Source organism: Diplotaxodon limnothrissa, linkage group LG7 (assembly GCF_057381915.1).
Source record: "Diplotaxodon limnothrissa isolate DT_005_m linkage group LG7, D_limnothrissa_male_GT1.1, whole genome shotgun sequence".
In the NCBI taxonomy this organism is placed as follows: Eukaryota; Metazoa; Chordata; class Actinopteri; order Cichliformes; family Cichlidae; genus Diplotaxodon; species Diplotaxodon limnothrissa.
Genome location: NC_140602.1, coordinates 15578378 through 15637021, shown reverse-complemented (window position 1 = coordinate 15637021; position 58644 = coordinate 15578378). Strand labels below are relative to the sequence as shown.

At 40.8% G+C, this 58644-nt stretch overlaps 4 protein-coding genes across 6 annotated transcripts; 1 reads left to right on the top strand and 3 right to left on the bottom strand.

The window, feature by feature from the left end:
- Nucleotides 1–2951: 2951 nt before the first annotated feature.
- On the top strand, nt 2952–17878 carry LOC146628040 (disintegrin and metalloproteinase domain-containing protein 10-like). The gene is made up of 16 exons (XM_085359324.1): nt 2952–3102; nt 5114–5264; nt 7215–7333; nt 7496–7654; nt 8187–8287; nt 9430–9570; nt 10571–10663; nt 10747–10930; nt 11346–11509; nt 11618–11801; nt 13333–13483; nt 13584–13767; nt 13875–13983; nt 14105–14325; nt 14429–14555; nt 17314–17878. Exons 1-16 carry the CDS (start codon nt 3036–3038, stop codon nt 17511–17513), a joined length of 2355 nt encoding a protein of 784 aa, XP_085215450.1. The 5' UTR covers nt 2952–3035; the 3' UTR covers nt 17514–17878.
- A 6304-nt stretch (nt 17879–24182) lies between these two features.
- On the bottom strand, nt 24183–27830 carry aqp9a (aquaporin 9a). Of its 3 annotated transcripts, none has more exons than XM_085359321.1 (7): nt 27729–27830; nt 27451–27577; nt 26398–26535; nt 26096–26214; nt 24935–25152; nt 24340–24442; nt 24183–24303 (listed from the first exon to the last, which is right to left on the bottom strand). In XM_085359321.1, exons 1-7 carry the CDS (start codon nt 27828–27830, stop codon nt 24235–24237), a joined length of 876 nt encoding a protein of 291 aa, XP_085215447.1. In that variant the 3' UTR covers nt 24183–24234. The 3 variants fall into 3 exon arrangements, with proteins under 3 accessions (XP_085215447.1, XP_085215448.1, XP_085215446.1); XM_085359322.1 differs by having other exon boundaries at nt 24183–24297; XM_085359320.1 differs by having other exon boundaries at nt 24183–24442.
- A 353-nt stretch (nt 27831–28183) lies between these two features.
- On the bottom strand, nt 28184–43372 carry LOC146628038 (cingulin-like protein 1). The gene is made up of 19 exons (XM_085359319.1): nt 43326–43372; nt 41082–41963; nt 40914–41008; nt 39428–39533; nt 39230–39325; nt 38982–39130; nt 37973–38114; nt 37674–37886; nt 37366–37572; nt 37179–37283; nt 36894–37046; nt 36519–36689; nt 36158–36310; nt 31183–31272; nt 29955–30038; nt 29202–29326; nt 28834–28942; nt 28568–28731; nt 28184–28486 (listed from the first exon to the last, which is right to left on the bottom strand). The coding sequence occupies exons 1-19, from the start codon at nt 43326–43328 to the stop codon at nt 28408–28410; spliced, it is 3126 nt and encodes a 1041-aa protein (XP_085215445.1). The 5' UTR covers nt 43329–43372; the 3' UTR covers nt 28184–28407.
- A 2358-nt stretch (nt 43373–45730) lies between these two features.
- On the bottom strand, nt 45731–57120 carry LOC146628037 (transcription factor 12-like). The gene is made up of 13 exons (XM_085357522.1): nt 56991–57120; nt 54661–54760; nt 52788–52930; nt 52570–52693; nt 52403–52473; nt 51989–52085; nt 51818–51891; nt 50022–50198; nt 49144–49261; nt 48883–49036; nt 47053–47282; nt 46006–46177; nt 45731–45879 (listed from the first exon to the last, which is right to left on the bottom strand). Exons 1-12 carry the CDS (start codon nt 57057–57059, stop codon nt 46035–46037), a joined length of 1500 nt encoding a protein of 499 aa, XP_085213648.1. The 5' UTR covers nt 57060–57120; the 3' UTR covers nt 45731–45879; nt 46006–46034.
- Between the last annotated feature and the right edge of the window lie 1524 nt (nt 57121–58644).

Here is a 58644-nt window from a genome sequence, read left to right as displayed (position 1 = left end):
TTGCCATGCAACCAAGACTCACATTTTCTTGGCTGCTTGTAAATTACATGACAGCTCTATGAGTTTGTTATGCAATTAAACACTGTGATAATATGCCTATAAATAAGCTTTTTGCCAGTAAGCATTGGGTAATCAAAGATATCAGCTGGGTGCAAAAGAAGAAGTCATAGGGCTACTTTTAATCAGAGTATTTTAGGGCAGAACTGAAGGAAATTTTTAGTCAGCCCAAAAAAATCTGCTTCCTTTTTAAATGCTGTATAAAAAAATAATAATAAAGAAAGAAAAAAATCTTGAAACAGATTTTCTGTTAATAAGCTAAGACTCTGCCTCAGCATGTTCATTTCAAACTTTGACATTGCCGTAAATCAGTTATTAACAATAAAAGTGTATCATAGTTGATAAACTACCCCTCCACAGTGGCTCCGTACCCTGCCAAGAAAAGTGGTCATGCTTAATGCCGTGTACAGTCATCCTCCCAAAGGCCCATTATTTCTTTTTTAAATTATCAGTCAATCTGTGGTTTGCTTTCTCTATTAACTTAGTAAGTGTTCAGTCTGAATTGGTTCCCTGATGCTAAGCTGACAAAATCGTATTACTGGTATGATGTGACTCAGTCACTTTACTGTAAGACTCATCTCAGAACAAGAACACTGAGAAAAAAACACCACCACTGACAGATGACTCTACATCAGGTATGAGAAGAGTCCGTGAATCCAGAATAATCTGAATCTGGATCAGTGATATTTTATTGAGAACATAAAGATGATCATGAGTTTTTTAATATTTCAGTTTGATATAAAGTTGTGAAGATAAGACAAAATTTCCAACTTTTCCCATCATTCAGTGATCAGAATCAGAATCAGAATGGGGTTTATTGCCAAATGTTGAGCAGGTTTACAACATTAGGAAATTGCTGCGGTGCTTCAGTGCAAACATAGTGTCATAAATAGCACTTAAATAGACATGGAAAAAAATAAAAGTAGGGATAAGAATTAAAAGTGCTACGTGGAAAGATATGTGCATGAGATATACATGAGATATATACATGAGAATAAGAATTAAGAGTGCTACGTTGAAAGATATATACATGAGTGCAGGTGGTGATCAGTGCCAAACATGGAATGATGCAGTGACACAGCGTAGGGTCATGTGTTAGTGATGAAGAATGTATCAGAAATCCCTTTATCCAGATCTGGATTAAGTCAAATTTGGGCCAACTCCCACTTCTGATTTTTAAGAAATCGAGTAAATTCATCCATAACAAACAAATAAGCTGAACCAAAATACAGAGGTAATAAAGTGAATCTTTTCTAAGGTTAAACAGGCTTAGGACACACTGTTTAAACTGAGTGTTGTGAATGAAGCAACATACGTTTTTGGCAGTTTATGAGAATTTATAAAGTATGCCAAACCTACAACCACAAAATAAAAAAGAATAATAGATGGATAAATGTTAATTTTAATGTTTTTTTATTTCAATTTGATAATTGTAAAAGAAATTATTCCAACCTGTCCAAACAGGTTTTGAGTAATGCTGCTAACACCCAGACAAACCAACCACAACCTCCTCGGTGGAAGTAAAAGTAAGCACTTAATGATCAAAACTAGAGGCCAAAAAAGTGTTTTCACTATTTTGTAGCATAAACAGTGAATTTGTTATCTAATGTTCATGTTTCAGCTCTTTGAAATTTGTAAGTAAATTAATAAATTAAGTTTATCTATTAAGCTCTTTTCACAGTCGTAAAGCACTGTACAGCATAAAATAGTAAAGGAAATAAAAATATTAAGTGCCAAAAAACAGGTAGTTACAAACAAAACAAAACAAACAAAAAAAGTTTTGATACATGCTCAATCATCCAGGTAAGAAAACCCTAAAGTTGTTTCTGTTCATCTGTACATCTGCCAATTTAATGATCAAGAAACTGACCTCACAGCCCATTGTTCATCATTGGTGCTAGTTTCAGTCATTGTGCAAAGGTGATGTTTATAAGACTAAGGAAACACCACTCAGCCGAGACAGAAGAAGTCACTTGGATGAGTGACGAAACGTTTCTATGCCCAGATGAACAGAATCAACTTTTTGAGCTATCCTAAGAAGCAATAGAGATGATATTAGGTACCAAGTGTCAAACCAGTAATACTTTTTATGATATTTCATAACTCGATAATAATCAATAATATTCTGACCAAAAAAATATGATCATGAAAATATGGCGATGGAATAGGATGATGAATAGGATGTTTGAGAAAGAAATTAAAATGATGGAATAATAATTCATAATGGTGCGCTGTTATCATTTTAAGCCAAAACATTTACTTTATGACAAAAACTGTTTTGTGTGTGAAAATGTGTTAAACAATGTGATTATTCATTATTAACGAGTTATTAAATATATCATAATTTATAATATTCAGAAACATTGTGATTGCCATTACCTTTAATTACTTCTTCTGTCATAAATCAGAGGCATACCTCACTGCTTTGACACAAAGTATCCAATATCGCTCTCTGGCAGACCAGCCAATCACAACCTGCTTGGTGGACATTTAAAAAAAAAAAAAAAACTCAAGTAGCAGTATCATTCACAGTGGGAGGTTGATACTTGGGGGTGTTTCACAGTTTTGCATAAAGTGGCTTCAACAGTGAATGTTTATGTAATATTAATGTAAAATCATCTGCAAATGTACTAAAAGCCCTGTAGCTGAAATAATTGAGCAGTTAAGTAGTTATGCTGAGAAAAACTGTAGAATTTTCATGTTTATTGATGTGTGCATATATTTATATATTACACACATGCAGACAGAGAGGGATACGTATGACACTAGATCCGAGGCACACTGAGTGTTGTAATGTATGCAGGCCTGGTGGATCATGGACGCTTCTGGGGGAAGGGATGCCAGGCTATCCTGCGTCTGACGTCACGGCGCTGGAGAGAGGGAGAGGAGGCGATGTGAGGAAGCTGCAATAAACACACAGGGCGTCTGCGCCTATCTAAGTAGGACAATAAAGTGAAAACGGCATCAATGCTCTAACAATGGATTTGTCACATACCCTTCTCCTTAAAGTTTTCCTCTTCGTGTACTTGCTAAACTACACCCAAGGTGAGTGAGGCGGTTTCTGTCGGAGCAAATCGAGTTGTGTTGAATCCATGAAGCAGCGAGCGGAGAGGAGCAGAAATCCCGATAGCCTGCTAGCTACAGAAGGGATCAGCAGGGCCTGCTTGTTATGAAGAGGACTGCACCCTTTTTGCCGTATTACTTCAAGGCGACAAATCACACATAGCTTAAAAGCGGACTCGGATTCGCGCAGTCGATTGAAATAAACGGACATTGGGGAGTTACGTCCGTGTGTTGTCACCGTTTTTTATCGCCAGCTTTTGGGTGAGGGTTTTGTTGTTACCGTGCGAGCGGCGCCGACAGCCATTGTTATGAGAAGATGGAGATGCCGACTGTTAAAGCAGCGTTAGCTCTGAGCTAGCTGCCACTTTAGCCGCTAATTGTTCTGTCATTATTAAAAAAACAACAACAACAGTTTAGCCCCGAAAATAACCTGTGTTCAGTGTAAAAGACACAAGTTTTCGCATTTTGCTGGCATAATTTTGTCTGCAGTTTTGCTCCCTGTCAGTGGTGTTTTAAGTCAAATCAACCTGCAGTCAGTATTTTAATAAAAAATAGTTTTTGTGTGTGTCTATGTGCGTGTGGGTGCCAAATTGCTCTGTGTAAAATGCAGTATTGACGTGTAATGCACTTCTGCTATCCTACCACTATCTGCTATATGCCGATGCTGTGCTTTTAAATCCTAATGTTCTCAGCTAAATATAGGAGTCATATACACAGATACATATACAATTACACAGTGGTTTTTGCTTGCAATGCTTCTTTTATTAATCTAATCTAGTCTAAACTACAGGAAATCCTTCATGCCTAACACCACAATACTTCTTTTTATTTATTACAATGTACTCAAGCTATTCATTCACATACCTGGATTTCCGCTTGATTTCTTTTTTCTAATTTTTACTTTCTGATTCTGATTCATTATTATTATTTTTTGACCTATGTTGTTTTTGGCTACTGTAACACAGCAGTTTTCCCAACTTTTAAGATAAATTAAGTCCAACTTGTCTCATATTTTCCTATATTTAATGTTTCTCTTTGATTAGTGTTTTTGAAGTGTATCAATCTTGGCTCCTCACATTTTCTTTATGTTTTGTAAGTCTTTAGAAATTAATTTATTTCAGAGATATAGTCATGGCCTTCACTTCTCATAGTCACCTCAATGAAAAATTTAATGTTACCACCTAAATATTTCATACCGCACATGAAAAGGGAAGTAGCTGAAGCCTGGTCTACTTATCCATCTTTGTTATAATGTTGCACAGAATCCTGTAATTTATGGCTCACTAGTCAGGCATAATTACCTGCCAGAGAAGCCTAATTACATGGACTCTGTTTACTAAAAAAGCTTCTCTCTCTTTTTTTTTATATGGAGCAGCGATCTGACCTTACACTGAGGAAAGTGGTGTATATGTATGTGGAAAACATGCCAACATTCATTGGGGGAATAGATGCCATAAACAAAATCAATCTAGAAAAACCCATTTTTGTTTCAGTGTGAAACAGTGGGCAAAATGTGTGGAGACGGTTAAGAATTGCTTTCTTTCAAGCCCACTACCCAGCCTTCTGGTGACGAAATAATTAAGCGGTGACACTGTGGGCTGTCGTTGAGAGTTAGTCTAAGGCTGCCATTCATTTGGCTTAAATAGATTTTAGTTAAAACCCAGAACATACTGATTTGCTGTCTGTTTCCTGTATTGTAATCCTGCCTGTCAAATATTGTCCAGATTATCCGCCTTACGGGCATCTAAACCACCCTAACATGAGCAGTGCGTCAGTTGTTTACAAATGTAGCTTTTGTACATATTCTTTTGAGTCTTTCTGTTAGGAATAGTTTGTGTTACCAACTAGAATCGCATCCCAGTTTCTAATGAGTAGGGAACGTGTTTTTTCTTTTTTCAATTGCTGCTGTATGTATATATTTGAGGGGGGGGGGGGAAACAAACATGCACGCATACCTTTCTTTAACAGATGTTCCTTCGTTCTTTTCACACAGGACACTATAGAAATCCCCTGAACAAGTACATCCGCCACTATGAAGGCCTGTCCTATGACACAGAGCTTGTGCACAGCAAGCATCAGAGGGCCAAGAGGGCACTCTCTCATGAAGACAAGTACCTGCATTTAGATTTTCATGCCCATGGAAGGTTCGTGCACTTTCTTTTCCTAGATATTATCCAAAGGTAAAGTCTGTCTGCATCTGTTTTTCTTTTTTTCCCCTTTCTCTTCATGTATCTTTATTCATTTGTCTGTTTATTCATTTGCAAACACCGTCCCGTGTACTTGTGCTGTTTATGATTAAAGTTGGAGGTCTTCTGTGTTGGGGGATTTGCAATTTTATTGAAAGTTGTTTTACAAAATCAAAAACATACGCTGGTGCATCATGTTAGGTCAGTGTTCAGGATGGATTTTTAATGATCACAATTATTTTCTGTGTGGGTTTTCTGCTCTCCCCTGGAGCTTCAGTATTCCTTGATTGGTTGAATTAACCGGCAACTACTCTAATGTTTGTTTAATTGCTTAAACTAACTGTGTTGGTGGGATAGAAATGGGCTATTTAAAGACACAAACCTGAGCTCAAAATAATTGCTGTTGTCCAGGTGTTCTTATTCCCTGCAGTTAAAGTGAAACTGTGCATGTATTTGTCTGTGTTCGTTAGCTCTGTGATGTATGTGGTGTTTCATGCTGCCTGAGTGGAAACCCCTCCAAATATCGTATATGGGTTGATACTAATCGTCCTTGTCATGGTTCTTTATCTAATATTTCGAGGAGGTGGTGTTGTGAAAAAGCATCCATGACAAAGTCACGACCATCTGGCTGGGATCTTGGCAAAGGCAGTTTGTTGCCCTTCCTGTAACAGGGCCTGCTGTTTCTAAACTCAGATGCAGCTTAATAGGGAAGCGTATCATAAGAGCAAGGCGAACTCCGAAGGAAGATGTCTCTTCCTTTTAAAAAAAAAAAAAACCCCGCATCATATTCTTTTCCTTTTGAATTTACGACAAAGCTAGAGAGAGAACTCCTGATTCTTCTGTTTAATTTGCAGCACACCACCTGGCTTTCCTTTTTGACATTTGAACAAAATGTCTTGTGCTTTACACTAACAGCCACTAATAGTACAGTGAGGATGCTTTTAGATTCATATGCAGTATAAGGTTTGCCTCTAAAACGCCACCAGTTCTTAGGTTTTTAGTTCAAAGTGCTGGGGCAGTAGTTTCCTTCACACAACTTTGAGAATTGCCCTATTTTTCTGTAAATTATGGCTCTCTGTGTTATTTTCTCATGGAATCCCAGACTGAGTCCACGTTGATGTTGTGATCACAGTGTGGGAGCTTTACCATCTGTTGCAAGACTCCTTGTTCTTGTCGCCAAAGAGCGGACTTTGACTCTTGTTGGGGTTTTTTGGGCCCATTGCCATCCTACAGAATAAAGATTTTGGACCTCTCACATGCCTCCTTAATAGGATTGAGCAGTGGATAACATCCAGAGAGCCTAAAACCTTTGCAGAGTTCTCTATGTATCTGAAACAGCCAATAAACATGTTAATGTACCGCAGAGTTTTCCCCTGAGATTCCTACAAATGCCTAATGATTCACTAGGCATTGTGCACATTGCAGGATGTATTGTTTGCTATTATATTAGGCTTCAGATCTAAATTTTACAAAGGCTTTGTGTTTCGTCTGTTCACGGACCTAGAGAACAGCAACTTTCACACAATGCGAGCGTACAATAAGAGCACTGTGTAGGTGTTCCATGAAATCCGAGGTTTACTGTAACATGTTTTTTTCCCTCTCCATATGTTTGAACTACAAAAAAACACAGCACTGTTGCTAGATGCCCTAATTTCAAATTTTCTGTTTGGTCTCTTACAAATTTAAATGCTACAGTTTTGCATCTGCAGCAGAAAACGGCGTATTTGGTGGGTTTTTTAATTTTGTTTTTCTCTGTGAACGCTCTTGCTTCGACCCCACCCCCCCTTTTAATTTGCAGGTTCATTTTTAGAGAAGGCTGGGTAAATGTTGCTCACTTCCACTACTTAAGGCCAACTGCAGCTCCTCTCCTGAATCTGAAGGCCTTCTTTTTTATCTCTTTGATTTCAGGCACTTTAATTTACGAATGAAGAGAGATACCACCTTGTTTTCCCCAGATTTGAAGGTAGATGTTTCAGGTGAAGAGATTCCATATGATACCTCTCACATCTACACTGGAGAAATCTTTGGTAAGACTATAAATTTTTCACAGTTGTTTAAATGTGTCACTACAGTACTGCTGCTCTAGGGGATTTTTAAAATAACTGTTGGCTTTGTTTTTCTCAAATGCAAATGCACCCTCTTCTGTGTCAATCTTCTGATGCTTATAATTGTACGATTTGGACTCCCAGGCGAGAAAGGCACATTGACTCATGGCTCCATTGTGGATGGTAAATTTGAGGGTTTTATTCAGAGCTACCATGGCACTTACTACGTGGAGCCTGCGGAGAGATACCTTGAGGACAAAGACGTGCCCTTCCACTCTGTCATCTACCATGAAGATGACATACGTGAGTCCCTGCACCTTTAGCCACGCAAATACTTTGACAGGCTATTATCCCGTGATCATCGAGTGTGTGTTTAGATATGTGCGTGTGTGACTGGAAAGTGCGAGGTTAGTGCTGCCGAGCTGATGGAGGCAGACTGGTGTGATAGGCCCCCCTGGGGAGCGCAGACACCTGGGGTGTTCATTAGCTGAGTAACACAATCTTGCTCTTGGGTACTGGCTCATTTCAGCAGGCTTTGCAATGTTGATACTAATAGTGAGCACCAAGTACACTTCACTACACTTGCAAATCATAATTTCACATCATCTGTGTACACATAGCGTGTGGCTGAGGGGCAAATTAAACATAATTGTGAGAGGAATCACTAATGAGAGCGACAGGAAAGTAACTCACACAGCAAAGCTAGGCTCAAGTGACGTGTAAGTACTTCCATTAGCTGATCGTGAATAGCGCCTGAAATAGTGACTCACGGGGTTAAGTAGCTAACATTGTCTCCCATAATCCTAACAGTGTTGTGTCTGTCTCTCTCATACAGACTACCCGCACAAGTATGGCCCAGAGGGAGGCTGTGCCGATAGCTCTGTGTTTGAAAAGATGAAGAAATACCAAACCTCTGCCGTGGAGCAGCCCCCTAAGGTTAACTTCACCACACACTACAATAAACCCTGACAGGGTTTAGTGAAGATCTTTGAGGATATTTTATGGTACTACTTAGTCAGGGTCAAAGATACCTAGAGATGTCTTTTTAAAGTCTCTGTGCCTGGTTCTATGTTGTAAGTTATAACCATGTAAGTGTTAAACCAGTATAGTCACAGTTAAGATTTGTCACTTTATTATTAATATGTAATTTTTTTTTATATAGTTTTGCATATGATTGTTATTTCACAGATTTCCATAAATTGTATTACGACACGGTTTAGTTTGGCCAGACGATCATCTGTATAAAAGTTCACCCGTTCATTTGTTACCGTTGTAGAGGAGTGGGAGCAGGATTACTCAAAAAGTTAAAGATTTAACTGCATGAAAGATTTTCCAGATTTCAGGCTTGGCCCACATTGCAGAAATGAATCATTCTTGGAGTCAGTTCAGATCTCAATCCAGGAAATTTTGGGGAAAGATTCTTTATCACTGCAAGATGGGCACAGTTAGACATTTCATCATATCTTCACAGATCAAGTTTAGCGTCGCGTTTGCGACACTAAACTTCAGATTTAGACATCCTTTTGGATTCAGAAATATGGAAAGCAGCATCTAAGCCTCACGTGTATTATTATCACATTCAAGTGATGGACTCAAACAGGACGACATAATGTTCAATTTGGTACCTGACAATAAAATGTAACACTTTATCTCAAGCTGTGCCTCTTAGCTCCAATCCAATCAGAGATAGTAGGCAGTAATAAAATATGTCTGTGTTCAATTTAAACCACATTAACAAAAAGCATTAGTTTGATTTATCGGTTACTTCTGACTCACTTGGTGTGACATGTCACTGCAAAACTCTGTGACCGAAAAGTACTGAACACCTTAAAACTGAGATAGGTGTCCATCAGTGGCAGTGGTCAGCCTTTTCCCTCCACCCTGTATGTGACATAGAAAGCACATATTCCTCTGCAGAATAGAGCTTCATGAACATACTGCAGCTGAAGAACCACAGCCTAAAAATACCGGACATTATTTATTTACTCTTTTTACCGTTTTTGTTGGAAAAATCTTTTAAATATGTTTTATTTAACTGTGTGTTTCCTGCTCTGCCTCTTCCGTCTCACTCACACCAGGAAGTCCACACTGATCTGGACACCCAGCTGCTGAGGAAGAAGAGGATGGCCCAGGCTGAGAAAAACACATGTCAGCTTTTTATTCAGACCGACCACCTCTTCTTCAAGTATTACAAGAGTAGAGAAGCTGTCATAGCGCAGGTAACGCACAGGAAGTGACTTGGTATATACTACTCTTAATACTTTCTAAAGCCTAGGAATATATTGATAAGAGAAATTGTCCACAAAGTACAATTTCTATGGAGTTGCGTTACGGTGTAGGAATTGTCATATTTTGGCAAATCTATTATCATTTTCTGGGGAGAGTTATACTAAGACATTAGCACCACTCAAGCACTACCCATTAACTACTGCGCTCAACTAATGAGAGTGAGGCTGTTTTCCATTTTTCCTAATCTGTATGCTAAGCTAACTTAGTATACAGGAGGCTAGCAGCAATAGGAAGATATTATTGCCAGCAGTAGCTTATTATTCGGTCTACTCCCTTTATAGTTTACACGTTGCCACTTCAGTTTTTCCACCAGCTTAAAGCCCCCAGTATAACCTTGATTACATGATCCTTTTATGTGCGCGGTATTCTCCTGAACGATAGGTGTCGCAGGTGTCAGACAATACCTCCACATCAGTGCTGATATAGTGCTGTTCTTTTAGGTTTGTTTATTATCAGAAAGTTTATTCTTGTACCATCTCCCTCTCATCGATCTGTGACTGTCAGAGATTCTGTATTGATATGTCATTAAAACGGTGGTATAAACCTACACGATCGTAAACTTGCCTCTTCAACCCGGTGGCAGTGGAACAATGCGTCAGGTTACAAAAATAAAGAGTTGCAGGAATGGCTACTTGCGACGGCAGATGTGACGTCAGTTTAATGTCAGTGTTGTCGTACAGTGCCATTTGACAAGCCACCGCATGGGTAATGTCCTAGGTCAGTGCCACGCCTGGCATAAACACTGATTTTTTATTTTTTTTTTAATGCGAAAACCACATATAGCCAGTTGAATAATGTATTCTGTTAGCTGTTGTTGTTAGCAATAGAGCTACGTACAAGCAGCTCTTGTTAGTACTTGTACCATCACATACGGCGTACTTGAGTGAAATGTCAGCTATTAAAAGTATGAATACCTCGTACTTCCTTCAGATCTCCAGTCATGTGAAGGCCATTGATGCCATTTATCAAGGCACAGACTTCATGGGCATTCGTAACATCAGTTTCATGGTGAAACGGATCCGGGTGAGTCTTTTGCAGATCGGCCGCTTTTGCATTTTAGGTCTGTTCAGTCTTTCCTGTGAACCAGTTGTCTCCTGTCTTCGCAGATCAACACCACCAATGATGAGAGGGACAAGTCCAACCCATTCCGCTTTGCCAACATTGGTGTGGAGAAGTTTTTGGAGCTGAACTCGGAGCAGAACCACGACGACTACTGCTTGGCTTATGTTTTCACTGACAGAGATTTTGACGATGGGGTGCTGGGTTTGGCCTGGGTGGGAGCGCCCTCAGGTATGCAAATCTTATTCTTGTGATAAGCAAGCAGTCTGTGTCTTGTTTTTACAGAAAGGTACAAAAACATCATTTTTTTCACATTCCTTAGCAGGAATTTGTCCTTGCAAATGTAGACTGAAGCTCATCAAGCAGGAACATATTTTTCTTTAAAACTGTCGGCAGATATTTGTTGCAGTCTGTTTTAACTCTACGCTGGGGTTGATTTGAGTTTTTAATTGAAAGCACTGCAGTTAAATGACAAACAAAATTTGTCTTCAGCATGTACTGTAAACATGATGATGAAGTATGTTTTTAAATAAGGCCTCCTGTCACTTATTTGAATAGCTGGTGTTAAATTAATCACATTCACTCTCTTCATTGAGCGAAATCTTTCCGTATTTAGTTTGTTGCAAATTGTGCCTTTCCTTCTCAGGGAGCTCTGGAGGCATCTGTGAAAAAAGCAAGCTGTACTCAGACGGAAAAAAGAAGTCTCTCAACACTGGTATAATCACTGTACAGAACTACGCCTCCCACGTACCTCCGAAAGTCTCCCATATCACTTTTGCACACGAAGTAGGCCACAACTTTGGCTCCCCGGTGAGTGCCGCATTTATGCACGGTGAGAAGGAATTTATGATGCCTGTACTCTTTGTCCCTTTTTTTTTGCTTTTAATCTTTGATTTTCTTTTTCTTCCTCGCTGCCAGCATGACTCTGGATCTGAGTGCACACCAGGGGAATCCAAAAGCCAAGACAAGAAGGAGAAGGGCAATTATATCATGTATGCAAGGGCTACATCTGGAGACAAGCTTAACAACAACAAGTTCTCCCTCTGCAGCATTCGCAACATCAGCCAGGTGCTGGAAAAAAAGAGGAACAACTGCTTCGTCGGTACGTTTTACTGTTTCTGTTGGATCTAGGGCCTCGATCTTAACTCGTGATCCGGGTTAGGGTTCTTCTGATGGTGTGGAATATTTTTACCGCAAACTCTTAATTAGTGAAAGAATTCAGGCATCCTGAGAAGTTATTGGCTAGTATCAGCTTAGAAAAGCCAGCTTGGCATTAGTCCATGGTATTTTTGTACAGTATTTGGCAGACTGTGGAAGTAAACCTTGTCATCTTTTTTCTTTGTCTTTTTTTTTTCTTGCCAGTTTCACACTTTTGAGTCAGTAGAACAGCAAACCGATGCTTCAGAAGTCACTCGATTAATTCCCCATGTGATTGGCGTGTCTAAAAAATCTTCTTGTTTTGCACAAGCTGTTCAAAGTGATGTGCATCTTGGCTGCACTGATATGACTGAAAAATGCTTTAGCTTTTCAGACACTGCCTTAATACACCCACCCACAAACCGACGTTTTTTTGGGTTTTATGCTTTTGGCTCTTTGAAGGGTCCTTTTCTATTTTTCTTTTTCTTTTTTTGCCCCAGCAACTCATTCTCTCCAGAGCAGCATTCAAGGGTTTGGTGTGCATGCACGCTCAGAATGAGCCTTTGGGGGATGAGGGTCCACTACCGTCAGCATGATTTGTGTACACAGTGAAGGAAATTTTTGTGCATTTTTGTAATGGTTCAGGCCTTTACACAAAAAGCACTTTGCAGAAAAAAAACCCCCATGAAATTTAAAATTTTTAAGAAGCAAACTTTTATTTTGTTAAAATTTTGCACACAAAAAAATGTCTCCTCAAAAAACACACTATGGGAGTCAAAACATGGAGTCGACATCAAGTGATGATCAAGCAATGACGAGTTGGTCCTGATGTTTGTAAATGTGAAAAGGAAGAATCTGAGTTCATCCAGTTCTCAGGAGAAGACAGCAGCAGGAAGAATTTCATGGTTTGACCCACGAGTTGAAGCTGCATCACAACCATTTTCCTACATACCGTCAGTCGGGCAGTTTGAACTCTTGTTGGCAGAGTTGGGACCACATCTGATCGATTGACCCGGAGCAGCATCTAGTTGTGTGTCTAAGATAAAATAGTATTATTTTACTATTATATTATCATTGTATACTCAGTAGCGGTGCACATTTTGTGCTGCAATTACACTTGTTGCCAAATGCAGAGGTCTGATCCGGAAAAATAAATCCAGCAAATTTGTCCAGCAAGTTGCACAATCCTGTGTAAGGGTGCATTAGGAATGGGCGAGTCCAAAAATATTTTTAAAGCACAAAATGTTCGTACGATTATTATTCGTCTGGTGTAAAAACCTTAAAACAATCAAAAATCTCAATGTGTAAATGTAGAAAAAAACTGGGGGACAATTTTTCATTGTCACACCTGACTAGGAGAAGGCGGTTTTCTTCTACAGAGCATCAAAAAGTCTGTAATTCATAAAAACCCTGATATTATTTAATAAATGTCTAATTTAAACTTTGAGCTTGCTCCGCAAAGGGCTCAACACTTTTTTTTCTTTTTCTCAAAACAGAGTCTGGCCAGCCCATCTGTGGTAATGGTATGGTGGAGCCTGGTGAGCAGTGCGATTGTGGCTACAGCGATCAGTGCAAGGACAAGTGCTGCCATGATGCCAACCAGCCTGACAACAAGAAGTGCACATTAAAGGACCATACAGTCTGCAGGTAGAGGGCGATTTTTATTTTTCAGTTATTTTAATATCTCTTAAAGAGGGTGTTCTCATGTTTTGAGTCTTAACTCGGCGCTTTTCTCTTCCCCAAAAAGTCCCAGCCAGGGTCCTTGTTGTACAAGCGAATGCATTTACAAGGCTCGCGGTGACAAGTGCCGAGAGGAGTCGGAGTGCGCTCACCATGGCGTATGTAAGGGCGACAGCGCCCAGTGCCCCACGTCGGAGCCCAAGGCCAACTTCACCGCCTGCCACGGAGAGACTCAAGTCTGCCTCAACGGGGTGAGTGGCTGAAGAAATCACACCTTGAAGAACTGGTTGTCATAGCAACACTGTACTCATACTAGCAAGTGTCTGATCTCGCCTGTCCTCGTGCTCCTCCTCCGCAGGGCTGCTCCGGCTCCATCTGTGAGAAGTACGGGCTCGAGGCGTGTACCTGTGCCAGCCAAGATGGCAAGGATGAGACCGAGCTTTGCCACGTGTGCTGCATGGAGAAAAGTGAGTCATTTACCCTTTCTCACACCTTTTACAAGCAGGCTCTTTCTTTTATAAATATACGGGTGAGTTTTGTCTTTTTTTTTTCTTTTTTTTTTTAAACTGGATTTGTCTCTCTGCACAGCAAATCCCAGCACATGCAGCAGCACAGGATCAGAGCGCCTGGCTCGTTTCTTCAATAAAAAAGTCACCACGTTGCCAGCTGGCTCGCCTTGCAATGACTTTAAGGGCTACTGCGATGTGTTCATGAAGTGCCGACTGGTGGACGCAGATGGGCCACTTGCCAGACTAAAGAAGGCCATCTTTAACCCTGAGCTGTATGAGAACATCGCCGAGTGGATTGTGGTACGTGTCGACATCTTGATTGTGAATGATTAGTTAGTATGTGGGGGGTCTTTTTCTATTCTGTATTTGATTGAGCTTGATTTGAGCTTCATTTTCATCCCAGGCTTACTGGTGGGCAGTGCTCTTGATGGGTATCGCCCTCATCTTGCTTATGGCTGGTTTCATTAAGATCTGTAGTGTGCATACTCCCAGCAGCAACCCCAAACTTCCACCACCCAAACCACTTCCAGGTGAGTCCAGAAGACTAAAAAGAGACCTCGTCTAATAAGAGCGTTTAGCTGTTACGCATTTTCATGAAATATTTTTAGATAACTTACCTGACCACCCAGATGTTTTAAGTCACATGTCTGCAGTTTGCTTTCAAACCTCCTTTAAATTTGAATGTGACATTCAGTGTTTTTTGGGGGTGGGGGAGAGGGTTAAATATCATTTTTATTCAGGCAGGTCAAACCACCGAGAGAAAGCTCTCTTTTACGAGGACACTCTGATTACAGTAAATATGAAAGCTACTTTTAGCTCCTGCCTTTTTCACAACGGGTTGTCACAGCGGGTAGCTCCGCATGTTTGATTTGGCAGATTTTTACGTCGGATGCCCTCGCTGTGTCTCCTCCCGCGATCAAACTGGGGAGCTTTTGCTTGCTAAAAGAGTGTGTAAACCACTACACTACAGGGACACAAATGAATAAAAATACAGATATATTTTTAAAAACCTATTTATTATCAGGCAAAGTAAAATTAATCATGCAGTTCATGTTATCATTTACGGGCTTATTAACAATTTATATGGGCAGTGCTGTGAGAACAGTTTCCTGAGAACACTTACAGATTTGATCTGAGCTCCTAAACTTGATCCAGATTAAACTCAGATTGAGCTTTGAATGTTCACACAGGCTAAAAAGCATCACATTAAATCCACTGTACTGTGTGCCTTGTTAACCTTGCAGCCATACCTGTGAATGAGAGCAGTGTTATGATTACTTACTCTTAGAGTTTCTCTACATGACTTTGGTTTTCTCACTGCATCCTGTGCTGTTGCGCCTAAGGGTGGTCATGGCAACTGATCTACTTGTTTAAATGTGAGAGAAGAAGAAAGTGTAGTTGAATATTCTAAAAGGCATATTCAAATTAAGCAGAGTGTAATGGGTAAGGTGATGTAACATCAGTACAAAATGTTTGCATGTATTTAAGAGCAGTTTAATGACATTTTCTTTGTTAAGAGTATTTTTGCAAGTTGCTGTTTTTTGGCATGTTGTACACACACGCTACACGTTGATAACATTAGCAGCCCAACTTTCCTAAAGTTGTTGACGTCTGCAGTCAGAATGGGGTTTTGCTCGGCTCCACTTGAGTGCTGATCTTCCAGCCTACGTGCAACCGTTTATTTTTCTAGATCAAAGGACCACAGATCGGTCCCTCTAGCTTGTTTACAATTAGCTTCTTTCTGCTGCAGCTACAATTAGTGGCAGGTGGTTTCTTGAAGTCTTGGACAGCAAAGCTAACCGCTGACAGTAAATAAAATAAATCATAAGTCTGTCGGTATGAGCTAACAGAGAGAGTGTGTGTGGGTGTTCTGCCTCCGTATCTCCTGCTGTGTCCTACATGTGAGAAAGACCAACTTTGGACAATGTCTTTACTTGATTGTTAAGAACAAGGGTTTTCAAACCTTTGATTACCAGGTGCGGGTTCAGGGTTGAAGCCTACAGAGGAAAAATGCAAACATCAAACACTTTGATTGCTTGTATCTTACACATATATAGGACGTTTATGTTGGTTTTTGCCATTTTTGTACTCTTTCTATAGTATTTTCAGTCAGGCTCTAATAAACATTGTTTAACACTTTTATTGGACCACCTGTCATAAATACAAAAAAGCACAAATATTCAAAAAAAAATCTGTCAAACTTTATGTTAAACACAGTCTATAAGCACCTCACGCAAGATTTGTGTTTGCTGATTTCTCCTCTGCTTTTAATGAGACTCTTTTTAAACTTTTAGATTAGCTCCTGATGCTGATTTTAAACTTTCTCACTGAAAGAGTCCAACAGGTCCTCGTTAATGGACAAATATCCAGTAGGATTGTGTCAAGCTCCCGTTGATCTCGGGGCTGTGCTCTGTCACCCCTTCTTTTTATTACGTACGCCGACAGCTGCAGGACGCCGTACGAGAACAGGTTTATTTTTGTGTAACTTTTATTGTTTGTTTATTGAAAGTCTTTTAACATCTTCTTTTATCTGCTGGTTCAGTATTTTGCCTGTTAAGGATGGAAACTCTCTCAGTCATAATGTTAACACCTCCAAAATCACTGGGGTCAGATTTGTGCTCACTCTGGGAAAATCAGGTGATAAAGAAGGCAAAAGACGTTGTTATACATTTTTATTTTTGGACCTCATTGTTGTCGATCGCTGCGTTGACATGCAACAGTGTTGGTGATAAGTGGTTGTGTGAGTAAGCTGCGAACAAATTACCCTTTTTGGGGGAATAATAAAGTTAATCTGAATCTGAAATCTCCTTCAAAATAAAAATGACTGAATTCACTGAACGTTTTTATATCTGAACTTGGACTTTTCTAAGAAGTCAGAAATTGGTCAAGTTTAACATTACAGAAACATGAGAAAACTAATTAGGTAATTACTAATGCTGCTAATTTAGTACAGCCATGGCATAAACCTCACATTGGGGTCTGATTTAATAAATTCCTTCAGTACCGCGGGGTCATAAATGACATCACCCTGTAAGATGAATGCGATGCAAGGTAGGCCCGTTCACTTGCAGGGGTCACTCTTTGTCCGCTGTGAAAGAACAGCTGCTGATACTTTGTGATTTTTTTTGAGTTTCCCTACATGAGAGATGACAGATGTGAGATAAACACGTCATCCTTCATCACACTGCAAGACCACCAGCTTAGGAACAAGTGCTGCAGCTGAACAAAACAAATCTAGGACGATACTCGTCTTTCTTGAGCCTAAGTTAACTCTCTTTCCTCTGACAGGGACTTTGAAAAGACGACGAGCGCAGCAGCATGCTAGCTCTCAGGTGCAGCATCAGTCCCAGCACCCGCACGGCCACAGCGGACACGGGGGCCACGGCGGCCAGCGGCAGGCACAGAGGCAGCCTCAGCGCCAGGCACAGCCCCAGAGGCACCACCGTCAGCCCAGAGAGAACTATCAGATGGGCCAGATGAGACGCTGAGACCCTGCACCCAGCTCCCCCCTGCTCCCCCCCCAATGCCTTGGCTCCTCCTTGTGCCTACAGAGGGAAACAAAAGCGTCACTCCATCCAAAGAAACGCCTGACATGGTTGTTAGTCATCATCATATCCTCCAACTACAGACAAAACAAGACACGCGAAAAAGAGAAAACGCTATTCAGCAACTCGATTGGCTCTTTGTGGAGGGGACTTGACCATCAGCCATTTCCACTGCAGTGCGATCTAGCAAATTTTTTTTCCCCATCGTTTTTTCTTTTTTTTTTCTTTAAGGAGTGCCAAGGAGTTAAGGAATCATTTGTAGCTTTAGTTCATTCTGTGGTTTGTTTTGTTTTTCTTTTTTCTTCATCTGCAACATCTTCTTGAGTGACAGGCTCGTAGCTGCTGGTGAACTCTTTTTTTTTTTTTTTTCGTTCTTTTGTTTTTGTCATCTTAGCCAGGAATGAGAGACACTCAGTGGGGATTTGCGGCACTTTTGTGATTTCACACATGTCAAACGGCAAAAGACACAGGCTCCGGTCTCTCGTGCAGACGGTCTTCTGCATGTGATTGTAAATATTTAGTGTATCATAAGTGAAAACAAACTATTTCTTCTACTGTAAATGTGTAATTCTTCATTTTTTTTTTGTTTTCTTTAATTTTTCGGTTAGTGCTCTCAGGATTTTTAACACATAAATGAAAGAATGACAGTTGTGGTGAGTTCCTTGGATGCTGCCGTTGAGGATTTGACGCCATCGAGTTCTCTCAGCAGTCCAATCAGGTGGATCTCTCTCACTTTCATGAACTCGCTAGGTTTTGATTTGCTTTTCTTTGAACAACAAGGTCGCCATATCCCACGTTTTAGGCCTTCTCTGTTCAAGGTCCCTTTATTTCACCATTTTTTTTTTTTTTTTTAAATTGTCTCGCTAACATCATGTCTTGCCCCTGTTGTACACCAAATTTCTTTATTTGTTTTTAATAATAATGAAGAACGAATAACCACTAACTGAAGCTGATGTTGATCCTGCCTGTTCAGATATGAAGTCGAGGTGAAGAGTGAAGGCTGCTGTGGCGTAGTGTAGAAGTGAGAGTGTATCATGTTACAGAGTTAGTTTACATGAGTGTGGAAATAAATTTTAAAAATGACTTAAAAAAAAAAGATGGAATCATTCTATTATTCTTCAGATAGCGAAACTAAGAAGTTTTTAATGTGGGCATGCAGACACATTTATTAAATGTGACTATTAATTGACCAAGGTTTGTAATGTTTGTATGTCACTCAACACGATTTACTTTGGGCCCCCGGAGCGAGCGGTGTAACGCAGCAGTGTTGTCACATTTATTCACCAACACGTCCCTCAGCGGGGTCACTGCTTCCACGGGAAACGAGCTTCTGGTCCAATCTCTCATCTCAAGGACTGAATTCCCCTTAAGAGCTCATGAGTGCAGGCCTCAGAGTTTACATGAGCGTGCCATAGAACTTTTACGGAGCAGTGCACAGGTTTTCCTAAAATCCAGGAAGCACCTGCGAGGTTTCCACTTTAAAGAGAATGAAATGAAGGCTGTGCGATTCGACCTCAGGTGTTTTCTTCCTCTCTTCGCTGCACCAAAGGGGCATCTTGGAAAACCAAGTTAATCACAACACTCACTGGAAGGATTTGATCATGTAATCATGACATAGTGTGTTAAAGTCCTGTCATTTCATTTACCAGGCAGACATTTCGCCCGACGGGATGCTCCAGCAACGACGCGTTGCAGATTTTTTTTTTTTTTTTTTTGCATTAAATGCTGTGGGAGGACTTTCTGTGCTCTGACTTCATTTTTATCGTGGCATTATGGCTATACTTTAAATGCATGCGGTACTAATCATAACTAATATCTATCTGGTCATTACAGCCACACATGTGCTCTGGAGGGGACGCGACAAACATAATGACACCTCACGGTTTTCCGTTCACGCGGCAGATGAATCGAGCGGGTCGACGGGGTGTTTTTTTTTTTTTTTTGTTTGTTTTCCTTTTCTCTGTACAAAAATTGAGCTCTTTTTAAATCTGATCTCCTGAGCCATGTCTCACCTGTCAGGGCCCGGAGAACTGAACCTGTAAACTTGTACAGTACTTGGGAAAATAATCGAATAAAATTTGCGTTTCATTTGAAAAATGAGAATTACATTTTTGATACATCGGTTTAATTTCTTTTTTGTATCCTAATTCCAGAGTAAGTTGTTTTAAAGATGTTCATATGTGACAAACTTTCCTCTCTTCTAAGTTATTTTCTGTTCTTATATGTGCTAGTTGAACTGGAGTTTGCTTACGATACTTTTCTCCACCGTCATCAATGCTTAAAAACAATTCAGTGTGATGGAGTCAATGTTACATTCTCATTTTTGTCTTTGTTATCCTGTGGCATGGTTTGGGTAGAAGAGCAGAAGAATAATGCCTGTAAATTTCCTTTCTTTTTAATTTCGTAGTCTTGGTAAAGTTTTTAAATAAACGTGCACTGAAAAATGTCCAAATTGAGTTGAAAATGTTGTAGGTGACGTAGGCCGAAAGAACACATGATTAAAAAGTAATACTACTGTCTGATTTTAATGTTCACTGTGTTTTATACAGTATCGGAAATTTTTGTTCACTTTGAACATTTTTACTAAAAAAAAAACAACAACAAAAAAAATTCAAATTGTATTGTGCAAAGAGATGTAATTTTTTGGAGTACTTGAAATGCATTAATTAAAAGACTCATTCAAAATAAAATAGACCCCTGTTTGCTGTCTGTAAATGTGTGCGTGCTCTGGCTCTTTCTCTCCGTGTGAGGCAGTTTGTTCTGAGGACTGTGCAGCCAGATGTTTAAAGGGCCACTCCCCCTGATTTAACACATGAACCGTCATTTGCATTGGGCTTGAAATAAATGGAAAGCTTGCAATACAGACTGGTGTCATGGTGTTTGAAAGATGCTGATTTTGTTTGTGGAAAAAGTTGCGTTTGGGGAGAATGTAAGAGATCGATGTGAAGTTATTAGATCTTGTGATTTTTTTTTTTGATTTTTTATTTATTTTTTTTTTACCAAACTGTTTTTCTATGTTCTAATACGAGCACTGCTGAGGAAAAGCACCATCCCACTCCAATCTGTGTGATACTCTGTTAGTGAAGCGAACATCTACACACCGCTAATAAAATAAGAAATCCTTTTACAGCAGTTAAAAGTTAAACTTGCAAAATTGTTGTCCACGTTGTTAAGTACACCTGTTCAAGTGGTCAACACAATATGCAATCAGCCAGTCACGTGCCTGCAATTCAGTGCAGGAATGTTGACAAGGTCAAGACAACCTGCCAGAGATCAAACTGGGCATCAGAATGGCTAGAAAAAGATGATTTAAGCGACTTTGAATGTGGCGTGGTTGTTTGTGCCAGACAGGCTGATATTTCAGCCCTGAGCAATGACACATAGACATCTGTAGGATTTACAGAGAATGAAAAAGAAAAAAGGGAGTATCATTTCTTTACAACCAAGGTATGCAGAAGACCATCTCTGAATGCACAACACATCGAACCTTGAAGTAGATGGGCTACAGCAGCAGAAGATCACTCCAGCTGAAAACTGAGTCAACAATTCAAACAAGATCAACAAAATTATACAGTGGAAAACTGGAAAGATGTTGCCTGGTCTGCGCAATTTCGGACAATAAAATGGGATGTAAACAGCACGAAAGTGTGGATCCTGCTTTGGATTAACAGTTCAGGCTACTGCTGGTGTTATGCTGTGGGGGATATTTCCTTGGCATACTCTGGGCCCCTTAATAACAAATTAGCATTAGTTAAACTTAGTTAAACTTAGCACTTGTGGACTAAGCAGTAGCAAGGCTCTGCTCACCATAAAGGCTGCAGCACAAACAAAGAACCTGCACTGGATGCGCAGAATTAATGCAGTTGGGGGAGGGGGGGGCAACTGCCCACCCCTTGGTGGCGCCCCTGATGTGGTTGGGATGAGAACCTGTTGTAAAAATTACAGTACCATTGGAGTGAACATTGTTTACTGTGATAAATGCAGTAGCGTGAGGCTCACAGCAGAGGGCGCAGCTGCTTCAGAGACCATGATGGTGCTGCAGGTTTCCTAGCAGCCTGTGAGTCACCAGCATCAGCAACACAGAGATACGCGCACAGCTTTATATATGTTTTGTTTCAGGAGGACACACAATCCAACACTCATTGCTGCCTGCTCTCAGATATAATTTTTTTTATTTATTTGAATACATTTGTTGGAAGGAAAAAGCAGCTGATCAAAAGCTTTTATTCTGTCTCCGCCACACGCCTGCTCGTGTCTTCCACATGTGTGTTACGCACTATATTATTTATTGCCTATACTTATTGATCACTTTTCTCCATGAGTGCATTCAATGATGTAACACCCATAAAAAAAGTAAGTCAAATCCAGGGAGCATGCATTTGCACATGCAGGGGAATGTGGCCCGCTATCGATTCTCTGCGCATTTCTTCGGCTACAGTTGCTGGTTGTAAACACGATTTTATTAAATCCAGGAACAAGGGATGAGGTTTAGTATTTTGTGTCTCATTTATATTCCAGTACGTTTACACCAGTGATTGAATATGTACTGATTTTGTGATCCATTCTCATACAATTCCCCCACAGCTCCCACATCTATGTCCCTCTACATCTGAAACAGCGTAACACAGAGGATATTATCAATATTCTGCATTTACAGTTCCAGCTCTCTGCAAGGAGCTGATGTCACAGCCGATCAGCAAGCAGTGTGCCTTTTGTTTCTCCTTGCAGTGACAAAAGCACGACTGTAAAACGGGCACTTGTGGACTGAGCGGCAGCAAGGCTCTGCTCACCATGAAGGCAGCAGCACAAACAAAGAACCTGCGCAGAATGAATGCTTGTTTCGTTGTCCAGCAGCCAGAGGATTTTCAGTGCTCCTACACTCAGTCAGTCTGAGGGGTTTAGTCATTAGTCTTGGTTACTTGTGTACATGGAAAATCCCCAGACCCAGTTCTTTTACCGTCACCCCACATTATTCAAAGCCTGAAAAAGGGATGAAAGACAAGAAGCAAGAATCACATGTACCTGCACATGTATCTTCATGTCCGTCTACAAACTGCCCACTCTGTCCTCTGTAGCTGCTCCCCAGCTTAGAATAAGATTATATATCAGCTAATTTAGTATTAGTATTTGTTTGTCCCCTGATTGTTGCTGTCTCTCTGCTAGTGTTACTGTTGAACTGCTGTATGAAGCCATATGGACTGTAAATAATGATCCATTTACTCACAGAGTTTTGAGTTACTTGTACTTGTTTCATATGCCTGTGTGCTTTTACTCTGCTAGATTTAAGAGGCACGTACCGAGACTCTGAGATATAAGGGCCTAAATTTACACCGATTTCTGTTGGAAATATCCAAAATATTTTTTCAATATAATGGAACTTAACATTAAATCTGACTCACTTCTAACTATTCTTGGAATGCTGAAGGAATGAAGCAGGTAGCCCAACAACATGTTTGTGCTACAGCTGCTTACTACTAGCTTACTACTTTTCTTTTTTATTTTGGAAAACCTTAAAAAAAAGCATGGCTAACTGAGCTAACGGAGACTTTGAATTAAATTTATCCTGTTTGGATGTTAAATTATTCTCAAATTTTATAGCTTCTTTTCCACATGTTATACAGGAGCACTCGTCAAGTTAGAGAACTTGGAACAAGTTTTTCTCCACTTCACAGCTCTTATTTAACATGGGTTTTCTTGAACATTATCAGAACTAGAATTCAATCCATATTATTAAAATAATTCTTTTGGTATTCTTATTTTAACTCAAAGGTGAGAATCCCCCAGATGAAACAATGATGAAGCTTCTCACTTTTAAGTCTTATCATCCCATCATATTTGACTTTTCTAACAATTCTGCAGCGTTGAAGTTGCCACCTGAGGTTCCTGGTGGAAGTAAAATCAGACAACCCACTGAGTCTCAGCTCCTTCATCTGCATTGGGGACATTAGCTGGAGCGATGACATTCTACAGGACATACTTCGTCTGTGGAGCAATTTACAAACTGCTCGTATGAGAATGTTTACATCAACTGAGCATCTCATTTTAGGTTGATGTGCAGTTTTCTATTACAAATGCAGCAGAGCGGTGAAGAGAAAAATCTTAGGAGAAGTTGCAACTTGTAGAAACTTTAATGTCGACAAACAAAAGTGAGTAAGAGAGTTTTGCAAAAAGTCAAAACAAGCACAAAAAGTTTGAAGTTAATACGCAAATATCACGACAACCACTGAGAAAAACACAAAGAAATGTAACAGGGAACTTGCAAGCATGCAGAACTAATATTCTATTTTTAGTATATGCAAAAAAGGAGAATTTTTTTGTATATACAAAATGGTATTTACAACACATATGCTGCTAATATTTATGTAATGATCTCAAATACACAGGACTGAGATTTCCATGAGTTTATGAAAAATGCAACAACAGGCAATCGAGCAAAAGTTATTCTGTGTTTTCAGAACATTTCCAAATATATTTTATTTTTATTTAGACCCATGGAAGTCTTTGGTGGTGTATCGGGCTGAAAAAAGCTTGAAGTATAACTACAGCCTATACAGCTACCAATGAGATGACACTGACACATGGATCCTGTCCTTACAGATGGAAGCTGCGCTGGTGTTCATCTGACTGACAGTAAAAGCGTTCAGTCCTGAAGGTGAAAGTCTTCTTAACTCATCGTGATCATCTCATATTTGTCCTTCAGACTGCTGTCATCATCCTCTTCGTCTTCCTCGTCCTCCTCCTCTTCCTCCTGGGGCTTCTCGTGCTCGACGTGGGGGTGGTGCAGCTCAATGAACAGGTAGTATATGACGGCCGCGACCACTCCCCCCACCATCGGTCCCGCCACTGGGATCCACCACCAGTTGTCTGCGGTGCTGCGTGCAGAGAAAAGGGAAACAGGAAGGAAGAGTCAAAAACACCAGTGGGAGAAAAAAGAGGCAGCTGTTGATCGCCGGTGCCTCCATCGGATCATGCACAAGCATCGACTGCATCTGTCGAGCGCATGTGACACTATGTAACACGTGTCACCAGCACGGGCTCACTTCGATAAATAGCTCAATGAAAGATTTGAAGAGAGGCAGGGAGATATGTCTGTATTTACATTTTCATTTCATAGAATGTGTCCACATGTTTATAACTGCAAAATTATTTTGTAAGTAAGAGATCATCAAATAAAGTTACTACATAAGTGTACATTTAGTATGTGATGCATAGTTTCTTTGTATACATTAATGATCTATCCTTCAGAAGTTACATATTCCACGCATTTTAATAATAATACCACATTTAGACTTTTTCACCTAATGGCCAAACTGCCCACCCATCATCATCATATAATCATCTATATGTGATTCGACTCCACCTACCTGAAGACCTCCATCCCCCATCCTGCCACAGCTGTGAACAGTCTGGGTCCCAGGTCTCTGGCTGGGTTCAGGGGGTAGCCACAGTTCAGCCCCATGGACACGCCGATGGCCATGATGATCAGGCCGATGGCCAGCGGCTCGACGCCTTTAGGAGCTCCGATGTTTCCGCCGTCGATGATAGCAAGAATGCACAAAACCAGCATACCTGTTCCCACCACCTTCGAGAGAGGAACAGCAAACCTCTGATTAATGGATGAGTTTGGCTGTGTAGCTTTGATAAACGCTGGTAACATCCCAATTACAATAATATACTACATGGAGCAGCAGTTTCCCAGTGACAGCTTTTACCCATCTGCCATCAGACTATTAAATTCACAACGCACATCATAATAAAGACATAAGCCATGGATACAGTCTAAACGCTGAGCACAACTCAGCTGTAGTTTTTATTTGATATATTAGATATATATTGTTTATATATTGTTTCTTTGTTTAATGTTCTATAACGCGGACCAGTGCACATATTAATATATTCATTAACTCATTTCATGTCATTTATTTGAGGGATTTTTGTGCAATTTGAAGTAACTAAGCTATTTGTTTACTTCACAGTCATATAATATGCCATCATGTGAATTTCTTCAAACTTCTATTATAAAATAACTATAATTTTCTAACTGAAAACATCTGAATACAAATTAATAAAACATGTCCAGTTAATGTGTATAGTGATCTGGGTGCATTTAAATCACATTTGCAACGTCTTAACTCTGATCCCTGCGCAGATGATTCACTCTGACTCAAATCGTACTTGACCTCTGAGCATGAGAATGAAAATAACATTTGCATAAACACAATCGCACTAAGCAGACTTATCGCAGCGCTTTACCTGCTGTGGTTTCCACCATCTTTGGAAACACAAGCAGACGTGTTAATTTTGTATTGCTGCAACAAATAAACAGACTGGAAATGGCGTTAAGTAAATGTGACCTTCTGCAGAGTACCAGGAAATGGACATTAGGGCCAAAAGTGAGCCGAAAAGGGGGTGTTCTCAGACTAAATAGGCCGATCGATTCTGCATTAGCCACATTGGCCAGACTTTACAGTATTTAGAGGCAGAAAGAGAGCGGAGGTCAGTGGTTCACCGCGACTAGAGCTTGCCTGATCAATGAAGCCGCCGAGGACTGACAGGTGTCTGCCGGGGTATGAGGCAAAAATGTGGCCCGTTGCATTGATACCCGTCACTGACAGAATCCCACTGGTGAAGTCCATGAAGGCATCTGTGAGGAGCACAAAGAGACATCTGACATAACTGCAACAAGTCACAGGGATCCATTTCTATCTTGTGCAGTCAAACCCAGGGTTAAAATATTCTCACAGCGGCAGCTGAGTGTTGTGCACTTAATCACTTCTTTACATAACACTTGTTATGGCTTTATATACATATGCAAAGGAGGCTTCACCATAGTATAATCCAAAGACTGCAGCAGCTCCTGCAAAAGCACCAAGAAACTGAGCGATGACGTAGAAAGGAAACTTCCAGATCTTCAGTTTGCCCAAAATTACCATGGCCAAAGACACAGCGGGGTTCACATGGCCCCCTGGGAGAGAGGACAAAGCACAGAGTAAAAGAGGGGTGCAGTGTGTGTGTGTGTGTATGTGTGGGTGGCTGGCATGATATCCTCTCCATCATTAGTGAGGCTGTCACATTTACAAGAGGCAACAGCAGGGGAGCAGCCCCCCAGGGCGGTTCACGGTTTGTTTTTTTAGAGGCAGAATAAAGGTCACTACCTCAAAAAAACAAAAAAGATTCTGTTGTTATTTTTAATAAGGCCAGGTAGTTTTTATATATATATATATATGAGAAACCTGCCTGTTATATCTCTTCATGAAATACTATGGGTGGGGGTTTGATTTAATTCAATTCAAACCCCTGCTCACATGAAGTAAGCATTCTCACTGGGACTGAGTCTGGTCTCTGCTATAGACAGATGAACGTAGCCTATGATCAATGCAGTTTGCAGGACATTTAGTGCCCAGGGTTATGTACGACCCCAGAGAGGCTGTGTTAATAAATCAATGGTCAGTACACATTTGGTGGATCTGGACAGAGAGCTGGCACCTTCCTGTTGATGCCGGAGCTGGGGGAGGTGGCACATGGCCGGACAGGAAGCCATAAAGATTTAATACTACAAGCTGCATGCCTCATGAGTATCAATGTTTTTATTACAGCAGCACGTACAAGAGAGTCGTGTCAGATTGTTTTATATGTTCTGGCAGAGACGGTTTGTATTGACTATAAATTAAGAGGTTAAGATAGAACGCTAAACAAACTTTTAACAACTACAATGTTAAAACTTTTTACTTTTGATTTTCTTCACAAGTGTGTCAGCTCTGCTGGCCATGCATAAATTAAGCAGAGCTAATCGGGGTCTTGCAGCCCATCTGAGGCCAACTTTATGTCAGCAGAAATAAAGAATTAACTAAATAAGAGCAACATTAAAAGCGGCATTTACCTGAAACTCCACCGGCCACATACGCTGCCATCATCAGGCCTACAGAGAAGCCGATGTGGACGGTGAGGGGTTCGCCCAGGGTGTTTCGACTGAGGACGGTCTGAGCGACGGAGCCGCAGCCAAACAGCTGACAAACAGAGAGGAACATATCATTAATCAAACTGAAATAAAGCAATCAAATCAGCTGAAGGAATTACAGGAACTTCTAAAGCGAGCAGATGCAATGTTTGATTTCTGAGAAAAAAAATAGTTTCATTCTAAAAGAAAAGAATACTTACAACCAAGACAAACGTTCCCAGGAATTCTGCCAGAAATTCCTTAAATATTCCATGTTTTAGAGCACAGTGTTGCCTCATGCTTCTCTTGTTTTGTACTTCCATGTATCGCCGTGCCAACAGATGTCAAAACTGTCAGGCGCTTTGAATCCCTGGAGCTCATTAGAGTCACATCTCCACCTCTGCACAGCCTCAGCCATTAAGAGCAGGCCATTGATCCATTCGTACAACTACCATTCTGACAGAGTTTCATAGCTGAGGGTTACCAGCAGACGAGTTTTGTGTTGTTTTTACATTTAAACTAAGCTTTCTCTCATTTTTTTGTTCAAAGTCAAAGTCTCAGACTGACAGAAATGTCACACAGCTGTATTTATTTCAGTGTCTGGAGGCGTATATACACTGGTGAATGTTGAAAAAAGCATTTTAGTGCATTTAGTTATTATCTTAAGAACGTTCACGCCACGTCATATTCATTAATACACCAACAAAATAAATTAGAGATTAAGAATAATCAAGTTGGTCTGATAATGCAGTTATAAATATCACCACAAGAGGTCAGCATTGGCAAGGTGCCATGCAGCTCAAGGTGGAAGTCACACCTGAGTTGTTAATGACATTTTACTCAATTGTGAAATGTTCACAGTGACATTAAATTCCAGATTGAATTCTTTTTAAGCGCGGGTCAGTCAGATCCCAGGTCGTCTAAGTCGTTCACATCGTCCTCTGCGACCTTAGTGAGGGGAGTGGCCTTCTTCTTCCGCCTGTTGAAGCAAAAACATTAAATGATGGTGATGACGTGATTTAGTGCAGCGGCATGTTAAAGGCAGAGAGCGATCGATCACCTCATCTCATTCCGCACTGCACTCAGCTGGCTGTGAAGCTGCTCGTTGGCCTCCATCTGCTCATCCAGCTCTCTCTGCAACTTCTTTTTAGCGTGTTCCAGACGCTCGATCTCCTCCTCCGCCTCGTCCATCTGCCTCTTCGCCGTCTTTAGCCTCTGAGTCAGCTGCAGAGTTCGGGGAAAAACGAGATAAAGAATCACGAGTCGAGTCGCCTGCTGAAGAGAACATCGTAACAAGGTTTTATTCGTGGTTAAAGATGTGTCGACCTGGTCCGTCTGGCTCTGCAGGTTGAGGCGCTCCTCGTCTCCCTGCATTTTCATCTCCTTCAGCTTGCGCTCCAGCCTGCGGTTCACTTGTTGTAAGTTGTTGTTGTCCCTGAGAGCAAAAGCAACAAGGGATCATGTGCCTGTTTTTTCCTCCAGCTTTGTGTAACTTAACACACTCCTAGTGTGCAGACCAGAGATGATTTTTCTTACAACCAAGTGATAAATGGGTCCACCACTCACTGAGAGCCAGGACCAAGAATCTGAGTTTCTGTAGTTGCACTGATCCATACAGCCTTAATCCATATTAATGTCTAAAACTGATGAGAAGTTGTTAAAGTAAGGTCACTTTTTGCTGTGTGTTTGCTCACTTCTCTTCTCCTTGCAACCTCTCCTCCAGCTCCTGGATGCGGATGTTGAGCTTGGAGACGAGTGAGTCCTGGTTGCTCTTCTGTGAACCTTCCAGATGAGCCACTCTGCTTTTAAGGTCCTTATTCTGCCAGAGAGAATACGATGAAGAATTTTAGCTTTTTAAAAAAAAAAAAAAAATCTGTAATAGCAACATGAAGCAGTAGTTTCTCAGGGTGGTCGCAGTTTTGTTTGCTTCTTGCACAAGAATGTAAGAGCTTGAGGTTGTTATTCCACGGATCCAAAGGGGGGAGGCAATGGTTTATTAAACAAAGTAGGAAAAAACAAGCTTTGCAAAACTTTGCACAGTTGTTAACCCTCAAGCATGTAAGCAATACAGTTTGGTGAGCAATGCTGAGAGTAAGCTGAACCTTTTTGTATCTTTACAAGAAATTTTAAAAAAAAACTCTGCAGGGCACCTTTGAGCAGGTTTCCATTAACACCATTAACATCAATGCTGATATTGAACATGAATCTTACAATTTGAACGCCATGCTGATTTTATTCCACATGCATTTACATGAGTATTTCACTTGATTTTGGTTATTATTTAAAAGCAAAAGCTTAAAAGAGCTGAGTATCTAACTTGGATCTTAACCCTCATTTTTCAGCAGCAGTCTCTTGCATCACATTGACTCCACCTTAAGATTTTTTTTTCTCCAGAAATGATTTCACTCTGTTTAGCTGTCTGGTGTTGGGGGGTTAGGGATAATTACCTGCCTCTCCAGGCTTATCTTATCGCACTCCAGATCCTGCCTGGCAGATCTCTCCTGCATCAGTTCATTCCGCATCTGATCCATCTGTTAATGCAGAGAGAAACATAGTTTTTATTATCCATTATACATGTACTGCATAACATCACACATAAGAAATACAGCTGGGACATATGGACACTGAACTACTAATTTATTATTTGCTGAGCTTGTACTTCATATGTTTTCCCCCTGAAAGTAGACTTTTACTTATTTTCTCTAAACACTCAGTTTGAGGTGTTTTTTTCCCTGTTGGTTCAATGTGACGTCAAAGAAATTGATATTCTTGCTTAGAGACACAAAGGCATCTCAGATGCACAGAGTTGCCCGGAGGCTGTGAGGACAGACGCATCTACCTCCTACCGTTCAAACGTTTTGTTTGTGATGGGCAGCCAATCAGAGGAAAGTTCGCTTAAAGAGAGGAGGACAAAGTATAAATTGCAGGGTAACCTTTGAATAATGCAAGAAACATTGATTTAAAAGGAATATAAGGCACTAGAAATGTGCACAAGGGTTCTCCTTTAACACTAAACCTCACAACTTGCTTTCCGTTCACATGCATTCTCTTCAATACTGACTGCAAACAAGACCATGTGTTATTACAAACTTTCAGTTTAAATAAAAGGTTTCCATAAAAACAGAGGAAATTCAGTCCGGTCTGAGCGGACACATCAGATCTAAAGGCTCTCCTCACTAATAACATCCAGAGGCCCAGAGGAGGGAGTGTGAATACTTGCTCACAATAGTTAGCTGTTTTTTGGGGGAGCAGGGAGTGGGGGTGGGGGGCTTAGTAGTTTAACCAAAAGAGCATTTTGTGTCACCTACTGTGTACTACTTTGCTCCCCTAAACGTAGGCCAGCATTAAAAGCACACTGAAGATGAGGAAGCGGTGAAGAAGCATGATTAATGACCAGACGAAACAACAAAACAAACTTGTTTTACGCGCAGCTCAGAAACATCAGCAGCTTTGGGTGTTTGCAGAGAAATCTGAGCTCTCAGCTCAACATCTGTTTATGATCAAAACAGAGCTGAGGGCCCAAAATTGAGACAGGCAATAAATCTATCACTGGTAGGTTGTTGTTTTTGTGGAGGGAAATTCATGAGCATTAGAAAAATGCAAAATGTGAGCTTCATCTGGAAAAAAAAACACACACACAAAAAAACAGCAAAGACAACAAGGGAGTAAACCTGCCTGCTCCTTGGTTTTGTCTAATCGCTCCATCAAGCGGTCAGCACTGCCGCGCTCATCACAAAGGTCTTCTTCCAGGTGGCTGATGCGCTCCTGAGAGGAGAGGAAATGAATGAAAAGATGCTTCAAACCATCATCGACTTCATTTAAATTGCACGCTGGAAGCACAGGGGACATGAGATATTTATCTCTGGAGAATGTGGTTAGAAAGCTGACTCAGATTAGACGAGGGTATTGGGTAACATTATACAAGGAAGCCTTCAGGAAAAATGCACAAAAAAACCCGCTTTGCTATTATGTTAAACTCTGCTTGCGTTAGCAGTGGATGTGTGTGTGTGGGGGGTGGGGGTAGGTAGAAGAAGGTTTCTGAGAACGGTCGGACAGGTCTGATAACTTTCAACAGTAAATACGCTCTTCCTCGGTTGATACAAAGTGTCAACAGTGCGCACGCTGGTATCACTGTGTAATGTTTTTGCATCGGCAAGACAAACAGGGCTGAGCTGCGAGACGCTGTTTCCAGTGAACTTCTCCTCACCCAGAGCAGGTACAGGTGACAGTGCAAATACACGCAGAGGAACAGGTAAACATTACGTGTGTGACTGCGCGCTCTTACACGTGTTATAGCTGGGAATATTACTGTTGCCATCTAACCATGTGGGTAGATTTTCATCTTTAAGCTTAAACTGGAGGATTAGATCTACAGTGAACTCTGAGATACTTTTGTATTACTTGGTTTTATTAATGCAGCCACACAAATTTTAGTAAAAAGTCTCGCTCCAGGTCTGTATAAACAAGAGGCAAGCACCTGGAAAAGACAGTTTAACAATGCTTCATTTTAACCTTTCCCTTTCTGCACCCATAGGGATGTAGGTAAATGAGCAGACACTGTAAGACAGACACTTAAGTGATTACAGGATTGTTTTTCCATCTGCAGTCATTTTTTTCTCTAATTCTGCCCTGGGAACCTCAGCACCTTTCCCCTCATATCTGGAAACTCTGGTGTGGAAAGAGCAACAGCAAGAACAGTAAAGAACACTGCAGACATAAATAACAGCAGGCAGGCCACTGAATGAGTTAGAAATAACAGGAAAAGGAGGGGGTGGGCAATAGGTGGGTTGCAAAGTGGCTTGCACGGGCAGCAGAACAGTATCCAGACTAAAACAACTTAAATACTGTGACTATATGAAATTCTATTACGGATGATAACAGCTGACTAAAAGGACTTCCACTCCTTGGCTAGTTTGGAGATACAATTAAGCTCAATTTGTTACAATGTTTAATGTAAAATATTTTTAACAAATAAGTATATTAACTAAGGTGAAATAAAGGCTACGTCCACACTAGCCCGGATAGAGTTGTGCGTCCACATTGAAACGGCCGAAAACACTTACGTTCCAGTACTGCGCATGCGTGAAACGCAAGACGATTCGGCCTGCCTGATTTCTGTCTGCCGCATATTTACTTTCCGGCTCTTTGAAAGGTCAAGTTTTTAAATGGATTACCGATGAGGTGGACTTGTTGCTGCGAGTAACACAAAAGTACAAAGTTGCAAAAGCGAGTGAGAATTAACAAATTTGAAGAAAAGCTATCTGAAGCATGTACAAACTGATATTAATCTTTAATAGGGCTGTCGAAATTGAGAGCAAACAAAACAACTGCTGCCCTCCGCTATCTTTGTTTAATTGGTCACATGACTGCATCACATGACTAAAATGCGTCATTGTTTTCCAAGGTCTCATTTTTCGCTGTCCACACTGCGACGCGAAAGCACCGTCTTCAAATTTATTCATTTTCAAAACGCTGCGTTTTCCTTCGGGGAAAACGCCTTGTAGACGGGAGGCCAAAACGGAGAGAAAACGATGCGTTTTCAAATGAAAGCGCATTAGTGTGGAAGTAGCCAAAGTGTTACCAACAGTCTTGTGTTCACTTGGGCTATGTCCACACGTACCCGGGTATTTTTGAAAACGCAGATTTTTCTATGCGTTTGCACCTTTCGTCCACACGTAAACGGCGTTTTTTGTCACTGAAAACGGAGATTTTAAAAAACTCCGGCCAGGGTGGATATTTTCTAAAACTCCGTTTTTGCATTTACGTGTGGACAAACGCAGCGTCAAAGATGTGCGCCTTTTCTGACGTCACAGTGTGCGCCACGTTATTTTATTTTATTTTTTTTATTTATTTTTTTTTAAGAATTTTATTAACAATTGGAACAATACAGTCACAAACAAAATAATACATTATAGTGCAAATGAACTCTCGTGGAGGATAAAAAAGAAAAGAAAAAAAGAACATAGTCAATACAACAAAACTAACAGCAAGGATATGGGGGGAGGGGGCTAGACAAAAGATCCACAGTATTAATGGGGAAGAAATTAAAAGGAGCACAGGTTGATACACAATATAGGTAATAATCAAAACAGTAGCAAATGGGAAATGTCATCATAGATTGCAGCAAATCTGCTTGACTTCAGTTTTTTAAGTGACATGAAATAATGTTTAAAGTCATTGATGAACCAAGTAAAGGATGGTTTTCTATTCCTCCATTTACAACAATGTATATGGTATTTACCTAACAGGATGACAATGTTAATCACAGTAGAGACAGATGGATGTTGTTTAGCCATATAGAAAATAATATCAGAAATACTAAACTGGGGAATATCGTTGATCTTGAGGGATAACCAGCTGTGTAGTTCTAACCAAAAGGCAGCTGACACAGGACATGAGAAAAACAAATGGTGTAATGTTTCACAGGCTGAATCACAAAATGCACACTGGTTAACCTCAAATTTAAACCTCCTCTTTAAAAATTCATACACAGGATATATATTATTAATTATCTTGAAATGAGTTTCTTTTACTTTTGGGGAGACAGGCCACTGAATGAATTTTGAGAACGCCTTTTCCATGAGTGACTGGTCCCCATGAAGGGCCTGCAAATATCTACCTGAGTTAAACCCCTGGAAAAGAATAGATTTAAAATTCACACTGATAAATTTATTGTTACATTTACTATCATTTAGGATGCAGTTACCAATTTTTAGGTTTGGCAGCACTGGATTGACCTCAGAGTGTAGCATTGTGTTGCGTATCAGCTGCCTTAGGGCCAAAGGGATAGCACAGCAAACTTTTCTGTATTCTTTTAATGGACAATTAAAGTTGTGTCTCTTTGAGAAAGACACGTAATCCAATAGAGCACCACTCAAATCCAGCAAGTCAGTTACAAACAAGATACCACTCTCAAACCAGTTCCTGATAAATAATGTCTTTTTGTTAGCAGTTATCACTCTATTGTTCCATAGGGTCGACATATGAGGAGAAAAGTTGTGTGTAAACATCATTTTCCAAAAATGAAGAATCTGTTTGTGAAAATTAGAGAGTGTAACAGGTATTTTACTAGTCTCAAAGTCACATTTTAATAGAAAATCAATTCCTCCTAGTTCCTTAAATAAAGATCTGGGTATATGAAACCACATGGAATCAGACTGAGATAAGCAAGCTCTGAGCCAGTTGATCTTAAAAGTTCCGATCATTGATTCAAAGTCTAAGGCTCTGACACCACCCTTCTCATAATCTTTAACCAACTGTGATCTCTTAATATAGTGGGTTTTGTTTTTCCATAGGAATTGAAAAATAATTGAGTTGGCTTTCCTAATATTTTGGGGAGAAACATAAAGAGAATGACATGGGTAAATTAATTTAGAGATACCTTCAGCTTTGGAAAGGATGACTCTGCCAAATATAGTGATATCCCTGGTCAACCAACGACTAAGGGATTTCTTCATGTCGACGATACGATTGCAGATGTTGTTGTCTTCTCTTCGGGACATATTTTTAGAAATCACTATACCTAAATATTTAACTTCCAGTTCAACTCTTATAGAAGCTATATTAGAATCAGAACACGTGTGAATAGGTAACAATTCACATTTGTTAATATTCAGACATAGTCCTGACGCCTGGGAGAATAATGAGATAGTGTTAAGCGCTTTAGCTACCATGGATTTATCTCTTAAAAACAGTGCAGTATCGTCAGCAAACTGGCTTATTTTGAATTCCTTGTCAAAAATGTTAATACCATACAAATCAGGGTCTTTTTGGATGATAAGTGCCAGCAGTTGAGTGGTTAATATGAACAATTTGGGGGAAATAGGGCATCCCTGACGGATACCTCTCTGCACTTCAAACCTAGGTGTCATTCCAGGGTTAGTGTGCGCCACGTTATTGTTTCGGTGAAATGAATTTCTACAATACTGTTAATTGTAGTCTCTGCAGTGTTTAAATGCTTACATATACACACACAGTTACTGTCCCTCCACACATACGACTCGGTTCTGCTTCTATGCCCCAGCTTTGTTTACTTTTTCCCACCGAGGCTTCTAGACTTCTGATTGGCCAACATTTCTACACGGTTAGGAATATAGCGCCACCTGCTGCTTTGGCATGTTCCTAGCAGCGTTTTCCTTCATTTCTGCCTTTACGTGTGGACGGGATTATTTTTTAAAACGAAAACGGAAAATTTCCGTTTTCAAAAATACCCGTGTACGTGTGGACGGAGTAAAATAAAATAAAAAATGGGGTAGGAACAGGTTATTTTGTTTCTGTTACCATCCGAATGTAATTATATTGTTTCAGAAGGTAAACCATCAATCCATCCATATGTTTTTGCTTATCCAATAAAATGACACAGGAGGTGCTGGAGCCTATCTCAGCCACCATGGGGTGAGAGGCGGGGTACACCCTGGACACGTTAACAGTCTGTCACAGGACTAACACAGAGAGACAGGAAACTATTCAAATTCACCAGTTAACCAGGCCCCTAAAAATGCATGCCTTTGGAAAACCAGAAAACATGCAAACTCCACACCGAAAAGCCTGATGGAGCAATTGAACCCACAACCTTCTTGCTGTGAGGTAACAGTGGTAACCACCGCTGCATTTTGAGTTTGACAAGCTGGAGGTTCAGAGATGTTTTTACCTCCATGAGTTTGACCTGGCGCTCTCGCTCGTCCATCGCGGCAACATTCCTCTCCTCCAGCTCCTCCACCTTCTGCTCCAGCTGCCGGCCCCTCAGCTGGGCCTCCTGCTGCTCCCTGCGACACCTCCGCAGATCCTCCTCCAGAGGAAACAGCTGAACAAGAAAACAGCTCAAAGGTTAAACACAAAGCAACATGCAATGTCCGGTGCTGAGCAGTAAAGCAGACACTTCTACAGACAACACATAATCCGTAGAGTCTGACCACTTTTATTCAAAATCATACAAAACGTGCATGTTATTTTTCTTTTGGTGACTAAGACTAATTCATGCTGATGAATCAGGGAGACGGTGAGCACCACACCTCTTCCTGCAGTTTTTTGGCTGCCTGTCTGGATTTCTCCAGCTCTGCTCCCTTTTCCTGCAGCTGTCTCCGCAGCTCGGCCAAGTCCCTCTGACTCTTTTCTTTGGCCTCATCGACCTGGTTCTGAAGCACATCTGTGGACGCCTCACACTCCTCTATGATGCCATTCATCTACCCGTGCAGATAAACAAAGAGCTCAGATAAGCGAGACATAGGAGATGAAAGAAGTTATGCAAGCACGAGACTTAACAGCTGTTTCTGGTGATCTCATGGCTTCAGGGTTAAGATAGCAGACTTTCAGGCCTCATTTGGCTCCAAGAACACATAGAATTTTTTTGGAAGGCCTTAAAAGAATAGTTTATGTCCCCCTCTCACCTTCCTCTGCAGTTGCTCCATGGCCCTGTCCTGCAGCCTTCTCTCATCTTCCAGCTCAGTTTTTGTCTTCCACAGCTCCTCCACTTGCTTCTTCTCCTCCCTGAGCTTCTCTTTCAGGTCTCTGTGCTCATGGTTCAATTTGGCTAGTTTACCCTGTCAGAAGAAAACCCAGAGTAAAGAATTCATTTCAAGAGCATAGCTATGATGCTCATGAAATAATATGATATAGTAGACATAATGAAGTGTGCTCCATTTTTCTCCCGCTCAACCTTATTTCCTTGATACCTGCACGTCTTCCAAGCGAGTGAGCAGCGACTTGTTAGACTGACACATCTCTTCTTCATTCCTCCTCACATCGTCCAGCATTTCCTCAACCTGTTGCTTTTCCCTCTGAAACGGCATGAAGCAAAAGAAAACTGAACAAACTGAAAATTTGACATTTATCTCCCTACATTTGCACCCCTTTCCTCACCTCAAGCTGCTTTGATCTCTGCTCCAACTGTCTTTCTGTGGTTTTGTACTCCTGGATCACCTGATTCAGCTGCTCCAACTTGTTGTTAAGCTCTTGCACCTTCCCTCTCAGCTGATCTCTCTCCTGGCTCAGCTCCTTCAGTTGCACCTTAGCTGCACCGCTCTCCTCCTCCGCCTCGAGCTTCTTCTGGCAGAGCAGAGCATTGCTCTGAGAGACAGGGCGAAAGCAAAGTGTGAGATCAACATCGAAATATGACGTGACACAGGGGTGTGATAGATCAGAGCAAATGGAGGTATGTTTCCTGGTACCTCTTTAACCAGCTCCAAGTGCCCGAGCAGCTTCTGAAGCTCCTGTTCGTGCTCCTCCTTCAGAGCAGAGGTGTATATATCCTGAGTCTCCACCTCCTCTTTAAGTGCTCCCTTCAGGGCACTGAGCTCCCTCTCTCTGCGATGCAGCAAGTCCTCCTGCTCTTCCTTCACCTGTAGCATCTCCTGAAATTCTGCATGCAGCTGGGATAAATCCTGTCAAATTCACCATCACAAATATATATTTAAGGGAAAAAGCTGCTTTACATCTGCTATATTTTGGCTCGCGGGCTTTCATTTACCTGCAGAAGGACTTCTTTCTCTTCATTTATCACCTCTGCTTTCTTTGCTCGGTCCAGCTCGTCGTGCATCTCTGAGAGCTGCTGCTGAAGGTCCTGCATCTCTGCTTTAGCTCTCTCTTTCTCAGCCTTCATTTGAGCCACCCTGGCAACATACGAGAACAGATTCATATTTCATATCAAAGACAGGAGCTCGCTTATTCTCCTTAAATGCTGCAAAAAGCTGCTTAACTGGAATAGACTGAAAAACAGGAATCTTCACTTTTGAAACAAACTACCACTAAACCAAAAGTGTATTCAACTAACTGCTTTCAGTTCAATGCCCTTCATCCAATCATACATCAGAGTGCACTCAAGTGACCAGAGAGCATGAGCAGAGGCTTACACGAAGACCCTGAAAAACAGCATTGAGTTAAAGTTCTGTATCTCAGGATTTCATTAAAATAATGTTGTTGAGTTTTTTTCCAGTGGGAAAAATACTAATTTGTCTTTTTGCTTAGTTTAGAAGATCAAAAGCACTTTGTAATATGGCAGCAGTACTAGTTCCGTCAAAAAGCAACAAATCCTCCAGATCAGCAGGCTGTGCAGTATCATTTTTATTTTAAAATGCACGTGCTGGGCTCTTTCATGACCAGTAGCACTTGGACTTGGACCTGACCATTTAAATCCCAACAGTCGGTTTGTATATGGAGTGCTTCACCTAAACTGCAGAAACATGACACATTCAGGCTTGGCGAGTCTAGTTTGACTTTAGTGTCAGATGGCTGCCCCGCCCTGAGCCTGGTTCTGCAGGAGGTTTCTTCCTTTTAAAGGGGTGTTCTTCCTTCCCACTGTTGCCAAGTGCTTGCTGTTAGGGGGCTGACTGATTATTGTGTCTTCACCTTACAATATAAAGTGCACTAAGGCATTTGTTGTGATTTGGCACTAAATAATTAAAACCAAATTAAACTGAATCACTAGGCAGAGCTTTACTTTAAAGCTTTGGTGAATGACCTGAAGGTCACAGCCTTACTCCTCTTTGGTAAACTGAAGTTCTGCCTCAACTTCTCCCAGCTTGTCCCTGAGTTGGCTGAGCTCAGCTTGGCTTTTTATCAGCTCTTCCTGAAGTTTCTTCTTTTCTGTCCTCGCCTTCTCACAGGCTTTGGCTAAAGTCATTTCATTCTGCAGGAAAAGAACAACAACAGACAGGGACATTGTCAGTCACAGGAAGAGGAAGTGAGCTGTTTGGAGGTGACTCAGCAGGATGGGGCTACACTACACCTTCATCTCAGCGTCTAGTCTTTGCCTCAGTTCCGACACTTCTTTCTCCAGCTCTGCCTGTTTCTCCCGCAGGAGCTTTATCGCCTCTTCGTAGTCCTAAAAGCAAAACATTGCAATAATATAAGCAGTTTCAGACAAACACAATAAATCACATTGGAGAGTGAGCTGCCCTGACGAACATCTCATGCCAACACTGACTTTCTCCTCCTGCTCCACATTGGCAGCAGTTCTCCATTTGAGCTTGTTGATCCTCCGAAAGAGCAGGTGGACCTTTCTATGAGTGGTGGAGTCGTCATCAGTCGTTCTGGGCAGCAAGAAAAAATATTTAGCAAACACAGTAACAACACCGATGAAAAGATGAAACTTGATCTGGTTGCAGGGCAGGACCTCCTCTGAGCGTGATGTCAAGTAGCTTTGGTATGCAGAAATAAAACATTGTTCACTTGACCTCTCTTAGGGGTACAACACATAATTCAGCATTTTTTTTGTAAATAAATTGCACCAAACAGGCACTGGTAGATGTTTCAAACTTTCCAAGTGCAGCAGATATTTTATCAGTAAAAACATGGTCGTGCTCTACATTCCTGACTTGAGAACACACATCTGGAGCAGCTCCCCGTATCAGACTGCACTGCCTGATCTCAACCACACACTCACCACTAGACCAACAGGGAGTACTGAATATACTATTATGAAAAATGAGACAATGTTATACACAACAAATATAACTTGTTTTTGTTCGATTGGTTTTTTATTGGAAATTAGGTTGAAAACAGGAAACAAAACTTGTTTATTAAGATAGTTTAGAGTAACAGCAGAGCCGTTATGGAAGATATTACATATTTTAGATGGAGCCTAGACAACTGCCCCCATCACCCGGACCACTTGCTTATCTGATCTCAAGCTCAAACAAGCTGTTTCTCATGGAAAATGTATAGATAAAGTCTACATCCTTCAGAGTTTATGATTTATAAGTATTGTATGTACTGTTTGTGCAATGTTAACCATGTTGCCAGATCGTCTGTAAAGCACAAACATCTCCACCGCACGTGTTCACATTAGTGCACAACTCCTCTATTTTGAGTCTGATATACGGATATACTGGTAAGGAAGTATGTGGGGCATTGCAGGTGAGGTGTGGATGAGCAGGGGGGGGAATATAGAATGAGACCAAGTCAATTAAATTGTTTTTTAAGGAAAAAGAAAAAAGGGGAAACTATATTATACTTTTATTTCAGTAAAATTCCTTTGTTATTGCTAATAATTTATTTTAAAAAGGGTCTAAATCTCACAACAGGTCATATCCTGTTTGCTAGACTTCAGAGAGCTAATAATGTGACAGCCTATAAAGTAATCCAGAACACTGTCATCTGACATTTCTAAACTTTTGCTTTTGTGCACTTTAAACAAACAAAATTGAAAACGCTGAACTTTAGAGGTGCCGGTCACTGTTCTTTGTAACTGTTTGCACAAAGCCTTGCTCGCTGCTCCTCCAAGTTTACAGTGTGTGCTTAAACGCTAACAATACAAATCAAGCTGCCTTTCCTGTTGGAGTCTCTTATTTAAGGTATAGGCAAACACCGTAATTCAACCCATTTGCAAGAAATCAAATATATGCTCTATAGTTCCTAAAATGTCTGTTTGCCCCTTTAAAGTAAAGTGCCGAAAGCTTGGGGGGACTTACCCAGCCTTCAGGTAAGTGAACAGCATTTGTTTCGTCGTGTCTTCGGCTGGATCTACTGAGAGCTCTTGCTGTCCTTTCAGAAGATCGGGAGTGACCTGATTAGGGAACATACGGCAAATAAATCTGATCTTTCAAATGACAACTTTGCCCTAAAACAAAAGCCTGTACCTGTGCATCTCTTTCATCAGATTCATCAGCCCGGTCACCGCTTGATGCTTTCTCTGCTCTGTGAAGCCCTTTGGCGGTCGTATCTTTGTTGCTTGGTGGCTTTAAGTTGACTTCTCCACTGAGGAGTCGAGCCCTGGCCGATCCAGGAGGGTACATCCCGCCCTTCAGAGACGAGTTCCTGCTAGCTGAAGGGGAGGGCGAGGAGGATTCAGAGGTTCGACTGCTGTCCACGCTGCGTGACCGACGACACTCCTCGAGGTTCAGCCTGTTCCTCGGGCCTCTTCCCCTCCGTTGGTTGCTGTTAAACTGGCTTATTAGTTTCCCTACAGAAATGATGGAGTCGGTCTCCACTAAGTTTGGGGACCTTGGAGAAATTTGTCCACCAGATGGAGGCGCCTTGTTCTGGGTCAACTCAGCAGGGTCTTCTCCTGGGCCCTCAGCAGGCAGAGGGATCCTGGGTTTGGTCACGTTGGTAGTCGGTTTGTTTGAGGCTGTTTGTGAAGGAAACCCCGGGCTCAGTTTATTATTTTCAGGGCTGTAGGATCTCATGATCTCTGGGCGTTTCTGATAATTAAACACGGGGGAGTTAACCATCTTCTGTGGCTCAGGTGATAGCTGTCTGTCATCCATGGACCTTCGCGCCATACCCGGGTTGTACCCTGCCTGGTGAGTGATGACAGAAACGTCCCTGTTGCTGTCCTGGCTTGAACTGTTCAGAACCACATAGGGTTGACCTTTAATCCCTTGAACCTGAATCCTCACTCCAAACGAGTTGTCCTGGCTGCCCCTGTGACTGTGCTCCAGCATGTAGCCCCTCTGTGTCCTGATGTCTGGAGAACCGCTCGGCCTGTGAGACTCCATCCCAACCCCTCTGGAGATAAACTGGTGGTAACACGCACAGACAGGTATGTTAAAAATGACACCAAGAGGGAGACTGCACGGGAGAGTGAATTGAAAACCGATGCTTCAGGTTGGTCAGGCCTTATCATCTGTTTACAAAACACTGGAGCAGGGTTGGAGCTTAAGAGGGAACGTAAGGACAGACATCGAAGGAGCTCCTCCCACAGCTGCACATAAAGACACAATAAATGGATGCTGGTGAGTGCCTGATATTGCTGTGCAATGAAAACAGCTCTTTCTGTGTGCTAATGACAGCGTACTATTGTACAGCCCGAGCTGAGCCAACTGCATGACGACTACAACTGGCTGAGGTGGAGAGGTGTCGTCATCCGCTCCGTCGTATGACACTTGAGGAAAATGTTTGTCAACAAACACACTACTGTGAGGCTGTAACACACAAACACAATAGAAGACAGTATGGTGTCTTCCTACGAGCCCCATCCTTAGCATGCTGCCACTCCAAATAACCCTCGAATGACCAACACTTTTACAGAAGTGACCCGGTGAGGTCATTTGTGACCCCAATATATTGTAGGCAATAATATATATATTTTTATTTCACTCTACATGGCTTTATTGTGCGTATATCTTTTCCTTTAACTATTCCAAAATGTGCTGATTTAGTTAACTATCAATGTTATGGAAAATAATCATGATAATAATAATAGTTTTAAGGGATTTATAAGCACCACAAAATCAGAAAAAAGAGAGAAACACATTAAAAATGTTCATTTTTCAGCCAGTCCAGCCTCAGTTCATTGCGATGTTTGAACTTAGACTAACTAAACAGTAACTTTCACCAATCACCTATCAGTCATAAACTACTTTTGGTTGCCAGGTTGTAGAAAAAACAGCACTCCGCTGCTTTGTCCTGTTAGTTTAAATTGACCAGCCCCCTTCAATTCCCCTTAAATCGACTGCTCAGCTGATGTTAAGTAAAAGTTAAATGACTTGGTTAAAAAAAAAAAAAGACAGCAAATTGTCCCATTGGTGGGTTTTCTACAACCTGCCATGTTCATGCGTAATAAGAGCTTCTAACGTTTCATTGGGTCGTTCTTACTTTGTCATTCTAGGTACTTAACATGAACTCATTTGTCCTTGGATACTACAGTATCTGCCACTCACACACTTTATCCGGATAAACTTTACTTCGCTACTTTAAAAAGGATACAAGAACTCTACCTGCTTCTGTTGTAAAAAGACCGCGACTTAATGAAAAGGTGTAGTAAAAAGTTGGAGTAACATCTTTAAACGCGCTGCTGATCACCGCAGATGGGGTATCTTTGAAGGATTGAGGTCGTTCGCGTTATTTAGAGCAGGTTTTGTTCTTAATCTCAAACTTACCATATTGTGTGAGCGCTGACTTGTCCTCCTCCTCCTCCTCTGTCCGATCGGACTGTCCAGCCTCCACCCGCCGAGACATGATCAGCCCCGCTCAGAGAGGCGTTCACTGTCACACAGAAACATCATATGACTGCTGCTGCTGCTGCCTAGTGCTCGCTTTGAGGTAGGCTTATACATAAATCTATAATAATGATACGAAGAATTCCCTACATGTAATTGTATTAGTAGTTCTGCAGTTCTAAAGCACGTTTAGTTATTTCTGATTCATGATTATTTAGGATTCATATCCTTATAATACTTCCTCTTTTCTTTCTTTTCATGTATTTATTTATTTGTTTTTGAAAGGGTCGAAATATTTTAACTACAAATATTCGAGCTAAAAAATAAATAAATAAAGGCATGGGTAAAGGAGTTTTTTGGTTTTGTTTTGTTTTTTGTTTTTTTTTATTGCAGGTGATTTTTTTTTTTTTTTTTACCTGGCAACTCACACAAAATCCAGATTTGATTTCAAAGAGGTCTTAAAGGAAGCTGCCTTGTTGATATTTGGCTAAAGTTCTTATTGTTTGTAAAACTGTATTAATTTATATTTGTGGCAACATTTGCAAATTCGTGGCATATGCAGTACTGTGCAAAAGTCTTGAGTGACTTTATAATTTACTTGGAAAATTGGGAGTAGGTGCAGCAGTTTATTCAAAAAACCAAAAAGCAAAGCAAAAACTGAGTTTGTGCAATTCAACACGTTTTGTTATGACCGCCTTTATTCTTCAACACAGTCTGAACTCTTAGACAAGTTTTCTTGTTATTCCTTTCAGTAGACTTCAGGAAAGGTTTTCCATGAAGGACATTCAAAGATGCCCAGCATCCCTAGCTGAAAGCCAAAACCATGACAGAGCCACCACCGTGTTTCACAGATGGCCGCAGACGCTCACTGTTGTACTTGTTTCTTGACCTCCTACATACATACCGAAGATTATTTAAATTTGGATTCATCACACTACGAGGCCTGATTTTAAATCCAGTTCTGGTGTAATTTGGCGTGCTGCAGACTTTCCGTCCTTGTTTCCTGCTTTTAATAGCCACCCTTCCACTGAGACCATTTCTGGCATGACTTTCAGATTCTTCTTCACTTGTCCAGTTTCCTCGCATTACTTAAAGACACACAGCACACCATGCCAAGATACACCAGCAAATAGTTCTTTGGTGCAAAAAGCTTCATCCCTGTCAAATTTTGCTTGGTAGTTTTCATAAATTCGAGAAAGGACAGGGAACAAAATATGTGATTTTTTCACAGTAACAAAGTGACTAAAATACAGTCGGTTTCTTGCTATGCCGCGTGTAGACAGAACACTAGTTTATCACTTGAATAAATGCTTTTTAAATGCTCGAATGACTCTTAGGTCAGTGTTAAATAAAAATAATAATAATAGTAAATCTGAAAATGGTAACTACAAGGACTAGACTAAAGATGAGTGAAAAAGACAGAACTGGGAGTAAAATTCATTGAAAAAGACATTTATTGCTACAATATAATTTTGACACATGCCTGTAGGCTAGTTCAAACTGTACACATACTGTACATGTTATGATAAGAGTATTTCAGATCATTCAGGATTAATATTTTTTTTTAAATTTGTATTATCGTTTCAGCAGAGTGAGAAGCAAGACATCAATCATCCTGTAACATTGTATTGCTCAGAGGTTGAACTGTAGCTACATCTAGTAAACTGCACAAAAAAAAAGAAAAAAAAGTGTTGCCTCGTGTAAAATCGGAGACAAAAGCAAATACACATCATCAAATTCACAACATTTGTATAAAAGATAACTTATATAACTTAGAAAACAAATGAAAGGTTCTATTAAAAACTCAAACATGCAAAGATCTTGTTTGACTACGTGTGAAGAGCAGTGATTACACTGAGAAGAAGAGGGCTCCTGTCCACCAGTGTTTCAGTAAGTGTAATCTTTTAAGAGTGCAAGAACACAAATAACATTCAAACAACTTTACAAATGCCGGATGTTGTCCACGTGTTAAAGAACATTCTTGGAGATCTGTTCATTCACAGAATGGTCGAACCCCTGCAGCAATATGCGCACGCACACACAGACACACACACACGCACTTCAGGACAAGTAAAATCTGCTGTCTGAACACACAAATGTGGGAATGTGGATCTGAGCTCGGTGGAAAACACAAATGTTTGCAGTAAATATCGACACACTGTAAAAAGTGTCAGTCAGAAACATACCTGGCTAAGCCAAAATTAAAAACTGCAGATGACACCTTGCTACTACTGGTTTCCATCCATTCAGATATAGTCCAACAGAAGGATAATCAATAAATATACAAAATATGTACAAAACATCTGCAGCGTACAATGCATTTGTCTGTTACAAGTAACGTTCAGGCACAAAGTTAAGAGTCAGTTTGGGAAGTTAGGAGATGATTGTTCAACTGCATCACGCTTTCTAATCAGAGAAGACCTCACTGTCCCGGTCTGAAAGTCCGAAGAAATGAGAAACATCCAAAACAGCTGGGATGCTCTTCCCTCAGCATCTGGACATCAAAGACAGGAAATTAATTTGAGGAAGTCCTTTACATTATTCCCTCAAATAGAAACATCCAATTGTTTTAGCCTTTAGTTCATAAAGTTTATTGCTGATATAAGGTGATGGTAAATACTTGATGGTAGACTCGATGTGGTCAGGTGCTCAGAGGTGGCCCATGGGGTTCGCCGGGTCTGTCAGATTGGGATGAAAAGCAAGATGCATGGACTGTGGGTCCGTCATGACAGCAGACGCCTTCTCTTCTTCTCTCCTCCGCAGACACGCTGCCTTCGGGTTCAGATTCCTCTCTGTGGAGTCCAACAAATAACACGTTAGCATAAGACTAAAATAGGAAACACTGGGAGTACATACTCGTTATTGTATTTATGCAACAGTGGTACAGATGTTGGGAATCTGCTTTAGAAAAATAATAGAAGCTAGAAACTTTATAAGTCATCCTTACAGACGTTTTCATGTTAACTATGAAGCTTCTCTTATTAGCAACAGGTCAAATTACAACATGCAGCACAGAAAGCATCGTCTCCAGAGAATAAGAACTGTTTATAGTTTATTGCTGGATGATTAATGATTAAATAAAGGTTTAATAAAATAAAAATAAATATTTTTTTCTGGAGCTTCCCTTAGCCTTGTAGCATCTCCCAGCTTTTTTATTTATTGCTTATTTCATGCTGTCACCTATTCAGTTATAATTTAGTGATAAAAAGCAGCTAAAAGGGGGAAAAAATAATAAAAGCTCGATATTTCTTGCACAGCAGGCAGACTAAGCGAACTGAGATGGCATTTAGTATTTAAACAGCCACATATTTTCCCTTCAGCGGCCGATGGGGCTGCATCAGGGCCTCTTTAACAAGAGGACACAAGCACACCTCAAGATATATGCTAGTGTTGCTTCCCATCTGCTAACTGTGTAAATAGGCTGTTTGATTGCAGATTCTCACTCACAGATCTTTACTGTCAGATAATGCTGTGTTTGCAGCTTACTGTGCTGCCCTCATGTGGCCAAATATATATATATAAATTCATTCAATTTTAACCAGAAGCAGTAAAGGAAAAATATGTCTAAATAGACTAAAGGAGTTTTCTGTGGATAACTGACTGAAGCCTAGTTTTCATCGTGGGTGTGCCATCATCATCTGCCTCCCTGCAGCAAACACGCACTGACCTCTGACTTGTTGTTCCAAGCTGAGGATCACCGCCACAGCCTGGTGGAGGACCAGCAGCTTGGTCTGCGGCTTCTCACTCTTCAGGTGTAGTTGACACATGTGACCGAGCTCCTTGAAGGCCTCGTTGATGTCGCGCACGCGCAGGCGTTCGCGGGAGTTGTTGGCCATTCTCCTCTCACGCTCGCGCTCAGCCTTCTGCTCCGGACTCAGGTCCTCATCCTCACGGATGCTACGACATGAACAGAGGAAGCCCACAGGTAAAGGTGTGGCTGAATCTTTTAAAAATGAAGATTCATCTAATTCAAACCGACACTCCAGAAGAAGCAGAGAAAAGCGAAGTGAGCGAGACTGCTTTCAGAATATATTCCGGGTCTTTCTGCCCTCTGCTGGCCGCTGTGCCAGGATTACGTGATCCAGTCTCCAGGGATCATCTCAAATCCTCTAAAACGTTCAGTGAAAAAAGGGTTTCCATAGAACAATGGCAGCAGATAATGTAATCAGCCGCAGATTTATGAATAACCCTTAAACATGTGTGTTTAAAAGAACCCATATGTCCATTCTTAGAATCACATTTAAACTATTTTGCTTTGCTTTTTGTTATCATCTGGTTTCAATATTTTAGAAAACAAACAAACAAAAAAAGAATAATGCTGGAGGATGTCCATATATGTCAGCTTTGATATCCCTCAACTAGATTACAGATCTAAATAAAAAAACATGCACTCAAGACATCACAGCTGAAGAGGTCTGGCCTGAAAAGACCTCTGGACGTAGAGACACCAGGACAGGAGCTCCAGTCTGTGACATTTTCAAGACATACGCTATCATTTTTCTCTGACGCAGGCCTTATAAATTTTTCTGTGACTCACGTAATACCAAAAGCATCCTTCGTCGTCGCCGGGCACACTTAATGACAGTTAGTCCTTTAATTGATAAGAGGATTGACAGAATATAAAACTGCTAAAAATTATCATTAATTTGAAACATTTTTGACCAAAACAAATGTGATCGCTTGTCTCTCAGGTTTATGTATTTTAAATTGAGTTCTTTTTGGTTTTGACTGTTGGGTGTACAAGTTAAAATCACCACAGTCACATAACAAATACTTTTTATTCTTTTTTATAAGGTTTCCCAAGATCTATAATCATGCGTCATAAATAATGCAAGTGCAGCAAAGCTGAACACAGACCTTAGTTCACTCAGAGCTAAAGGGGACAGTTGTAAGACAGTTTACAAAGACTGCTTTGTGGTTTGGGGATTTTCTTGGTTAACTCTTAACTGTGATGTGTACGTCCCGACAGCTGTTCTTCCTTCTTTAATTCACTGCGACTTAATGCAACACGAAGGAGAAATATGAGGCTAAGTTAAATAGGCTGGTCCAGACACAGCTGTTCTTGACTGCAGGGGGTCTGGCAGTGTTTTAAATGAAACAAAACGGCAGGAAAGCTCTTCTTCTTCTTGCGTTTGGCTTTTATTGTAATAGATTTTTAAAAGGTAGTTTATTTAAAAAAATATATATATATAGTAACTTTTTTTTAAATTACAAAATTAAATTAAAACATATTTTTTAAAATGGAATTTAAATTACTATTAACTATTCCAACCAATTTTTTTTAAAAGTGCTTTGTCTTCATAATTGGGCAGGGTTTTTTTCACCGGCTTTACACATAAAATTTTATTTTTTGAACAAATGAACACAGTTTTTTTCCTTTCTTTGTTTTGCTGTTTCCTTTTTTTTTTTTTTTTTTTTTTTTTTTTTAAACACACACACACACACACACACACACACACACACACACACACACACACGATAAGGCATGAGTGTTCACCTGTTTCTTGCACTGTTTTCTCCATGTGTTTTGTGTTCGCTCTCCTCATCTGATCTCTGGCTGTCTGAACTGTGACCATGGCTGGTGTGCATTATCTCTTCCATTTCCCCACTTTCCATCTTAAGCTCTAGATTACTCTGAACCCCAAGTCCACCTGTGGGCGATCACACAAAACATAAACAACATTTTTTTGTCACAAAGAGAAAAAGTGAAATATACGAGTCTGGTGGAGAAGAGCTGCGAGGGAGAAGGGTAGCTCACCTCTACCTCCACCTTGCACAGGCTGTAGGGTGGCCCTCTGTCTGGCTGGGTACGGGTGACCATTTTGCGCACGGCCCTGGAAGGCGGAGTGGTTGTTGTTCATACTGACAGCTTCAACCTTTATGACACAGAGAATGACATAAGACCATTATTCATGTGTTCATAAGTCAATGGGTAAGTATTCTGTAGACTGGGATCCTCTAAATGTGACTGCAGGGCTCCATAAATCTTTCTAAGACACTCAGTGGCATATAGTATCCAAGCTAGAGACAAATCGGCCACAAAACAACATCTGCCCTCTCATTTCCAAAGCAACCCTGTGCGGATCTCTCACTCTACAGAATTAATTTAATCTCAGACAATCTTAATCCTTCCCTTTAAACTACTATATACTCCCTAAACATACCCCTAATTCTCTTCAGGAATGATTCACTGACACATCATTTGGAAAAAATAAAATAAAAGTGAGAGAATTTAATATCCCCCTCTCGCAGCGGATTACACTAAAAACCCCTTTCCCTTGCATACACTTCCACTCCAGCTGAGCTAAAATCCCCTGGTCTGCTCAAAGGGAAACATGGTGGAATGGGAGTGCACCGTGCTGCCTCCCCCTCTCCCTCCCCAATCACCCTACAGTGGATTTAGAAGTCTGCACATACTGGACACACAAGGACAGCACATCACAGCGCTCCTATTGTCCTCAGTTTCCAGTTTCAAGGACAGCAACCTTTACATTAGGAAAACATGCAGACGTAGTGGGTGGAAAAATTCCTGGAATTGAATGCCAGCGCAGATACACACACACACACACACAACAGGGAATTTCCATGCACACTGCCCTGTCCTTCTTTAAATACTTCAAAGTAAGGGTTGTTAACCATTGCTGGACTGTGACAGTTGAGCGGCAGGGTGCTGGCAGAGCCCGGGTGGCCGTGGTTGGGCTGGTTCAGCAACCCGTGGATGTCACTGGGCAGACCAGCGGTGGGGCCAACGGCATGGTTCCTCAGGACGTGGATTACGTCATCCAGTCTGTCCAGACGATCCTCCACCTGAGACTGAAAACACCAGGGGGACAATCCTCAAAATTTACAAAAAGGACTCTAAATTTCAAACCCTCTTGCCCAAAACAGCAAGACAGTAGTAGTAGTTCCTTCAGTGATTAAATGGCATTTCAATGTATTTTATTTGAAATTACAATATAATTATAATGCATTACAAAAAATTAAGTTAGATACACAAGAATAAAGGGCTAACAAGTCAAGTTTTTTTTATAGGAAACAACGTAATTAATTCAAATATACTGCAAAGTAATTTTAAGTGGTGCATAACATCACTGTAATTTTGTAAGAAAACAAGCAACACTGCCCCATCTTACATTGTAAGTACCCTGTACTTTTTAGAGTGTGGGCCATATTATGGAGCAGATTAAGCTAGCATTTCATATCTTTGTTGTATTTTTTGTTGCATCTTTATTTAAAAGTCATTATGCTGATGTGCATGATGGATGGTCTTTTCATCCACCTATTTAATAGTAGGTATATAAAGTAGGGATTTAGAACAGTTCATTGTTATAATTGTGTCATCAAAAGTTTACATAATCCTGCAAATTTTGATGGTATTTTTTCTTCTAAGTTACAGACAGAAAACAGTCCTTGATCACATTTGGATTAAAAAAAGAACAATTAAATAACAGAACAGCCATCATACACATCAACATAATGAATGCTGAATAAAGAAAAAGGCAAGATTAATTAACTCCCTCATATGCCCCGTGCCCAAATAAATACTGCATATTTATTATGTAAGATGGCAAAATATTGTTTGTTTTTCTGCAACATTACCAGGAAATTACACACTATTTAAAATTACTTGAAGTGTAATTATTGCGCTATTTCCTTTAAAACCTGACTTGTTATCCACCTTAAAGTATTTGTAGGTAAATATAATTACATTGTAATTTCAAATTAAATACACTGAAATTACATTTGATTTAATTAATTACAGGGGAATTACACCTGAGCCGTGGGCTGTATTATAAAATGTTATCACAAGTTATAACCAAGCCAAAACCTTATAATGTTGTTTACAACATTATAAATGTTAAAAAGACAATTTCTGTCTTTTTGAAGAACAACTCAAAGTTGGGTGATTTTATTTTAATTTTTTAAATAACTCATCTGCCCGATACTAGAATTATGGGTGTGCTCTCCTGGATCAACAGGTGTCCCTGCACAGCTGGAACCAACGGATACCTGCTAGGCCTCTCCTCTGCTAACTGGAGAAACTGAACTGGACCTCTGTTTGTGTTGTTGGTGTCTTTTGGGGCGTTTCAATGCCCTTTTCTTGGAAATAATAAGGCCCGCTGTGAGGTACAAGAAGCTTGTGCTTTAATTTTGATTAGGGGTTTATTACCTGCTATTTTGTGTTATTAATCTTTGGCTTAAGTTGTTTCTCAAAGAAACATCACCAAAAGTCAAACCTTTAATGGCACCAAATAGTTTCAACATTATCAGAATTGTTATATCGGCATGAAATAAGCTGAAGTTGGCACATGTGCACACCCACTTTAATCTTTCTTATAATATACCAGATATTTCATAAGGCCACCTCTGTGATGTCTAGACGTAACTCAATAAATAATCAAAGTTTCAGTGATATCAGATTACTTCCTTACCAACGATATTAGCGAAGACTCATAATGTGGTGAGACTGGTGCCTGAACTGAACTCCGTGGCCACATGTTGCTACCTGAGAAGAAGAAAACAACCGGATTTAAAACATCAGGGAAACAGAACATAGATGATGTAAATTATATTTCGCTGACGTGTGCTATGCTCCAGTTTACCTGCAGGTTCTGCTGAATTGGGCAGCGGAGACGGAGACCTCACCGGTGTGGATGAGCTGGAGGGGAAACTGCTGCTCGTGTGATCAGGGGAGTAAATCTAACAGTAGACAGCGACAAAAAGGAGAGAGGGGGAGCAGGAGGAGTGTGACCAGGGTGTGGATCATTTTAAAAGCACAACTTGTCATTTCTGGATGGGTTTTTACGGCTGCAGCCGCAACCTCATAGGCTCGTAATCTCAACTTAACTCGTGAATTCTGGTCATTTTACTTGTGAGCAACCAATAAAATGTCATGCAGCATGAGAGTAGCTCTTTTTAATGTGCAGTGTCCTGTCATTGGCAGTGGGGGAGTTTTGCATTATACCACTGGGGCTCTCAGGACTTAGATCTAATAGGATTGAGGTGGTGGTACTTACAGAGGCCAAAGCTTTGCCCAAGGTGTCGCCTGTCTGTGATGGTCCTGACACATTTCCTTGGCTCCCTGAGACTGAATTTAAAAAAGAAAATATTTATTATACAAGATAAGCACGTGATAAAGAGCAGTTAAATTAGGGAAAGCATGTATCCATTTCCATTTTCTGACCTGCAGAGCTCTCTGAGGTGTTGACTGACTGAGTGCGCGAGACTGCATTGCTACGATGAAAAGTGGACATGGGCGGGAGAGCCCTGTTCATGTCCACAGCCAACACTGAATGTGGAGAGAAGTCCTGAAGAGTGGGGGAAAACATGCAGTTAAAAAAAACAACAGGGGTCAGAAAGTTTGTTGCTATCAACGCCCAAAGTCCCAGTGGTAAATCTCACCAGGTGACCGTGTGCCGGTTGCAGGCTGCTGTAACTCCCCGGCTGTGTTTGGTGGGTTGTGGCTGCTCCCAGTGCACCTTCATAGCCCTGCTGGTTCAGCCCATTTACAGCATTCCAGATGTCCGGCGAATTGCCCATCCCCTCTAAAATGAGTAATAATATGTTATAGCCTGCACTGGAGCAGCATCTCAAACAGCCAGACAGGTCGTGAAGCTCTACAGTGGCACTCTATGAAATCAGTGAAGTCCAGATTCAGTTAAAGCAATGCTCATTAACGTGTGACACGATGATGCTCAGCTGAATTTGCTTAGCTGAGAATACAAACGGATCTTTAAATAAAGTGAAGTACACAGACTTTATCTAATCTTCATGGTGCTTTTTAGGCATTTCTTTGATTCTTTTACCCCCAAGACTGAGACATCATAGTTACTGAGTGGATTGCCAATAAAATGTAATACAACTTACGCTCTCCGCTGGATTTTTGGGTAAGTAAAATATCTGACAACTACAATAAACACCAGAATAACAGACTTTAAAAAAAATTGTTCTGAGCTTCCATAGACAGTTTGAAAATCGGACGTAGCTTCCAGGAAAAATGAAGACACAGCTGAAGCGCCTTAAACCTGTATTTTATCTGAAGGCCACCAGATGGCGATAGCTGTGGTTGCCGAAATATTTTGGTCGTCTAGAATTCTATGAGAAAAATGACCTCCAGTCTTCATTTCTTCACTCTCCTGCTGAGTTTATGGATTTAGTCGCTCATTTTTGGGTCATATTGAATAAAAAAAAAATTAAGTATTCTTTAAATCAGCATTAACTGTGGCATGAAACCACACACTTAATGGCTAACAAGTTAAGATCAACAAGCCATGATCACGTCCACACATTTAAAAAATGTGTTTTTGCAACCAAGGTGGCTGATCTCAACATTTCAAAACACGACTCCAGAAAGCCGTGGGTGATGTCACTGTATCTATATCTATTTTTTATACTGTCTGTGGTGCACATATACCATCTATCTACCTCGCAATGAATTATGATGAGTCCAAACGTCCAAACCAATAAGGCTCAGCTGTATTGCAGGCTAATGAGTTAATGTTTGAGTTAACCTGAGATGATGAACATGGCAAACATTATGTTTAATGAACTTAATAGCACGGCTAGCACGGCTGTAGACTGTTCTGACCTCTTCACACCAAAACAACCAAAACTTTAAGGAGTGACAGTAACTGATGCAATATTTACCACCGGGGACGTGAATCGAGGCAAGTCTGTGTTCATGTGAGTTAAAGCATTTCAACTCTGGAGAAAAATTTTCTTCATGCTACACTTTAAAACTGTGTTTCTCACACAGACTGGCTTCTCTCCGGTGAGAATCAGAAATGGAGGACACGTTTTTTTGATCTTTTGGTTTAACTTTGCTTTAATACAGAGACAGAAAAAGGAGTGAAATCATAGGACTTTTGGGTAAGTTGTGAAAATATGTTACGGTAACTTGATTCCAGCTATCAACTTTACTCCTTGTCCCACTGACTGTTTGTGGTGAATATTAATGGGTTTCCGGCGAGTACACCATTAGTGTTATAATGAATGCCAGTTCATATTGAACACCAATTTAGGCATTTGCTAAAACAATATTTCCAAAACCAGTGAGAACTTTAGTAAAAATAGATTTTTATGAGAAGACAGCTGGTGAAGAGAGCGTGTATATTTTAATATGAAATATAGACCTATAAACTTGCAACTAAAGTATAGGAAAGTAGATAGCATATGTAATAAAATAATAAACTTTTTAAATTTGCATTTATTTCCTATATTTTGTTATCAAAACTGACTGCACTGCAGCAGAATTGTAAAGAGGGTTTGAGCTCACCAAAGAACATGCTTGCAAACACATTGCTGGGGGCCTTGGACGACAGATGTGAAGATGAGTTCTGGGTGGCGATGTCTGCACCAGGAGACTGCCCATAAGCCTGAAAAGAAAAGTAAGAGAATAAAATGAACTCTGAGCATAAATTTCTTTGTCTCAGTATCGCAAAAACCAATCTGACTGACACTAACTCGTGAATACTGTGAGTGCGAGATGAGGCAACAGTATTATGAAAACAAAGCAGAGAGCTGATGCACACTTAGAGCTATTGCGCTAATCCATAAGCTGCAGATCCATGCACCTCCTCATCCGGATTTAGGAACCATTCACCATGAGAAATCCCAGCCCTAATCACGATCAGGTTCGGCTGGCTTCAGAAGGCTGGGATAGGACACCCTCCCGAATAAAATTGAAATCCAGGTCTTCTTGTGAATTGTTCTCAAAGAGAAACCGAACAGATAAAAGAGTCTGATCCTAATGATCCTCTCCTGTTGGAAACCAAGTATTGTTAACGGCTAGTAGATTTAGACTAAACTAAAGCTACCTTCAGCTTTTTTATATTTTTAATTCTTTCTTGACCAGTGTTGATGCTGCAAACTGCACATATGCACAAAAAAAAAAAAAAAAAAAAAAAATCAGACCAACACATGCTCACTTACTCAAACACACCAAGAGCTCTGGGCTGCACCTGCACCTCTCTCCATTGCTTTGATGTGCCCCAGGAAATGAAAATAAACCTCCCTGCGCAGCATCAATGGGGTGTCAGTTACCCGGACGACAAGTTCTGTAAAGCAGGCTATTAAAGACTCTCTTGAGTATCCTTGTGCGTGCACACTCACAGGCTCATACACACACACACACACACACGCACACACACACACACACACACACACACACACACACAAGCCATGACCCTGGCTGGCATGAGTCCCATGGTGATTGTGGGCTAGGCCAAACAGAGGAGCCCCTGTCGACACTGGGCCCGTCTGAGCCGCCATGGGCAGCATATGGCAGAGGATAAAGCCAATTGTCCTCCTTACCATCAGCATAGCAGGCGACCCGTTAATAATGGTCACACCCCCGCCCCAGCACGCCCTCTCTGGCCCCCACTGGAGAAGAGCCGTCACCATAGCACCCTCTTTTAGCATAGCATTGATTTATTAACCATCAATCATGGCATCACAAATGATAAAGGACTTTTTTTTTAAGTAGCTAAGCCCCACAAGAAAAAAAGGAGGACATTAAAATACTCAAGAGGTTGACATTTGTTTTAAATCATCTTGGATAAATATTCTTTACAATCTATTCTTTACAATCTGTGTTTTTTTAGTCTATAAATAAGGATAAAGTTGGGGAAATAAAAACAAAAACAGGCAAACAACAAAAGTACACAGCATTACGATGCTGCATGAGTAAAAGCTCAACTTGCTATTCAGGGCCCACTCTCTGCTCCACCATGGCCAACTCCAGCCACATGCAACCAATTTTCTGCCTCTCTGATCCACGATGTCTGGATATGGTTAGTCTCACAGAGATCAAAGCTGCCTTTGATAATGGCTGCAGTGGTGGAGGGACTGCTCTAACATAGCGGGGTTAAATCAAATAGAAATAGCAGCAATCTGCTTCATGTCAAGATGTTTTCTGCTGCTAGGCTTGACTACATGATACTCTGGCAGCAAACAGGAAGCACGAGTTGATGCTTGTCGTTTTATTTTTCTCTCTTGTTAACCTTAAGAGAAAGATCACTGAGATATTACAGTTATACGTAAATAAATGCTACTAGCATTGTGTGCGTGAAGATGTGTGTAAGTTGTCAATAACTCTCCTTTTGATTATGACAAAACAAACCAAGTGTAAGAGTAACACAGAAACTCTTCGTCCTCTTCTAACCTGCAACTGCAGAAGTTAAAGAATAAGCTCTGATCACGCACACAGCTTATTGAAGCACAGACACCCTTAAAATGTAAAGCTCTATCTCTTTGTTGCCCTTCATAGAGAAGCATGTACAGATTAACCCGTGGTGCATCTAATGATCTCAATAAAGCAACGAAAATTCTCACAAACTCTTAAGTTTCTCACAAAGAGAAGGAAAGAGAACACTTTTAACTTTTACAAGTTGTGTATGCAAATGGGTTTCCTGCTGATGCAAGTCTGCTAAAATCTCATCTATTAAAAAGAAAAGGTTATTCAATCAATGAGGGCACAGATACAGCAAACAAACATCTGAGAGGACAGTGCAAATGCATCATCAGCAAACACACCCACGTAACCTTGGGAGGGGAAATGACAGAAATATAACTGTAATATATATACATATATAAATATGTACTCACTGGTTTCATGTTGTAGCAGTGCATCAGTGAGTTGTTCCCTGCGCCAGAGACGGGGTGAGCGCAGTACATAACTCTGCTGGTTCAGTGCAAGAGTCCAGGCTCACGATACAGTCCACGCACAGCTCCTCTGCTCGTGTCTCCACTCATGTGTGTACAGTCCACATGCACTCCTTCCCCTAACCTACCCCTGCTGGTCATGCAGCAACCCGCAGACAACTTATGCAAATGAGGGCAGGACCATTTCAGGCAGCAGCGAGGGGTGGCCGGGAGTTGACGCTGTTACCGAGTGGACATCTATATTATGAGCAACCTGTTGTTGTGTTTTTTTAGTGTTAAAATAAAATGGTTGTGAAATAAACATGGCTATGAGATAGTTTTCTTTTTCTGCTCTTGTTTTAATTTTACTGTCCACAGTTTTGATTGTCATGGAGACTGGACATGAACAGAATTTATTTTAAGTAAAAAATAACAATCAGGGAAATCCCACCTAAACCCGAGCAAACACCTGGGCAAGGTAAAGAAAAGAAGAAGAAAAAACTACAACACTGAGGTTATGCTTGACTTTTTGTTCTTTGTATGTTATTGTGTCCTGCATGAAAAATACTCATGGAAGCAATCCCCTCCTCAGGACCAGAGAGCACTAATCTCCCGTTAGACAGGTAGAGGTTTCCAGTAAACAGAGGACAGCCTACCACACCCTTGTCTGACCCACATTTATAAATAGAAACTAGTCTTAATTTGTAGGCACGTGTAGCGTGAGAAGCTCCTCCAGCGGCTGGGTTAAAGGTTATTAATACTGCAGTCTGTCTGGGTGATGCGTAACATTAACAGTCAGACATCCTGTTTGAGGCCAAAGCCGCTGTCTGATGCCCTACAACTGATATTTACACCGGTGGTTCTTAAAGCATACAAAAGGTAAAGCCAAAAAATGTCAAGCCACACCTGTGGGGAAAATGGCCTATATGTGATCTGAGATGTTCTTTAAGATAAGATAAGATAAGATAAGATAACTCTTTATTGTCATTGCACAGTCATACATAGTACAGTAGTACAATGAAATTGGAAAAACTGTCCTACGTCGGCACTACATATAACACAACACGACACGATATGACACATCACAACGTAACAAACAACACAACACAGTATATTAACTTAGTATAAAAAAGAAGAATAAGTGTATGTGTATTGCACACTGTTATTATTGCACATTAATTATTATTGCACCTTGTTATAAATATAAATATTATTGTTATCGTTTTAAACATTGTTACCTCCCCCTAAAAAGTCCAGGGAGGTATCCAGTCAGGTCAGCTATTTACATTGATCAGGGCTATTGCCCTGTTGTAAAAGCTGTCCTTGAGTCTATTTGTTCGGGACCTCAGCAGCCTGAACCTCCTGCCAGACGGCAGCAGCTTAAACACCCGGTGTCCTGGGTGTGTGCAGTCCCGTAGGATGCTGCGTGCCCTCTTGAGACAGCGAGTGCTGTACAGGTCCTTCAGGGAGGGAAGAGGATGTCCAATGATTTTTTGGGCCATGTTGATGACCCTCTGGAGTGCCTTTCTGTGTGCTGTGGTGCAGCTGGAGAACCACACACCGATGCAATATGTCAGCACACTTTCAATGGAGCAGCGGTAGAAGACGGTCAGCAGCT

What these genes read in the sequence shown, in the direction of transcription:
- LOC146628040 (XM_085359324.1), top strand. Translation starts at nt 3,036, where the DNA reads ATGGATTTGTCACATACCCTTCTCCTTAAAGTTTTCCTCTTCGTGTAC. An exon ending in GAGAAGCTGTCATAGCGCAG is followed by an intron (nt 9,571 to 10,570) that starts GTAACGCACAGG and finishes TACTTCCTTCAG; the next exon opens with ATCTCCAGTCATGTGAAGGC. An exon ending in CGTGTGCTGCATGGAGAAAA is followed by an intron (nt 13,984 to 14,104) that starts GTGAGTCATTTA and finishes CTCTCTGCACAG; the next exon opens with CAAATCCCAGCACATGCAGC.
- aqp9a (XM_085359320.1), bottom strand. Translation starts at nt 27,830, where the DNA reads ATGGAAGTACAAAACAAGAGAAGCATGAGGCAACACTGTGCTCTAAAA. An exon ending in TGGGAACGTTTGTCTTGGTT is followed by an intron (nt 27,578 to 27,728) that starts GTAAGTATTCTT and finishes TCTGTTTGTCAG; the next exon opens with CTGTTTGGCTGCGGCTCCGT. An exon ending in TGGGGGATGGAGGTCTTCAG is followed by an intron (nt 24,443 to 24,934) that starts GTAGGTGGAGTC and finishes CTCTGCACGCAG; the next exon opens with CACCGCAGACAACTGGTGGT.
- LOC146628038 (XM_085359319.1), bottom strand. An exon ending in TAGACAAAACCAAGGAGCAG is followed by an intron (nt 30,039 to 31,182) that starts GCAGGTTTACTC and finishes CTGCATTAACAG; the next exon opens with ATGGATCAGATGCGGAATGA. An exon ending in TGCAGAGCCAGACGGACCAG is followed by an intron (nt 28,732 to 28,833) that starts GTCGACACATCT and finishes CGAACTCTGCAG; the next exon opens with CTGACTCAGAGGCTAAAGAC.
- LOC146628037 (XM_085357522.1), bottom strand. Translation starts at nt 57,059, where the DNA reads ATGTACTGCGCTCACCCCGTCTCTGGCGCAGGGAACAACTCACTGATG. An exon ending in AACCGGCACACGGTCACCTG is followed by an intron (nt 52,694 to 52,787) that starts GTGAGATTTACC and finishes CCCACTCTTCAG; the next exon opens with GACTTCTCTCCACATTCAGT. An exon ending in TGGGCAAAGCTTTGGCCTCT is followed by an intron (nt 52,086 to 52,402) that starts GTAAGTACCACC and finishes GTCTACTGTTAG; the next exon opens with ATTTACTCCCCTGATCACAC.